The sequence below is a fragment of the Indicator indicator genome, chromosome 26, assembly GCF_027791375.1.
Source record: "Indicator indicator isolate 239-I01 chromosome 26, UM_Iind_1.1, whole genome shotgun sequence".
NCBI lineage: Eukaryota > Metazoa > Chordata > Aves > Piciformes > Indicatoridae > Indicator > Indicator indicator.
Genome location: NC_072035.1, coordinates 3,235,418 through 3,306,677, shown reverse-complemented (window position 1 = coordinate 3,306,677; position 71,260 = coordinate 3,235,418). Strand labels below are relative to the sequence as shown.

The 71,260-nt window shown below is 39.6% G+C and overlaps 4 protein-coding genes across 8 annotated transcripts in view; 1 reads left to right on the top strand and 3 right to left on the bottom strand.

The window, feature by feature from the left end:
• Positions 1-6,270, bottom strand: part of RANBP1 (RAN binding protein 1) — an 8,697-nt gene extending 2,427 nt beyond the window's left edge. For both annotated transcript variants that reach the window (XM_054392482.1, XM_054392483.1), the window contains exons 1-4: positions 6,253-6,270; positions 4,161-4,297; positions 2,259-2,416; positions 870-998 (exon numbers count right to left, since the gene is read on the bottom strand). In XM_054392482.1, coding sequence (XP_054248457.1) covers positions 870-998; positions 2,259-2,416; positions 4,161-4,297; positions 6,253-6,267 — 439 coding nt within the window. In that variant the 5' untranslated portion in view covers positions 6,268-6,270. The remainder of the gene's footprint in view (positions 1-869; positions 999-2,258; positions 2,417-4,160; positions 4,298-6,252) is intronic.
• Positions 6,271-6,975: 705 nt separating this feature from the next.
• TRMT2A (tRNA methyltransferase 2 homolog A) lies at positions 6,976-14,318 on the top strand. Its single transcript, XM_054392481.1, has 11 exons — positions 6,976-7,586; positions 8,352-8,460; positions 9,028-9,209; positions 10,069-10,183; positions 10,441-10,556; positions 11,169-11,280; positions 11,993-12,115; positions 12,693-12,768; positions 13,243-13,359; positions 13,569-13,665; positions 13,959-14,318. The coding sequence occupies exons 1-11, from the start codon at positions 6,976-6,978 to the stop codon at positions 14,245-14,247; spliced, it is 1,947 nt and encodes a 648-aa protein (XP_054248456.1). The 3' UTR covers positions 14,248-14,318.
• Positions 14,319-17,798: 3,480 nt separating this feature from the next.
• Positions 17,799-30,130, bottom strand: DGCR8 (DGCR8 microprocessor complex subunit). The gene is made up of 13 exons (XM_054392958.1): positions 29,408-30,130; positions 28,808-28,970; positions 27,274-27,416; positions 26,281-26,563; positions 25,021-25,218; positions 23,551-23,652; positions 22,876-22,974; positions 22,504-22,586; positions 21,320-21,420; positions 20,807-20,913; positions 20,469-20,596; positions 19,288-19,401; positions 17,799-18,950 (listed from the first exon to the last, which is right to left on the bottom strand). The coding sequence occupies exons 1-13, from the start codon at positions 30,128-30,130 to the stop codon at positions 18,867-18,869; spliced, it is 2,328 nt and encodes a 775-aa protein (XP_054248933.1). The 3' UTR covers positions 17,799-18,866.
• Positions 30,131-42,542: 12,412 nt separating this feature from the next.
• On the bottom strand, positions 42,543-64,787 carry TANGO2 (transport and golgi organization 2 homolog). 4 transcript variants are annotated; one of them, XM_054392653.1, is made up of 8 exons: positions 64,732-64,787; positions 59,417-59,505; positions 57,076-57,195; positions 55,963-56,077; positions 46,979-47,049; positions 44,628-44,781; positions 43,681-43,785; positions 42,543-42,761 (listed from the first exon to the last, which is right to left on the bottom strand). In XM_054392653.1, exons 1-8 carry the CDS (start codon positions 64,785-64,787, stop codon positions 42,641-42,643), a joined length of 831 nt encoding a protein of 276 aa, XP_054248628.1. In that variant the 3' UTR covers positions 42,543-42,640. The 4 variants fall into 4 exon arrangements, with proteins under 4 accessions (XP_054248628.1, XP_054248629.1, XP_054248631.1 ...); XM_054392654.1 differs by lacking the exon at positions 57,076-57,195; XM_054392656.1 differs by lacking the exons at positions 44,628-44,781; positions 46,979-47,049.
• Positions 64,788-71,260: the final 6,473 nt, after the last annotated feature.

The following is a 71,260-nucleotide window of genomic DNA, read 5'->3' as shown; positions in this document are numbered from 1 at the left end:
AATATTGGAGTCTTGAGAGGGAGGAAGCAAGCAAGATACACTAAGTTCTTCCCAGATGTAAACAAATCCATCTATTTTCAAAACACACAGCCACTTCACTAGCCATCAGGCACATAAGGAGAAAAGGCTAAACCACTAAAATTGCAGCAAAGAAATGGTGAAGTAGGAAATGCAACATTTTTCCTCTTTCACGTTGCTTCTTTTTTCAAAGGAAAACACTCCACTGATTTGATCTAGTCCTAAGGTCTTGGAAAAGCTACCCTGTCATTCAGCCCTACTAGCTGATCCATATGTAACTGCAGATCTGCTTCCTGTAGACACTTCAGGAAAATCCACCAAGTAGCCAGCTAGTTAGGTTTGACTAGTAGTTTTCATTGAGTGTTCCATTTAATCAAAATGAAGGCGGCACTATATACTTCACATGAAAAGAATAAATAAATATCAGCTGTACAGAAATCTCAGGTTAATATTTCCTTGTTCTTAATGCAAAAGCGTAATCTTAACTACAGCTGAGCACCTGAAATAAACCTAAGCAAGCTGCATATATTAGTCTCTACTCCATAGTGTTAATGCTTTTAATTTTATTCTAACTGGGATTATACTTGCATGAGATGGCTGAAGCTAAAAAAAAAAAAAATAGTGCCTAAGGCAGAAAGCTCTACAAATATTACTGGAGACCTAATTAGTACACTGTTTGTCAACACATACAGTTAAGTGATTAACTGACTTCTCTGAGAGCAGTAATTAGCTAACACCACCATGCAATAACACGCAGCATATCTACACAAGTGGTTTACAACAGTGTTTAGACAAGTAGCATAACATAGCATAGCACAGAATCAATGGAAGTTCAATGCCTGTCCACTCACTCTCTGCGTTTAAAAATCGGATTGCCAGAAGCTCAGCCTTGGGGCTTTCATCTGCAAAGTCAGCATGTGTGTTCCAGACCCATGCCCTGTCGCTCCCAGCAATAGGCTTCAGCTCCATTAAGGGTGTGACTGAAAAGAGAGCATTAAAAGATGTACACAGTACAGCAGTGAACATTTTACATCAGCCTCCCTAAATCTTACTGACAACTGACTGTAACAAAATAAATAAAATACATCCTTTGGCTGCCTGTGAGTCAACATAAATTCCATAAAGAAATCCATAATGAAAGCAGATTTTCCATGAAAAACAGTTGATAAACGCTAAGCATTTATCAATTCTGTTTTGTATGTGTGCAACATTAATTTTCCTAAACAAAAGGTTTGTTTTCACTGATAGGTGACTGCCCTGCTTTCATATTTGCCATTATACTCACTGAAGAGGAACACCTGTGTCCTCTGAAGTCTGACTCTCTGAAGACATCTACCCAAAGAAAACAGCAGTATTGCTTCTGACATTACATTTGTATTAAACTACCTCAAGCAAATTATTTCATGTTATCTAAATGGAGTTTAACTACAGAGAATACCATATACTTTTCACATAAACCTGCAAGTATTACCAAAGCATTGCCAGATTAGTCTACTTGTTTGTTATATTGACTTTCAAGTCTGTCTTGCCCTTTTATGTCTATTTTTTATTCAGAGGATCAAAGGAACAAACCTCTCCTGCTCCATCAGCTCTCAATACACATTCTTTTTGAATGAGTTGGCTAAATATACCATGTTCGTTTCAGTTTATTTCACAAGCAGAGAAAGGCAGCCACAGATTAGTTTAGGACCTCAGTATCAGCTTCTACCAACTCAAACGTTTAGTTCAAAGTGGTAAATAACATGACTGCTTGTCTCATTCTTTTATCAAAACAAGCTGGTATACATTCATTTCTTACCCTAACCAGTACTTTCTACACTATTAATCATTAAAAAAACCTACACCCACACTGGCAACAATCACATATCTGTGTATCCCAGGTAAATTTTAAAGTATGTTTAGAACATGATAAATTTTAAAGTGCATTTAAAACATTATCAGAGTCTGAAAAACAAAACCCAACCAAACAGCTTTTAGACTTGGCCTTGCAGGAAACAAACCCAACTGCAGCTTCTTTTCATTAATAAAAATACACACTTGATGCTTCTGATGCTTGCAGCCTTGTGTGCAGAGCAAGACACTACAACACTTACAGTCTAATCTAAATCTGCTGTCTCTTGAAAGACATATAGCAATTTTCTAGCTATCAGCAAAAAGCCACTGAGCTCAATCTACAGCATACAATTCCACAAGGTTGTTCCTCAAAACATAAATAAGAAGTACAGCAATGTGCGACATACTATAATGGTTTGCACAGATTTTTAAGGTTTTATCTCTCCTCATGAGGAGGCGAATTGTTCCCTTCTCCTTGTGTTTCAGAAGCTTCACATCACCAGTTCCTCGTTCTTTCCATTCTGGATGGTCATTCGCAGATGCAAATCGGAACAGCTTCGCTCGCCTTGAAGAGAGAATTGAAAGAGTTAGCCTACATGCAGAAACACTTATCAAAACACCACACTCAACAGCACAATACGGTTGTGTTGTAAAAAAGAACAAACACAATTCCTTCTGTAAGACTTCATGTTCTACTTCAGCATACAAATTCAGTAACTGATACACGTTCAGAATTAGTAACAAAATATTAGGAATTATCTAATAGCTGTACTAAAAATTCAGCAGGTTCTGGACACATCTTTAGGGGACAAACATACATGGTGTTGGCAACCTTTTAATGTAAAGTCACTAATTAACAGGGCTTGCTACAGGTAGAGTTCTTACATCTTATGAATGCAACCAACAATATTTGTTAATTCAAGAAATCAAACAGCTTGAGGCTAGACTCCTGTACAACTCCAAGCCCAATGTCTGATCAACTGTTAGAATGCCTCATCATCTACTCACTCATTTGCTTATACCTCCAAAACCCTAGTTGTTGCTGTTCTTAAATCAGGAATACAAGAAGCTTAGTGCTGCACTGCAGTGCAACATACCTGTTTCAGAACATCACTGTTTCATCTTCCAAGATGCCAGTGTGCCGAAAGAGAAACAGCAGTTTGGGACATTAGTCAAAGCTGACCCAAGAGACAGTCTGAGCTCTGCTAGCAACAAGTTTATGACACTGCTGTAGGAAAGGAAGCACCTACTCACGCTACAGACATGAAAATATACTTTTATAGAAAAGAGAAAGGATAGGGACTTGTAATAAGGCAGATCTTTCTACAGAAGATGACAGATGTTGGAGCAAGCCACCCTAACAGATGCTCTGATGCAGATGAATTTTTGTTCCAAAGCAAGTCCTTCATTCTAAGTTGGCATTCAGTAATCAATTCCCCTAAGCTCAGCTATCAGAACAACCAGCATTCAAAAAAAAAAAAAATTCCTTTCCTAGTTTACCACCCTGCAGACATAAAATGAACCTATAAAGAGCACTGGAACTTACCCTATTATTTCCCTCCTCATTTGTAAGTTAAAAAAAATAAAATGGTTCTTTCAATCTGATACTGCAGATTGCATGTGCAGAGGCCTAACAGTCAGAGATCTCACCATCACTTTTGCTTTTACCAGAATCTATACAACAACTCGAATCTCTCTTCCAGATGAGCAACTCCCTTCTGTGGTTAAGAAAAAGCAATACCTTTTACCTACTTAAAGCAAAATCATGATCAAATTCAGATAAATGATATGTCTTCAGCAAGCTATCCTGATTTGACAATAAGCCAAATCTAAAGATAAAACTAGATTTATGACAACAGAAAGGTATTGCTACAAACACCCCAATGCTGTACTGCATCTACTGCTTTTATTGTCTCAATATATCATTCATCACTCTTTAACAGCTGGAGATGCATGACAACAACACTGTGTAGATATCATTTTCTCCCCCAAGACACTTAATTTAGACTGTGATCGCACAATTGCAAACCTCTAATTACCAGCCAAGCTAATGTATTCTTTTAGACTGAAAAAACCCTACAGGCAGATCTGTAAAGCCAGCCCTCTTCTATTGTTCCAGACTTCAGTTTCTTGGGGCGTTATCATCACCCATCTCCCCACTCAGTCTCTGCCACTCCAGTAAATTGGTAACCAACTTAGATTACCACTTGTGTGATTCCGTGAATTTACCTAGCCTTTTATAAACACAAGATATAAACAAGATTAAGTCGAATAAACATTTTGATAATGTGCAGAAATATTCTACTTACATCTTGAAGAGTTCTTCCTCATCCTCTTCCAGAGTTTTTATTTCTTGCTCAGGAAGGGAAACTATGGGCTCAAATTGAGGATCATGGGTAGAATCATCTGCATTTTCAGTAGAAGTATCATGCTCTTCATGTGTTTCCTGGAGAGGAAAAAAACAAAACACAGATAAAGCATAAAACTTGCTATGTGCTTAAAATCTTAAGCACTCATATCTGTGTTTAAGACACTTAATACTATTGAACAGCTAGATTTCAGGAGCTGGAATACCCTGTAACAGGTAAAGAAAAATAAAGCCTATTGTTTTCAGTTGTAATGAAAGTCAATATACAGTTATACTCTCTCCCAAACAAAAGTGCTTTTGCAGTGCTACTTGTTTTAATGCTACCTCTCTTATTAATTGTGCAGAGGCTTGGCCTTCAAGCAAGACCTTTTGGTTGTGGGCAAGTAATTTCAACCACTATTTAGGAAAAATGTGTTTCATGCTACTAAAGTGCTACTGTTTCTTAGTGCCCAATGACCTATCAACAGGAAAAGAGAAAAAAACAACATACTAAAGCAACCAACTAACCCAGCATAGGGAAGCCATTACATCCAGAACTTCATTATTTTAGTGTTATGTATCAGAATCACTGACAACCAAACACAATTTTGAAGCACAGTTTCAACATTCATGAAATAACTTAAGTTTTTTTGGCTTTAAGTCTCATTTGGGAACTTCAGGTTACGGGCAAATGGTCAAAATACTACTTCGTCTTTATTTACTTGGGAATCTGTTGTAGAATTCATTAAGCTTAAGAACTGTTTTTAGTATGTGACTAGGGAGTAAACGATAAACATCTTTAGTACTTAATACATATGCACTGCTAAGAAGCATTTAGTAGAGGAGCCTAGAAGGAAGATTAATCTGCAAGTTTCATGAGGCCACAAACAGCTATATCAGGTTAAAGGAACCAAAAGAGAAAGGAAAATCAGTCTATACTTCAAAGACGCTTAAATTTTATATGCACTTTAGATATGAAAGAGTCACTCTTACACGGTCTATTTAGAATATCCTTTACAGAGCAGGTACACACCACACATGGCTAAAGCAACTGAAATAAAGCAGTTTATTTTTACTAAATCGTAGAAAAAAAGCGAGGGCAGGGAGGAGGACGAATTGTAAGAAATGTTGCAAAAAGACGCTAAACTATCATTATTTTTATCTTCCCAATGTTCCAGTATGCAAGAAAAAAACCCGAGAAAGATGTTAACACATCTGCTTTAAAAGAAGCAAGAAAAGAAACACTGGCCAAGCTTTTATACATTGTCTCCCCAAGTACCAGGTAGCACATCATCCGTCCTGAGGCTGACCGATTGATTACAGGCCGTGAGAAACGCACAATTCACAATACCCACAAGTGAAAGAAAATAGACCCCGTTATCATGTTAAGATCCCTCCCTGCCGCGATATAAAGCACGTGGGGCTACTCCTCTCGCCTGGCCGATGCACGAAGGGTTCGGTCAGACGGGCTGGGGGAGGGGCTGGGAGAGGAGGGAGGACAAGAAAGGAGGGAAACAGGGAGAGAGATCACTCAAAGGCAGCCGAGTCGCAGACGGAGCCGTGGTGCCTACGAGATGCTCCGACTTCCTCAGACTGGGGAAGGGCCGGCGCAGGCCGGGCGGAGCTCGCGCGGACCGCCTCGCCTCCCACGGTCGGCTCCAAGAGACAGGCCCCACGAGACACACGTGCCTGGGCCGCCTGGCGCGGCCCCGCATCCCCAGCCCCGCCGCACTAAGCCAGGCGGAGACAAGGCAGCGTTACCGTTCACTGCTTTCCGTGAAGGCCTCGAACCCGTCCTTCCCGACCCCAGGCCTTGCCTGACCTCAGGTCCGCAGCCCCGCCTAAGCCCCTCTGTTCCCATGGACCACCCCACGCCGCCCACCCCTGCAGGCCTTCAGGCCCTCTCTACCCCTGGCCGGGCCCCACCTGTTTCCGTTACTCTCCCGCTCTCACTGCCTTCTCCTTTTCCTCTCCCCTACCTCCCCCTCAGCAATAGGCCTTTCCGCCCCGGCAGCAGGCTGCCCGGCCCGCAGAAGCGCGCCCGCTGCCCTCACCTTGTTGTCCGCCATGGGGCCAGGCTCACTCCGCTCTGCTCGCCGTTGCCGCCTGTCCAACGAGCTTCCTGCCGCGCGCGCCTCCGCCCCTCCCGCCTTTACCTCATTCCCGCAGCCCGCGCCGCTGCCGCCGCAAGGCCCGATGGGAAACGCCCACTTTCCTTCACTCCGCGTTGCCGCCACGCTCCCGGCGTGCCACGGCGGGCGGAGATCCGGCAAGGGCCCGGCGCAGAGACAGTTCCCGCCAACCCCAGCCGTGCCGGCACGGGCCTGAGGCGCAGACACCCTTCTCTGGATCGCCCTGACCCTGACGAAGCTTCTTTATGTTGGTAGTGTTGTCCCGTCACTGAGGCGCTTCCCGTCAGCCCTCACGGCATGGCGGCAGCCACCCCGCATCCCGACCCAAGATGGCGCCCACGTGCGTAACGGAAAGAAGTAATATTTTAGTGGCTTTTATTATGTTTTTCTGAGACGCAGCAGAATCCGCACGAGAGAAGCGGTAGCAGTGAAGGGCGGAAATTAAGGGGGAAAAGCCAATAAACCACATCTCTCTCCGCACCGTGGCTCCTGCCGCGGCCTGGGGGTGACGGCACAGCCCCGCCCCCGGGAGCCCGGCAGGAGGAAGCGTCGGGCTGCGCGGAGCGCGCGTGGCGGGAGTTGAGCTGGTGGCCGGGCTGAGGGGATACTGGCGCCGGGCTGTGCGGCCGCGGGGCTGGCGGGAACATGGCGGAGGACGGTGATCGGTGCGAGCCCGGCCACGTCGTGCTTCCTGTGGCGGAGGCTAAAGATAAGGCTGAAGTGGAGAGCAAGGCCGATGGAGGTGGGGGTGACCCCGCGGAGAGCCCCGCAGCCTGCCCCGACGTGTACAGATACATTAAGGGAGACTTGTTTACCTCCGAGATATATAAAGTAGAAATACAAAATCTGCCGAAGTACATCGGATTTAATGATGTGAAAAAGTTCCTTGCCAAATACGGGCTTAGTCCTCACAAGATCAAACTTTTTGGGAAGCAGTCATTCGCATTTGTGACTTTTAAGAGTGAGGAGGAGAGGGACAAGGCCATGAAGGTTCTCCATGGGGTTTTGTGGAAGAGCCGGCACCTTAGCGTTAGGCTTGCCAAGCCGAAAGCTGACCCCATCGCAAAAAAAAGGAAGAAAGAAGAGGAGATGGAGCAGGGAGAGGTGAAGCGGCCGGCTCCTTCCGAAGCCAGGGAAGAGGAGCCTCTGAGCAAGCAAATAGCAGATGTGGTGACCCCGCTGTGGAACATGCCCTATGAAGAGCAGCTGGCCAAAAAGAAGCAGGAATGCGAACAAGTGCTGCAGAAGTTAACAAAGTAATTCCTGTTTGTAAAGCTACTGTAATGTTTACAAGACTTGACTTATTTTGGGATATAGCTAAGTTGTCCTCTCTAAAACGAACTAAGTTAGAGGTAGGTCAAAACCCGGATCCCCTGAGAAAGTAAATAAAAAATAATCTGTGATAATAAGACTTAAAAACTGCTCCAGCCGGAAAAAAAAAAAAACAAAAAAAAACCCAAACTTACTATTGCTGTTCTTGCATCAGCCTTGAAATACTGGTAAATGAAGAGGCAATGTTTTAAGGGCTGTTGTACCATAGACCTAAGAGGGAGGATGTTTGTGCCCTTAAAAAAAAAAAAAGATTGACACTGTCAAATGCTTAAAATAATCTGTAAAAATGGTAAATTACTATTAGGATTTTCTCTTTAAAAATCCCCTGCATTTTTTGTGCCTAGTCTTTATGGATGAAAGTACCAACCACTTCTGTCTCTTGCCCTGCTTGCTTACATAGATAAAATTGGCATTCTTTGCATGCAGGAGTTCATTGATAAATCTAGTACCTACCTTTATAACTATCTTTAACTCTTTTTTTTTTTTTTTTTTTTTTAATTATTCCCCCCCCCAGGTTACAATTCTTACAAAGTTGGGGGGTGGGAGGTTAAGCCTGTTAAAAATTGTTCTGGAAGAAATATACCTAATCTGATATTTTATGCCGTATGCAAAAACCCCAGTCCTGTGCGGCTGTTGACCTCACTTTTTATAAATGTGTACTTTACAATTTTCGTTTCTAATTTGGGCAGGGAAATAGGAAATAACAACCGAGCTTTATTGCCTTGGCTCTTCCTGCAGAAGCAGAAGTACAATAAATTGTGCTGCCCGGTAGAGGGAGTGAAAGCATCACCTCTGCAGGTAATGTCATTTTAGGTAAGGTATGGAATGGGGTTAATAAGCTTAAGGTTAAACTAATCATTTGGTCTTAAGAGACAGGGGACAAACTTCCGCTTGTAGTGAAGGAGACCTGTGATGTAAAGATTTCATCATATAACGAGTGTTGGAATTTAGACATTGGTGCTTTCTGTTTAAATACTGTGGAAATGCAGAAAGCAGAATATGAATTTTAGACATTGGTGCTTTTCATTTAAATATTGTGCAGAATAGTTACTGTTAACTGGATAGTCTAAAATTAAGATGAGATGCTGTCCCTGTAACATTAGGCCTAAGAACGAGGATGTTTGTGCCCTTGTGTTGTAGGCCAGTCCAAGCATTCTTCACCAGAGGCAATATATGGCTCTTTAAACAAGACTTACTACTATTTGTTCAGTATTGCTGCTAGTTCTCATGCATCAAAACCCATTAATATCTTCCCTATGAATTGTGTCCATTTGCAAATACATTTAACCAGATGAGAGCTGAGAAACTTGGCATGTTTAAAGAAATGCTCTGTAAATATTTTACATAACTTTCTTTTAAATCTAGACAGAATATCGCAACAAATGTGAGTTCTTGATTGGGATTGGTGTGAATCAAGAAGACAAAACTGTGGGTTGTCGTCTTGGCAAATACAAGGGTGGTACATGTGCTGTAGTGGAACCATTTCATACTATTCACATTCCTGCGACTGCCAAAAAAGTAGTCAAAGCTTTCCAAGACTACATAAGGTGAGCAGAAGTAAAATGAGTTATCTAAAAGTTTGATGTCTCTCTCAAAAATAGTGATAAAATTAAATATTCTGAAAAGCTTAGTGAGTTGGGGTTTTTTTGAGGTTTAAGACCTGAGCTATGCCAGTCTCAATTTTTAGCAGTTCCTTGATGTTTTCATCTTGTGCCTTCATCAGTATTTTCTTCTTGCTCAGCTGTTCTGAAGTGGAGGGACAGGTACTAGCTGAACACAGCCTTATTGTGAGCAATAAGATGTGTAATTATACAGTAAAAAGCCTCTGTTCTTTGAAAGCTTCTTCCACTAACTGAAAAGAAATACTTGGGAAAAGGTTTTTTAAAAGAGGAGTTGGAATAACAAAGTCAATTGCTCCTTTGGATGAAGAGAAGAGTCATCCTACAACAAAGAATAACCCCAAAGTTGTACATTTAAGCAACAGTATTTGTTATAAAAAGAAGTGCTTTCCTTAAAAGGAATTCACTCCTCAAAAATGGAAACTTAAGAAGAATCATAAAGATGGACAGTTTGAACTTGGAATGAAGTACAGCAGCTGACCAAGGCATTATAGAATGTGCCATTCTCAGTGTAACGAGAGGCTGCCTGAGTCCTATCTGTAATTTTGGATGGGTTAAAATGAGTAAAGGGACTGTGAGAGTTAAGGAGAGATTATTATCAGTCTCATTTTTTTCTTTTTTTTTAATTCAGATGTGGAAGTCGTTCTTGACAAATCAGTGTAGCCTCTGTGCTTAACATTTTTTAATCACTTTGCATGATGAGTTTATTTTCTTTTTCAATAAACTGGGGAATGTTAATGCAGAAAAATAGTTCTCTGTGAAGTAATTGAGCTTCTGAAAATTGCAGGTCAACTCCTTACTCGGTTTACAGCCCAGAAACCTATGAAGGTCACTGGAAACAGCTCACAGTCCGTACCAGCCGGAATGGTCACATCATGGCAATTGTTTACTTCAATCCTCAGGTATTGAAGTGGATATATAATGTGCAGCCCAGACACACAGCTTTAAAATCACTTAAATTTGGTTTTATCAATAGTGCATGCGAAAGAGAAATGGAATAATTATTTGGTAGCTTACCTGGCATTGCTACGCTTCTATTTAGACCAATCTGATACATAGAAATGAATGAGTAATAATATGCTTAGAGAAGGCTTACACCAAATCAAGTTTTTAAGTGACCAAGATGATTCTTCTCCCTTCTTTCAAATGAAACCTTTAGAAATTAAGTAAAGAAGAGCTAGCTGACCTGAAAATGTCACTGGCAAGATACTTCACAGAAGGGACGGGAAGGAGTAGTGGCGTTACTTCTCTGTACTTTGTGGAGGAAGGACAAAGGTGAGGGAGTTGACTTTGCTTTGGGGGATTTTGGCGCAACAGAACAGTAGCTAGCACTTCCACACCATTATTTTGCATATTTCATACAAGTAGCAGCAGTGTAACTAATTTGTTGAGCAGTTACTTACCTTTTCCACAAAAGACTCCTGAAATTTCCTCTTCTCCTGTAATGTTCACTGGCTGAAGGCTGGTTGAGTGTCAGTAGGTGAACCCACTGCTAGTTCCTGGCTGTGAAGCTGCACAAGTGTGCACTGCAGCAAATGGATATTTACTATCTACTATCAACAAGTAACTTCTGCCTCCTTTCTTCCTTATTTCATGTTCCTTTTTTTTTTTTTCCCCCCCAAACCTTCCCATGCTCTTCCACAGAGCACAAGGCTCACACTGTCTTTACCTAGAGGCAATGTAGGTCCTGCTGTTGACATCACTGGAACAACTGTACATCATAAGAAAATAGTCCTAAAAGGATATGAATAAATGTTGGCCCACTCTGAATTACTGCTTAGTATGGAGATTTTAAGATGACTATAGACAGCTCTGGTAAAAATTGTAACAAACACTTGTCTCTTGTTCTCTTCGTCTTGTTTTCCTGTGCCTTTTGCCCTGCCCCAGGAAATCTCCCAGTCTGGAGGACTTGCCTTTGGAGCACGTGGCTGGTGATAAGTACATATATGAAGAACTTCTTGGACTGAAATTTCGAATTTCTCCTCATGCATTTTTTCAAGTAAGGATGATAGGAAGTTGCTAATTTATCTGGACTTGCATTATTGCCCTTTAGATTGGGCTAATGCTGTGTGACAATATACTGTACACCTAGAGCTGTAATCTTCTGTATATTTGCTGTGATTACATACCTTTGAGTGTTGTGTTTGCCAGTGAATGAGTGTGAATTTGCTGAGCGCATGCTGAAGACAACTCTTTTTTTCTTTTTCTTAGTTGACTCTCATTTGCCTGCTGCTGAATGGCAGCCACTGCATATACAGAACATACAAGATGTAGTTCAGGAATCTTTGTAGTACTAATTTTTGTTTGCTTTTTCCAAAACTTATTTCTGCCCTTCCAACACTTCCAAGCCTCAACAGGTAGCTACTTATGTCATCAAAACAGAAAGTACTGGAGTAGGAAAGAAGTATATTACCACTTGGCATCCTAAATACATTGAAGCTAAATTGTATTTTCTATTATTTGCCATAGGTTATAGGCAATCATGTTGTCACTGGAACATAAATAACAAAAATACACTGCTCAGAGTGGAGCAAGACTTCATGGCAGCGTGATCTTGTAGCATGTGCCAGTCTAGGTCAGGTGTGTGTGATTTGAACTGAGGTGTGAAGCTCACTTAGAAACAAGAAAAAGGAAAGATACTGTCCTAAGACTCATTCAAACACCTTCACTGCTTATCAAGAAGCAGACCCATCTGAAATACAATTTCACAGGTGAACACACAAGCTGCAGAAGTTTTGTATACTGCCATTAGGAAGTGGGCGCAGCTGAGCCATGACAGCACTGTACTTGACATTTGCTGTGGTACAGGAACTATTGGGATTTCTTTGGCAAAGGTGAGTCATTTCTCTTCCAGAATATAAGCCACTTTTAACAGATGTAGCTCTTTAGTCATGTTTACAACAAAAGAGAGTACTTGGTGCACTTAAAGTGCAACACATATATTTAGTTAATTTCTAATTAAACTGTCTGCAACCAAGTGATTATGAAAGCTCATCCTTGTGTTGAGCAGCCCAAATTATTTTGAAATTCAGACAAAAAGGCAGTAATTCTGTAGGATAGCCAAAATTCACGACAATCTGTGAACTTAACTAGTTTGGTCTTTCTCAGATAGCTTTGGACATGAATGACCAATGTTTCTTACAGAATTTATAGAGTGGAGCTTACTAGAAATAGAAGTCTGGCTCATGACAGACTTCAGTTGTGCTGGTGTCTTTTAACATACAAGTTGGGATAAATCAGCCTTAAAAAATCCCTACTTATTTGTACAGGTCCCTTCTCAGCATTTATGCTGGCTGCAAGGCAGTAATTCTCTGACCAGGTAGTAGTCGACACTCATGTATAGGAAGGTGCTGATGATGTGAAGGGTGGTTGCATTTACATACTATAGGTCTTTCTCCCTTGATTCCATAGCAAGTAAAGAAAGTGATTGGAATTGAACTCTGCCAAGAAGCCGTGCAGGATGCCAAAGTGAACGCCCAGATTAATGGTTAGTTAAACTGAAATGCTAATACCAGTTGGTTAAGGAGCATGGTTTCTCTTTACCTTATCTAAGCAGCTTGGATTTACATGTTGTTGATAGTAATCTTGTTCATTTTAAACATTTAATCTCCTTTGAAAACAAACACCATGCTAGTTTGCGAGATCAGTTTTCATTTTGACTAACAGCTTGGGGGTTTTCCCTCCAAAAATAAAATATTCCAGTGTAAAAGTGAGGTGAAGCCACATTTAGTTGTTTTTTGTGGGGCTTTGCTTTCATCCAGAAAATGGAAGATGCTCAGGTTACTGTTGTTTAAATTCTCTGAAGTAGCAGAGACTGTGTAAATGACACTGATTTCAGGGTAGTCTATAACCGTTTGTAGTTTATAAGGCATCCAAACTTAATATCCAATTGGAGCTTACTGAAAGATGCTTTGACTTGGTAAAAATTTTACTCTGATAACATCTTTTCTTTTTCCTACAGAACTAGATAATATTGAATTTCACTGTGGGAAGGCTGAAGATATTGTTCCATCCCTAATTAACCTGTTAGCTCCTCAGAACCTGATTACTATTGTAGATCCACCTCGAGCAGGGCTGCGTAAGTTCACTTTCTAAGTCTCTTCTAATTGGTGTGTGGTGGTGAACTAAGGAAATGCCAATGGAGTGAATTAAACAGGAGGCTTCAGGTGCAGCTTCAACAGCTGGGTAGTGCAACAGGTTTTGTTCATGCTGGAGTATAACCTGGACTTCTTGTGCGAGTCTGTTGCCACAACCAGAACTGGTAAGGGCCTTGTTTTCATCATCTAGATTCCAGGGTAATTCTTGCCATTAGAAGAGCTGAACATCTGAAGAAGCTTATCTATGTATCCTGCAATCCCAGAGCTGCAATGAATAACTTTGTAGAGTGAGTATGTCTTTATGCATTAAGTTGACTTAGTGAATATGCTAAGAGGAGGATGTGCTCCTTGGGGAGGGGGACTGTCGCTGGATTTTTATTTGGAAGCGTGTTCATTGAGGCTTACCTCTCACCAGAAGTGGCTCATAGCTGCTGCACAGCAAGCATGGAAGTGCCCTAATAACAGAAGTATGTGGGGTGGTAAATAACTCTGGGAATGAAGCCCATCCTTAGAAGGGCAGCAGTTCTGAACAGAGCACTAGAACGTTAATGGCTCTTCTTGCCCTTTCTTTCCCATCAAGCCTTTGCCGGGCCCCTTCCAACAGGGTCAAAGGAGCTGCTTTCCGTCCTGTTAAAGCGATGGCTGTGGACCTCTTCCCTCAAACCAGGCACTGTGAGTTACTGATATTCTTTGAAAGGGTTGAGTATGTGAATGGAAGCGCTGCTGAAGCAACACCTGATGCTACTCAAGTTACAACAGCAGGAGATGACTCAGAGTGCCTGGATGGCACTGACCCATCTAACACTGATGTGAGCCAGGCAACTTCTATACCTGTAGATACTGTGGTTGAAGAGAGGGAATCAACCTAACTCCTGAGAGACGCTTTCCAGAAACCACTTTTGCTTGTTATCTCTGCTTCAGGAACATTATTTCTGTAACATCTGGGTAATAAATCTCCATACAACAGAGTAGTTGCAAGGCTTCCAGCTTCTTTCATCAGACCAGCATGAATTAATTTTCATTCTGTAGTATTAGGCCATATCCTGCTTTTCTCCTGCCTTTAGAGGAATATTCTGTTGAGTGAAGCACTATCTGGAGTGGTGTCACTCTTTAAACAGTGGAAAGAGCTTCAGCCAAAGTGTTCCACAACTATATTCATGCACAACTCTTTGACAGATAGGCTGTTTTTTAATGCAACACCATCCCTGCCAGTGTGATAAAAAACACCACACCTCAGAGAATGGCTGCCATTTTATCAAGAGCTAAGCCCTGTAACAACCTCTGCCACGAGGCAGGAGAGTTGTAGCTGTTGGAGACTCATTTCTACAGGGAACAGAAGGCCTAATATGCCAGGTGGACACTCAGCATAGGGAAGGCTGTAGTCTTCCTGGAGACTCAATCAAGGATATCATTAGGAAACCTCCCAACCTGGTGTGGTTATCAGACTATTTCTCACTGCTGATCTTCCAGAGAGATGAGGAGGAAGCTGCATCCCATACCTAATCTGAGGGGAGTAAAGAGAGACCTTTTTCTGAGGTCCCTTGGAACCCTTAACATTCCATGATTCAGTTTAAGGCCAAGTGCTGTCTAACCCTGTAAACATGTAATTCCTCCTCAAAGAAGTGGTAAAAGAAGTACTTCCTAACCCCTGAGCCTATACTGATTTAATTACCATTTAAAAATCCCTACCCCAATCCAGGAAGAAGAGCTCGTTTTCCTAAATGTGGTTAGGCTATCATAGTACTGATCACACTGGAGTATTTTATAATATCAAACTTTATTGCTCAAAACTAATTGTCTGAAAAATACACATGTAGTACTCAAAGACCAAACACATAGGATTATATGATTGTGCAGAAATAAAAAAGCAAGCAGAGGCTCAGTGAAAATGAGGCTTCATAGTTGTACCAATTGAGCACTGGCATCAAGCAACTGCACCTAGCACAACTCTAACAGCAACCACTGTTACCTACTTGGGCAATAAGAATGAATTTTGCCATGTTGTTTTTTTTCCTCCCACCTTCTCAGGTACACATCAGAATACTGCAGCTGATCATTTTATTTGGTTAACAAGAGCATGGCTTCCTGCACATCACATTTCTCCCCATGGAAGGGTAGGAGGCTATCACTTCCTGAATTTTACTCCAGAACCAAAGTAGAGTCTAGAGATAATAACGATGCTCGTAAATACTTGGATGTTACAAATATATTCGTATAAAGCCTAACAGCATCACAGGAAAGTGGAAGTTTACATATGACAGTTACATTTATGCATAATAGTCTTTCCAAACTTCTGAGTACCCAACTACTTCATGGGTTCTGTTGAATAAATAGGTAAGAAAAAGCCATCGGGCTGGTGTTTAAATAGGTAGCATCTGACTAGTTTATTGGAAGTCACAGTTAAGTTTTCCATCAGTACCATGAAGATTTGAATGCACACTAATGTAATCCTTAAAGTCAATATACCACACTTTTGTTGAGAAGCACATAATATGCAAAGCAAAAACTGCCTAATTCCCAAAGGATGGAACAGTTCTTAAAAATACACTCCATCCCTATAAAAATACCTATCCTCCTCTGGCTATAGAAGGGATAAATAACAAATACCAGTGACAAAAGCAGCAGCTGGTTTATGCATTCATACAATCAAGATCTAAACCTTTACAGCCGATTACCTAGAGAACACACAAGAGTTACAAGACAAGTTTAGGATACATCCTGAATCACACTGTTAAGTGTTCATGCAGAAGCTGAAGTTAATGCAATGAACTATCCTCTATCACAGCAGCTCGTGCTTATGTGCAAATGCAAGACTGTTACACTCCAAACAATAGTAAACATTAAAACACAAGAATACTTCACAATGACATAAACAGCAGTTAAGTTGTTTGTTCCAGCAGTTATTGCGCTATTTCCTGGACATCTCTCCAGTTAAAGGCTGCAGCAAGGTCTAATACCATCTTTTTTTTTTTTTTGTTTTTGTTTAGAATGCATAATTACGTTCTAGGCTTTGGTTCACAATGAAATCTCTGGATGTTTGAATTAAGGGCAATGGTCACCTTGTGATTCTGATCGTGGCAGACTGAGGTAATACAGCAATCCTCTCAAAAAGAAAGAAAAATAATTTGTAAGCGAGGCATCTATGGATCTTCTGCAGGTGACCTGCAAATGCATTGACATTCTGATTTCAGAAAAACAGAAAGATCTGCAAGGGTGATTTGTCTTTTACAGTGCCATCCAAGTACAGATTCTTCTGCTGAAAACACATAAGCTGAAGTAAAAACCTACCTAGGAGGGTAATACATTTAGGCATAGAAGAGATAAGCCCTGTCTTTATCAAAACAAAATAAAACTGAAGAAAAAAAAACAACAAAAAGAGAGACAAACAGTGATCACTGCTTGTCGCTACTGCACCAATGTTACATACCCTTCAAAAGGTGGAGATTTATTAAAGCTATACCAAAAAAAAGCAGAGGCAGTGTTTTTGTTTTCTTAGATAGGCCACTTCTTTAAGCAATAGTTTATGTCTACTCTTCCAACTACCCGTATCCTGGTATAGCAGAATTACAACTCAGGGAACTGAAAAGCTAAATAAAAGAATATTTTTAAAAATGGGTGAATTCCTACTTATGGAGACCTCTCAGCGTATCACTCAAACACAGAATCAAGTAAGACTCCTCCTGCTTCACCTCAGTTATTATATGTGTGGTAGGGAACATTAGTTTGAGATAAAGCTGAAATCTACCTATTTCCAAAGGAATGAGTGAGCTTAAAAAAGAGCTTTTGCAATACTGATACCAATATTGTTAAAATCCAGTAGGCACTAAATTCATTATACTGCAGCAATCTATATAGAACATCGTAAAAACAAAACAACCACCAAAACCCCAAACAAACCAAATACCCCTCAAAGCCCCAGATCACTATCTAGGTAAGTACCAGGAGCTGCAGCAATTACAAGAATTGGCTGTGTCAATGACAGCAGAACAATCCTGGGACAATCATCGAAGCCCTACCACCAAGCTTGGTGATCAGTCTCTTAACAGCAAAGCAAAGAACCCCCAAAATGGTTCTAAGTGAAGACTTACTGCAGTTGCCCAGCAAAGCACTCCATATGAGGAACAAAACCACAAAGCAGTACTTTTGCTACAGCCAAAAACTATTTCTTCTGTGCTTAACTTCATAAAGCCTCAATGGCTTAGTGAGTGCTGCCTGTTCGCTAGGATTGCATTTCAGAGTAGTTGCATATTTGTGATTTGTCAGTATAACCTGTTATGGTCTCACTCTACTCATTACTCTATGTCATAATATTCCAAATCTACATTCTAATTCTCACTGCAGAAGTTACACTTCATAAAAACCTAAAAATGTAGTTAAAAAAAAGTTAAAAAAGAAAAAAACAAACAAAAAACAGCTTCATTTAAAAAAACAACTAATTTGCTGCAGTTATTTCATGTTTCTTAGGGTTGTTGTGTTTAATTCTGTTCTTTTATGGAGCAAATTAAGACTTAACTGATCAAATCAGATGTATTCTGACTTCAAAAAAAGGAAGAAAATTGTTTTATTGCTGGGAAAAGGGAATGGAAGGTGTTTAAAAACACATCATTGGCAAAATATTTTCAGTCTGTCAACCATTATCAGCTGCATTTTGGCTCCAAGCTTTGAAAACAGCCTTTCAAATTTACTGTCATCGAATAAATAGGATCCTATTTTCCTCTTTCAACCCACCTGTAAAGTGACCTAGGCTCTTTTCAATTAAAATAAACACCAGTAATTTTTAGATATCCAGCTTGTTGCTCTTAACACTACCAGGTATACTTGTTCTTTTCAAGTAATAAAAAAAATCTGCATACTGTGATTTTGAGTAGCTAAGCCTGGCAGGAGACAAAAAACAAATAAATCAAAAAGAAACAGCATTACTGGCCTAATCCTATGACATTAAAAACAATTCTCATCACTTTCATGTGTTTGTCACCAAAGTGTCCTATCAGTGCATATTATTATGTGCTGAAATGCGACGAAACTGTTCACAAAAATAGTTGTAGGCATGTTCATACAAGAGAACGTCCATAGATTTCTTTGATATATACATATATATGAATGTGTGTATAGAGAGAATATCAACTTCAACCTGTACATAAATATTTTGAATTTCATCCTTGAAACACATCCATTTCAAACCAAAATGGATAGCTTTCCAGAAAAAAAAAAAGTGCTTGTTTGATTTTATCCTGTGTGAACATGCCTGTCCTCTGTGCATTTTGCCCAAGTAGAGATCTTTATGATCAATCCTTTAAACGTACGTATCTCAGAGGTATTAAAAAAAAAAAGTAATATTGCCCTGATGATGCAAAAAGAACAATGCATAAACTGAAGCAGCTTGGATTTGAAAAGTTATCTTGCATTCTGCAGCAAACAACGTTTTAAGTATTGTTGACGATCTAGTTACTCCATTTGTGTTATTGCTCCCCACTTGCAGACTTTCTGCTTACACATCAACAGTGCAGAGAGGCTCACTGCCAGGTTGAGCGGATTCCACTATTGTCATCTTGGGTTTCTTTCGTGTTTCCTCCTACAAGGGTAGGAAACAAACCACACAGTCATAAGAATATGGTAATAAAGCAGGGTTATTAAATTTTGAACTGTTTTAGCCAAACTTCTGCCAATCACTATGAAAGGCTCTTTTGTTCTAATGCTAAAAATAAATTCAATGAGGTAGGCAAAATGAAGTTATACAGCATTTGAAGGCAGAGAATGGAAATCCCTAAAAGTAGCCCCTCTCCCAAAATCAAGTTTTGAACAACTCTCCTTATGTGAGGCACCATATAAAACAGGCAAAAATTTGGATTATTTTAAGTGTGACCCATGGCCTTCTTCCCATTTGTAAACCCAAGAGAGCATCTACTCACTCTTTCTTGTGCCAGTTTCTTCATTTCCTCCTGTAACTTGTTGAGGATGTGCAGATTTGGCTTGTTCTTTTTGGCATACTGCTGAAGTTCTATCACACTTTTATCAGAGGTTTCCTATTCGACAGAGCAACGAACAACAACAGGTAAGATTGTGTGATGGAAACAATACATTAAGGTACACAGCTCAGAAGTTTAATCTGTGGTCGTTGTACTTCCTTAACTAGTAACACCTATTTCCATGAGTTAAGTATTAAATAGGTTACAGGATTTTGCCCTGGAAGGTGTAATATGAACGCAGTTATTGGAGTCAGTGGAAGCACTCATCTCATGTTCTGGCAACAGGGAGGTATGAGAATCAACTCGGAAGAGCTGACAACTGCTCAAACACACACAGCCTTTTCCATGATAGGGAGTACCACCACTATGCCAACTTGGACAGCAAGTTCTCCATGGAACAACAATGTGCTCTTGTGGCCAAGAGAGCCAATGGGATCCTGGGATGCATCAAAGAAAGATGTGTCCACCAGGTCTAGGGAAGTTCTTCTACCTCTCTACTCTGCCCTGATGAGACCACACCTGCAATACTGTGTCCAGTTTGGGTCTCCCCAGTTCAAGAGAGACAGAGACCTGCTGGAGAGAATCCAATGGAGAAACACGAGGATGCTTAGGGGACTTGAGCATCCCCCCTATGAAGAGAAACTGAGATCCCTGGGGCTATTTAGTCTGGAGAAGAGAAGACTGAGAGGGAATCTCATCAATGTGTATAAATATCTGAGGGGTGGGTGTCAAGTGGAGGGGGCCAGGCTCTTTTCAGTGGTTCATGGTGATAAGGAACAGTAGGTTCAAACTTGAACATAGAAGATTTCACCTCAACATGAGGAGAAACTTCTTTACAGTGAGGGTGACAGAGCACTGGAACAGGCTGCCCAGGGGGATTGTGGAGTCTCCTCTGGAGACTTTCCAAACCCACCTGGATGCATTCCTATGCGGACTCCCCTAAGTGATCCTTCCTGCTCTGGCAGGGAGGTTGGACCTGATAATCTCTTGAGGTCCCTTCCAACCTCTGATACACTGTGATACCATTAAAGCTTTGCTGGACTAAATTTAAAACCCCAGAAAAATCACAAAACCAAAAAATACAAATCACAAAATAGGTAATAACCAAACAAAATCATGTTCACCTGTTTAACCATCTTGCTACTCTCTCTACCATACATACGCAAAAGAGAGCCCCAGTTTTTCACATGTGGGTGCAGCAGCTGGAGGATTTTCTGAGAAGCTAATTGTTTCCCCACTCTTTTATTTTTGCCTGTAAAAATAATCACAAAAACATGTCAGTGCCGGCACACTGCATAATTCAGTGAACACCAAGATTTACTTCTGTTATGCAAGAGTGAGATACAGAGGAGCAGAGTAAGCAGGTTAACAAACTAGAGCTTAACAAGCATCAACAGAGTGGACAAAAAAAGGAGAAGAGGAAGAAGATACTACCAAAGGTCACACTTAGTAGTGTACTTACACCAGCCTTGCACCGTGTGCTTGCCACAAGTCATGACATACTCGCTCTTCTGATTTTTACCAGGAATAACTTCAAACTTTATGGATGTATCACCCATTCCATGGTTTCTTAAGCACAAACAAAATCAATATCATACACTAAGTAAGATTCCAAACAACTGAAGTGGTTGCAGCTATCTCCGACAGTAATTGCAATGGAATTAGACACAGCAATAATAGATTTGAGAGACAAATTAATACAAAGTTCTTTTTTAGATCAGCAACTTGAAAGGCAAGCCTGGGCAAACAAAACCAAGAAGGCAAGAAGCAGAAACAGCAAACATGAATTAAAGGAAGATACAGCATTAACCAGTCCAGTCCACACGTCTCTTACAGCAACAGTGACCTCAATAAGCTCAGCCAGCCCACAAACACCCAAGTAGCTGACAAACACCGAGGCTACCAGCAACCAAGCAAACATCCTGCTCTGAATATCTATGCCCAACAGAATTTGCTCCTTACTCTGCAGCCTTACCTTTTAAGGCACTCATGGAGAATTTGATAGGGAGACAAGAGTCCAGCTTTACTGGTGAGTTCATATACCCGTGAGTCCTCAATACTGATATGGTTAAAATACTACAAAGGAATTGAAAAGGGTTATTGTGGTTGGACCTTAACATTACCTGTAACCCTCATCTCTCCTCTGCAACCCTAAATAAATTGTCACCCTAAGTTTGATATTAAAAATAGTATTTTTAAATGGAGATATTTACTAACAACATAAAACCTGCCACATCACACCACAATTTAATTACTTTAACTCCAGTTTTACATTACACAAGTTAGACAAAAAAAAAGGGACAAAAAAAATCTTATATAGTCTTTATCATCCTCTCTCCCTGTGAACAAGGGAGTTGTGGTTTAATAGAAGAAAACACAAAATAAAAAACATTCCTTGCTGTTATTTTAAAACAATGGGGAAAAATTGTCTGCATTTTCTTAATGACCATTTCATTGGATGCAAGGGCACAGGATATGGTGTTAAAGTCAAGTACAAAGAACTCATTCTGTATGTTAGACTTTTTAAAATGAAAACTTTCCTTTCAGGCTTTTATCACTGCTTCCTGGTGGCCTGTTACGTGCTGAATTGAAAGTAAAACTGAAACAGCAGCCACCTAAACATTTTCCATGTCTGTAAATACAGCATTTGCTCTCCACTTAAAGAAACTTTTCCTTTGATATTCTCAAATTTCACTGTTTAAAGTCTGAAATTTGATCTGCCTGATTTGGCACTAAGTAGCTTTCATAACTAAGTAAAAAACATTTCAGAAGCCTGGGCACTTTTAGTTCTTAGTTGGATCAGAGAGTCAGTCAGCATCTAGCTCTGAGCTTCCCAAGGCATCAGGCCAGAGCACTCTGGAAGCCAGGACAGCACAGGCAGCCTAGTATCTTGGAATATTTCAGGTTTGCAGTAAGTGACCTGCTGTTTCAACAAGGGAATAGTTGTCTGCAGCATAGTAAGTTTTCTGACCAATTCCAATAGAAAGGAGGGGAAAAAAAAAAGGATCTAAAAAGATCTTGCTGTAAATGAAAAATTTCCCATTTCCATCTGACTGAGAAAAGAGCATTACAAAGTGTCATAAATATTTCTGACACTGAACATGTGAAGGTTTTAAAACAGACTCCAATAATGACAGCCAGATAGGAAGAGTTCAGTACCTCAAGTTCCTCACTGTCTTTGGGCTTTTCCTCAGAGGTTTGTTTAACAAAGTCAGGAATAAGGATTTCCAGTGTAGCTCGAGCTGCAGAAAAAAATTAAACATCTTGGTTACATTTAATTTAGAAAGCAGAATGATACACTCTTTAAGCAAGCATCAGTCTCACCTAGAAATATCCACTCATATTAGAAAACAGCCTCACAGATGCCAGTAAAGTTTTTCCAGCAGCATCATCATCAAAAAACATATGTACCTTCTCTGAATATTCACCAAACGATTCTTATTTACTACTACAAATATGTCATCTTCAGAGCAGAAATGAAAACAGATATACAATTCAGCAGTTAGTATTAAGAAAGAAAAAAAAAATTACCAGCTTTATTCTTGGCAAGCTTTTTGCTGCTGGCAGTTCCTGCCCCATAAGTTACTCCATCAATTATCACTGAGGCTCCAAAAGGTTCACTTGGGTTCTCTGGAAATGGAAGAGCAAGCTGTTAATGCAGCTTTAGAGAGGGTCCATGTGTGTCTGCAGAGAATTTCGGAATTCTTAACAGCTTCCTAATTAATGGCTTTCACATTTCTCTTCAGAAACTCTTTGGGTTAAATACTTAACTTTCTTTCTTGCTAGGATTCTGATCCTTCACTAAAACAATGTGTCCCTTACAATCAAGTTTTCTGGACATCAATGACAAGAAAATTAAGTAAATATTAATTGTGCTCAGCCAGCAAAGCTGTAATTGCCCACATTTCACCGAGACATACTTTTAGATGGAAGTTACTCAAATCCATTTTCATTTAGCCATAGTTTTCTAAGTAAACCCCCACCCTGTTAAACACAGATTTAAATACAAGACTGCTCTCCAGCCTCAAAAGCCGTTTTTATGATACAGAAGACACTTCCTAGCTAGAATTGGACTTGACTTCCAAGACATATCCTAGAAAAAAAAAAATCCATTGTTTGTGGGGGTTTTTGTGTTTTTAGATATCTAAGCATGAGATGAGTCCTTCAAAGCAGCACTGATGGATTAAAAAATCTTCATGGACTTACCACATTCAAAAAAATTGTAAACAGGGCGAACCTTTAGGACTCGTTGCATATATTCATGCAGTATGCAAACTTCAGATTTCCCATTGGGATTAATGACAAATTCTGCAAAAGAAGACATGAGGGAAGACAGCTAAGTAGTTCTGGTCTTTAAAAGGCAATTTGTACTAGAAATAAACATAAATAAATTACAAGCTCCACAGGGTAAGTGCCTGCTCAGATGACATGCAGTACTGTTGAATCAGATGTGTAATTAGGATCTCAATGTTCATTTTCTAGGGAAAAAGCTATTGAGGAGCAAATGTGAGAAATTTCTATCAACAACTGGAAGTACACCATTTGTGAGCTAAATCCAATATTCCATGTTCAATGTTTGCAGTTTCATGGCCTCTGCACCTCTTCACAGCATTTTTGGCAGCTAACATCCATTAGAAATCCTTTCATTTGCTTCCCTTTTAACAACAGGCATGTAGACGTGAAACACACAGACCAGATTCATTCGGGTTTTTTTCCCCTATGAAATCCTATTTAGCAAGCCCCACCCCACCCCAAATGTGCTCTTTATATCTGAAAGGTTCTTTTTTTTTTGCCCCTCCTGCAATAGTATTGTTAGTCAAAAGCACAAACCCTGCCTCAGGGAGCACTATGGGAAAAAAAAAGTTATAATTTAGATAAAGTGCAATGAAGCCCTTCATTTGGATAATTTCAGTGTGGCTCTAAACCTAGAGCTTAAGATGAAGTGTATTAACTAAAAATTCAACTGTACCTCCCTGTGACAGGGAATAGCCAATGCAACTTAAAAGCTTTAATTCTGCTTAAGAGAAAAAAATCCCAGAAAGAGGACAAAGTACAAAACATAACAAAAGCCATATCAAAGGTCTATGGACATTTCAAGTATCAGACTGCACATTACACATACTGTTATGGATACAGAGCCAACACAGATAAGAGCTAATCCCCCCCAGCTTTTCATCAGACGTGATAACTATTGAGGTCACCACAGCACACGCTGTTATTTCTTAACTGTATCCATCAAACTGCTTTAATCTGTATTTTTAATTGTAGGGTTTAGTCTGGATCATTCCTCGCATTTGTAAGCAGTCCCTAATTTGTGAGTAATTAGAACTGATACAGAACTGAGAAGGCAGCAGCATTGAGTGACTGGGGAGGAGGAGTTTCAGTGCAACCACAGTAACAAGTAGCTGAAGGTAGCAGCAACCAGTTACCACAACTGCAACCTTGAACAAAAATCCTTTCGTTTAGGAATTACCCTTTTTAACAGCAAGTGTATTTTGACAGTGTTTTTCCTTTGCTACATATTATGATGGATGCAAGAGGACAATTCCAGAAAAAGATGATGGGTTCAAGAGCAGGAATTCCAGAACACCAGGCCACTGGGCCTTTGTTTCAGTCAAGCTCAGGGCTGTAATCAGTCTTTGACAGAGTACTTGAACTACAGGTAGACAAACTAACCTTTCTTTGTAGGTGCATCCTGCACAGACAAGGTAATGAGTTTCTGGTTGGCAGGCAGGATGGGCCGCTCGGACTCTGCCTGCTTGCGCTTCATTTCACGGTTGAATTGCCGCCTCTCGGCCCAGGTGCGGAATTTCTTGACAGTAACTTGTTCAAAGTCAAAACGCTTCTCAAGATAGCGCCTAAAATCTTCCAGATCTAAGAAACACAAGCAAGTTATCTCTCCACCACTGAGCAAGCATTGACTTCATTTCCACTATTTTAAACATTTTTTGCTTCTACACCAGCAGCAGAACACTCAAAGATGTTATTTCATACTAACTGAGCTAAAGACAAGTTTGCCTTTTACTGGGTCAAATGTAAAACATTTGTGCAAAGTGGAAAACAAAACAAAAAAACAAAAAAGAGCATTTTACTCCATCACTTGAAGATTTTACTAAGCCCTAACCAGCTTTGGACAAGTTGCAAGAGTTGGAGCTGTTCAGCCTGGAGAAGAGAAGGCTCTAGGAGAACTAATAGCATCCTTCCAGTACCTGAAGGGGGTCTACAAGAAAGTTGGAAAAAGACATTTTACAAGGTCTTGTAGTGAAAGGGTGAGGAGCAATGGATTCAAGCTTGAGGAGGACAGACTTAGACTGAGTATTAGGAAGAAATTCTTTACAGTGAGGATAGTAAGATTCTAGAACAGGTTGCCCAGGGAGGCTGTAGATGCCTCCTCCCTGGAGGTGTTCAAGGCCAGGTTGGATGAGGCCTTGAGCAACCTGGTCTAGTGGGAGGTGTCCCTGCCCATAGCACGGAAGTTGGAACTGGATGATCTTTAAGGTCCCCTCTAACCTAACCCATTCTGTGCATCTACTAATCTGTGAAATTAGATGCTATTTGTGGATCCACGAGCAACCTGGTTTTAGTCTGCAGCATACGGAGGCTGCATAGAAAAGCCTGAAGAAGTCATGCAAATACTTGACAACAGAATTCATATGTACACACTGACTTCACTGATTCTTAAACTGAGATCAAGCCCACAGGTCAAACTTCAAGAATGTCTATGTTTTGTCTGAAACCTTTGCACAAGGACTGTTAAAATCAAAACTGATTTCTAATACGGGATCTGTTTCTCCTGAAAGACTGTGCAGAAAGCCAATGGAGCACTTGATTTCAGACAAGATACCATTCAGTTGCCCAGTCTGGAATAAAGCATATGTATCCCAAAAGCCACTACCCCAACTCCAGCCAAGACAAGACTCCATTTTCCATACGTACCTACAGATTCATCTTTACAGACTTCAACTTTGGCCTTAACTTGTCCTAAGGCTCCTTGTGCTGCATCTCCCCCTGATGGGTCTTTGTCATCTAAAGGCCCAGAATCAGCAGCAGTAGAATCTGGTTCTTCTGTCTGGCAGTCCAGTTCTGAAGATTTATCTAAGTGCTTTACAGGTGATACTTCCCCATTTGGGGTGATGTCATTATTTTGTTCCCTTTCATCATTTTCCTTCATTTTTTTGTAATGCAAGCAGGGAATGCTACTAAGGGGAGGATCATGTTTCTGCAAATATAAAAAAAATACAAAAGGTGTCAGTACCTCAAGGTGACCAAAAGCAAAGCACAAAAACAAATGCTGTAATCAAGATGGAAGTTCCTTTTACTCAGTCTAGGCTCAAGCTTCTATTAGGTCAAGGGCCAAGTACACCCACTCCTATGGTATCTTGGCACTGTGTAACACCAACACCAACCTTCAAAGTGTTTGCTGGTTTAGATCCAAACTATTTTGTGCTCAATTACATGTAAATCTTACATGCTGTCATAAAAATCCATTCAGCTCTCCTAGGGTTTAAGCACATCACATTAAGCCCAATTTCTGCAGATTCCTTGGGTTCCTGAACATCACATGCCTACTTCTGTAAATATGAAACATAAGCCACAGCTCAGGCTAAGTTTATAGCTACAAATAAACGATCAAAACATCCTTTCTGGTGGTACAAACCCAACAGTTTTTGGCCATATGCTAGAACAACAGAAACACCAAACAAGACCATCTCACTTACTTTTAGCTGCCCACAATCATTGCAAAAATGAGAAAACAAAACACTAAGAAAACTCCTATCATATTTTCAGAAACAGAAGCTTTTCTTTGTCAAGGATCTTAACTGTAACACTGGCAAGAAGCCTGCTAATGCAGAAAAACATTCAACTGTTTACAGAAATGTATCTGATTTTTAAATCTCAGTAAGTATTGAAGTAATTGACAGCTCTCACCCTTATGCTTCCTGTTCCCAAGAAATAAGGTCTAGACCAGGTAACAACTCTAGATTCTCTATGCAGATACACAGGAATGCCGGAGTTATGGAATGTCATGATCCATCCATCTGGCAAAGGTTCTGTAGGAGGGCGGCCACGACCTTTAAAGCAAAGAATGGCTTTAAACTTGGATCAACTGCTTAGCGTAGAAAAGGAATAAAGTTTTTATTGCTTTTTCTGTCTCAAAAGATAAAAACAACACTGAAATGAGACAAAAAAAGTTTTCCAGGAAGATTGTTTTGCTGTAATAAAAATATGTATGCTACTAATCCACAATAAATCCTGCTAAATTACAGATTCCATTACATTTTCAACTGAACAGTAGCACTAATTTTTATATAGACTGATTTGTTCACCAGCGAATTTTCTCCTTAGTCTTCTTTATGTATTGATATAATCACAAGCAACATTATATTTTATGGAAAAGTCATACTGGCTTTTGAATCAAATGAGTTTTCCATTAAAAATTTTTGCACCTGACACTGAGGGCCAAATTTACACTGAGACACCAGCAGATTCACAGACCCAAACAGCCAGCAATGAGTTAGGTTGCAAGCCAAAGTGTCGCTGTTATATTTTTCAGTGAAAGCACAATAAAACCCAGGATCAAGTCTACAAGGCTTTATATTTAAAATACCTTAGCCATCAAGAATACTATTCCTTCCAGAAAATAAGACCGAAATTAGAGTACAATAAACCAATACAAGGAATCACACAGCAAACGAAACAACATTGCAGTAAAATGCTTACACTCAACACTCAAGTTAATAATACATGGTCTTACTCCTTTCTATTCCAGAAATTATTCCAGAAATCAGAGAATGGTCTCACTCTTTCCTACAGAGGCCAGACTCAGGTAGGAGCTTCCTGACATTCCTGTTAGTGGAATATTTTCCAGAGAAAATTTTGCTTGGTTCCTTATTTCAGAATAAATTGAAAAATACTCCCCTAGAGTAGGTTCCAAATTTAATTCTAATTCAGACTGTTTCCAGTTAAGTTCTCCTGGATTGATTCATATTCTCAGCTCTTCTTTATTTGTAACATTTAGCCAATGAAGCTGCTACAAAGTCACTGATTTTCCTAATGATTATTTTTTAGCCTAGTACTACATGAATAAAGACTTCACACAGAGCAATTTCAAGACAGAAGCTGTAACTAAAGCAGGAAGAAGCCCACAATGACCACAGTCTTCAGCTCTTTCACAGTACTGGAGACAAAAAACCACATTCACCTCCTCACCACTGACGTAACATCATACAAATCCACACACTAAAATGCATTCCTGTGACACAGAAGAGGTGAAGATTAAAGCACTCCCAAAGATCAGCTTCACCGCTCAGGAACACAGAAATGTTCTCTCTTATAGCAGGAAGCCTTCACACAACTATTTCACAGGAATTGCTATCCTAAGCTCTGCTTGCTGATAGACTTTCATTCTACAGCCATAAGAACACACACACACATTTGAGATATTTAATGAACTTCAACTTACTTTTAAGTACAGTTTTAATTTTGGTCATCATTGGCTGCACACTTGTTTCTCCATCAGACTGGTGATCACTTTCACCAGCATATTTCTCATTTTCTATTCTCCTTGTTTTGGGTGCTCGAAGACCCTCTTCCAGCAGAGCATCCACATCATTATCAAAGTCATCCTGAAAGAAACTTTATGAGACACTATCCTCTTGGGCCTGCTAGCCTACCTTTCCCCTTGCAAAGAAAAAGTGTACAATCTTGCTATGTACTTCCATACAAACTAGAAATTTCCAATGATTGCAGTAAAAAAGACTGAAAAATAAGAAAATAAGTTTTTGTAAGTGAGAACTGGTATTTTTCACAATGAAATGAGTTACAACTGTGTAAGAAGCCATTTAAACTTTAGTTTTAGACAAGATTATGGAAGCTGCCACACAACTCATATTTGACCAAAACAACTGACAAATTTTCAGCCAAATTTCAGTCTCTGAAAAATTCTGCCTGACTCAAGTATTGCACATTTCTAGAAGAGACTGTTTCATTGCATATCTTTGAATGCTTTTTTTCTAGTCACTTGGAAGCCCCTCACCCACCAAAAACCTGTGGATTTACTTACCTCATATGAGTAATTCAAGGTTTCTTCATCCACTTTATCTCTTTGAACGATTGCTTTAGATGTGAACCCTCCTCCTTCTTCATCTATTTCCATCAAATTGTCGGTAAAATCTTCTAGCTCATCCAGAACTGCATATTCCACTCGCTTTTCCTGATCAATATCATTTTCATCATCCTTCTTGTCATCATTTTCACCCCCTATCCCTGCAGCTTTACCATTACTACCACCAAAAGGACAAACATGCAAATCCCCATTGACATTATTCATACCAAAATCTGTATCTGCCTTATAATCCTGCTCAACTCCAGTGTACAGAACTTTCCTATCTTTGCTTTTGCAGCTTTCTGTAAAGCTAACGCTAATCTTGACATCTTTAAGTAACTTAAGATCTGGGGTGAACTTTCGAACTGAAGGTGCATGACGAGCAGTTCTTGGGCTTTGGTCACTACCGTTAGGGTCTATTATAAGACGACTTTTGTAGCAGGCAGATCCCTTTGTGAGAAGCTGTGTTCTGCAGATACTGTGCGTGTCCCCAGCAGGGGTATCTGACTGTCCATCACCACCAGAGCCAACGTCCATTACCTCTGCGTCACTGGACGTTTGCAGGGGAGGTGGTGGAGGCTGTTCGTTAGGCGGCAGAGGTGGGGGACAAGTATGATTCTCCACATTCATTTCTCTTGCAGGTTCTTTAGGGAGGGGTGGTACATTTTCATAGCTCTCCATTTTTAAAACTACTGTTTTAAGAAAAACAATCTTTAATAAATGCTTATAGCTATATTCCTAACATGCATAAGTCCATCAAGATTGGTTTATCATGCTCTATTCAATATGCAACACTGATGATTCAGTTAAGCTGACTACATTGTTCTTTTCATTAATGTAGACAGCTTTCAGAATCACTGTCTCAATTATTGGAAATCACAATGCATTCAGCTTAAATAGCTGAAGACTAAGACTGCATCTTCACTGGACAAGCAGGTCTCCCTTTCTTCCTTCAACCTACAAGAAGAAAAAGAAAAGGAAAAACAGAAAAGATATTTGTCATAGAAAATAAATGGAAATAGTTTCCCAGGCAAAAAGAAAAAAGTGTCACTCCTTCCGGCATAAATGTCAAGTAGATGAGTGACATTTTTACAGTGAAAAATGATGGGTATCTTCCTATTGAATGAGGCCAACGTTTTTTTACTACTTGATCTGTACACCAGCACGAGAACTTGCTGTCACGTATTCACCTGTATAATTTGTTGACTATCTGGCATGTTGACTATATGGCATGTGCAGGAACCAGACTGAGAAATGTGCATTTTGGGGGGATTGTCCCATGATTTAAAATAACCTGGTGTTCAAGCCATACTTACCCACACAGCAGAAAGGACAATTATCTTACAGTTTAAGACAATCTGCAAAATCAGTAAGATTTCAACAACTATGGTCTTATGGGGGTTTATTTGTTTTCCACATTGTGGGCTCTATGGGCTCACCATAACTATGATGCCTTCTTCAATATTTTTTGTCATCTGTGGAAAACTGTAAGCGCTTAGAGAAAGAAAGCAGAATTTCTTACCTGCTGTTTTGGTTTCTCCAAGTCCCTCTATGTCATCCCAAACTGGGCTTAAATCTTCCTACCAGCTAAAAACAAAGCAGTGTAGCTCTGCCCAAGACAGCTGGCTGAATCTGCTCTGTTCAAAGCATTTCCGTGTAGTAGAAAGTATTCTAGGAAGACAAGCTTTGAGTCCTCAAGTGCTGCTGCATAAGATTTGAGGATAATAGAGCAGAAAGTCTGGGTTGTCATGAGGGACTTCAGAGAAGCCAAATATAATTTTCTAATGTATCTCTACGCCAGTCCAGACAGAAAAAACCAACAGCAATATCCAAACACCAACTGGGACAAGGCAGGAAGCTGGGAATGGGGAATTATAATGAGGTCAGTTAAAATTCAACAGCACACAGAAGTTACCTACCTGAAAGCTGGAAGAAAAGCAAAATATACAAACAACAGAGCAAACTCTAGTGATCTGGCAATAAAGTAAGTTTTGCTGAGGCACTAGTTCGTATTTTTGGTTGGCTTTTATTTTGTTTGGGTCTGTGTTTTGGCAATTTTTTTTGTTTGCTTGTTTTGAATATACTTAAAACTGCAACACATTAAATATGCTGAGCTTGTCATGCACTATAGAATTACTAAGGAAAAACACTCCATTTTGATAAAACCTCTAAAATAATCCCATCTTCTCCGAAACAAACACATGACTTTACAGGATGAAAACCATCTCACTGACCAGTAAGGCAAGCAGTCCTATACATTTCAATCTATACATCTACATTCAATTTTAAAGTGGTGACCAATTTCTTCTTCTTTCAAAAGGTTCTAAAACATCAAACATATTTCTACAAGTGTTCTGTATACATTTGTTCCTCATCTTCAGATTAAAAAAAAGGAAAAAGTGAATGACAAATTAAGTTCTCCACAATAAATTAGTGTTGTCATTGTTAATTCTGAACAAAAGAATCAAAAGTCACAGTACAAGTTCAGTAACTTCTGAAAACTAAATGCCTAAATCATCTAATTTTTCCACCTTAAAAATCTTTGGAATACTCTTTCAAAGACCAAAAAAGAAGTAATTTACACAGAAGTGAAACAGTGAAATTGATTGAATTCAAGAATACCAAGGAGCTACCTGGTCCAAATAGAAAGACTGACAAATTGTAAGATGTGATGGTGGATGCAGTTTCAACCCCTCCGACACACGTCCTGCTCCTACGCTAAGGAGCGTTTTAACACCACCGATGTCAAAACAATCCAGACCAAGAAGAGTTTAAACTAGCAATTGCACTCCCAGCCATAAACCTGCCACTTCCCTAGGGTAAGGTAAAGGCTGAGTCCCACTAAAGTTACACACTGGGCTACAATACCTTCCTATAAACTACAACAAGCCAGGGAGAAACTGAGTACCAAGGTCCAACTCCCAACTACTTTCTTGCCAACTGATGTTACAATGCGCCCTTTATATCAGAGGTTGGAAAAAAACCAACAAACCCACCACAAAACGAGGAAGGATTTTCACTTAGATACTAGATATTTGAAACCAAAGACAGAAGTGATGAAACCTATGAGGAAGAGTTAGATAAGCTTAGACCTTAGATCTAGGGCACTCAACCAACACATATAAAAAGCAGACTTTGCATAGTAGGTTATAAGAATACAACGTAGCCTGCTTATTGTCATCCTTATTTAATTTGCCCTGAAAGAATAAATTTTATTCTCCAAAGCTCTACCAAATTCCATCAACAGTTTTCAGAAGGACTCCTTAAAAAGACATGCAATCCCACCAACAGCTAGCACAAAACACTGCAGGAATTCCGGATGCACTGCAGAAAATAGGAATACACAGCTCAAGTTATGTCTTTTCAAGACCGGAAAAAAAAAAATCAGAATCTTAAATGTGTCATCTGAAAAAGCAAACTGCCCATCAGAACTAGTGATCTAAGTCCTCATCCAGGATTGGAAACAGGAACCCTTAAGTTAAAATCACCTAAACAAAAGGGAGAAAAAGATTTGAAAATCTAATTCTAACATCTTGTAACTCGCAACCAAAGGCAACAAAGAAATTGACCCGGCTCATGCAGAAAGCCCTCCATCCCAGTTCATGAGGCAGTGACGCCTGGATGTGAGGGGGCCCATCCTCTCAGTAGGTAAAGAGACTTTATGATAAACCTGAATCCTAAGAAAATTAGGTGCAAAAAGGAGAATTCAATTTTCTAGATTAAGAAAAAAAAAATCAAAATATGAAAAATGTTAGAGGAATAAACTTTGCAGTAAACTTAAAGAGACAATTTAAAGGAAGATATTATCGTAATTCATTATTAATAGAAGAAACAGATGAAGAATCCTGAGAGCTACGGCGTGACACACGGGCTTTATCTTACCGTCCCAACGTACCAGAACTTAAGAAAGTGAATGAAAGTCCGCACACACTTGGGGAATGGCTGCCTTCCCAGTTTCACACATTCTTCTCCCCTCTATAAATGGATGTGTCCAGCGGAAACCCTCCCTCTCGCCATCCCTTTCACCCTACACGCGTACTACGAAGCATGATGCTGTGTAGAAACTTAATACCAGAGTTGATAGTCTCCATCACCCCACTTACAGAGAGGTGTGGAGGACAGAAAGACATGGCGTTTCTTTGCCGTCTACTACCCTGAATACACGATAGGAGCGAGTAGGGTGGAGGCCGGGGGCGGGCAGGCAAGGAAAAAAAACAACCCTCTAAAACAATCCCTGAACCAAACCAAATAGCAGCTCCTAGGGAAGGCCGCTACAGACGGGGGCGGGGGGAAGAAGCGCCGCACGGCGACACCCGCCAAGGAAAGCAGCTGGAACGGCATTCGCCTCAGCCGCTCAGGGAAAGGCTTTTCACGGCTCCCTACTCGCGGCGCCAGCCCACAGACGGGAGGCCGCACCACAGAAGCGGCGAGAAGCGCGGCGGGCCCCGCGGCCTGTGGGGACGGAGGGGTTACTACCTGCGCCGCGGCGATTGGGCCGCGCAGAGCCCACTCGTGCACGCCCTGCCCGTCGCCCCATGGGGCCGACACCCACCTGAGCCATGCCCAGTGTCCTGCCGCTCCTCCGTGAGTGGAGGTCGAGGGGGAGGAGGGCAAGCTCGGCACCTTCACGAAAACCATCCCCCACTCCGCGCCGCTGCCGCCATCTTTAAACGCCTGCTCCGAGCCACTCCAGTCCCCGCAGGCAGGACTCCGCGCTCAGCAAGCCAATTGCCTTCCCAGCCTCCTCTGTCACAGATTTGAAATCTCGGTGGTCATTGGCGAACTCCCTGGCATGTTAACTTGCTCTGCCAATAGAGATGCGAAAGACATACACCCGCACCGCAGAAGGCCAATGAGAAGGCGACGAAGGCGGGCCCAAGATCCGGGCGGGTGCGGCCGGCCGTGACGGTCGGAGGGCAGGCTCCTTTGTGTGGCGTCCGGGAGAGCGGTCGCCGCGGGCGCTCAGCCTCAGGGCGGTCCCGAGCCGGTGTCAGCGCCGCTGCCATCGCGTCGTCTCCAGGGAGAATTCCTCAGCCGCTAGGAGCAGTGCTAAAGGAAGTTGCTGGAGGGAGACAGCAGCCCTGTGGCTGAGGGAGCGGCAACGCTGCTTCCCCGGCGCACAAGGGTCCAGGGGCTGCCGGGCCGCTGGGATACGGCATTTGGTTTCACCGCATCCAAAATAAAGCGACCGAAGCCCCTTAGCTAGCTGCGGTGGCCTGCGTGCGGTACAGCACGTACCGGTAAGGACTCCTTACCCCTACAGGGCAACGAAGACAATCGAGAGCAGGTTCTTGACTCAGCCATCCATTGTAACGGTGTGAGATTTGATAATCTGTGAGGGTGCCTGATTAGTAATTCTTTTTGTCCTTTCACTTCAGCTGCCGTTTAGATTAGAACAAGTGCATCAGCAGCAAGGGAGGTAGGAAGTTAATTGCCTTTTATCACAGCTGACAGGACTGCTCAAGGCTTCCCCTCTGCACCAGCTAGCTAGAAAGCAGACACCTTCAAAACCGGTTTACTTAAAAAGGATAAAGTAGGACCGTATGTAGTAAGCAGTTCTTAGATTACAGTGTTTAGACAATTCCTAAATAATTACAAAAACGTTTTACACAATTTATATGAGATCACTTCTAAAGGGTTAACAGCTGCTGTTCTAATTCTCTCTGATACTTTATAAATCTGCTTCTCCCCATGAAATAGAGAACTATAGTAGCTTTTATTGATACACTGTAAATACGGGGTTGCCTGTTCTCTCCTTCACTATCATATTGATCTGAAATCAGCATCAGACAAACCATTGTAGTAATACATTCTGGTTTACTCCCCATTGGTATAATAGCTTTTAACTCTGATAGATGATTGCTTCCATGTACAATTTCAAGACATGAGTGCAATATTGGAAAAAAACATTCTCAACTCTTTGATGTCCCCAAATACTGTTATGAAAGATACCAGTAGTGTGTGGATGGTATTTAAATATTTTGAAGAACCTCTCATCTTTGCATTTGTCTGACTGGACCAATATATCTAATGATAGGGTGATAATCTATATGGACAGAATGGTACATTATTCTATCAACAAATAATGACCAGGCTACTGAAATTTGGTTTAAATCTTTGCAAGCTGCCCTCGGAAACTAAAAGCAGTTCCTAATTTTTATTTCTGCATAACAGGCCACTGCCTGTTTCAAGTGGCTTTAAAACTACGACTGTTTTTATTAAACTACTTCAGATTGTGTATTTAATAAAAAACATGGTTTGTAAACCAGCCATTTACCCCACACATCGACCATCAGAGCTGAGTGGAAAATCTCCTAATTACAGGATTTGAGTTGATGTTGGCATTTGCTGTGAACTAGCTGTCTTGTCACCTCATAAACAGCTAACATTGTGACAGAAGATTGTCCCTTTCAAAGGGTACATGAAAATGTAAGTCTGGTGACCCATTTGCAGCCAGTATTGCACACTTTAGAAAATAGTTTTTGGTTGGTGTTTTTCTTTTTTTTTTTTCTGATTGTATATAAACAGCAACAATTCTTTTGGGGCCAGAAGAGACATAAACAGATTTTTGCCTAGAGTTGGAAGAATTAAAAAGCCTCCAGTGCTTTGAAAGTGAAAAAATAACCAGCATGTTCGTTTTTCCAGTGTACATCTGTTTTCAGAGAATCAGAATACTATGACTGAAAACAACAATGCAACAGCTGATTTTTTGAGATGCTGACACTACAATTCTAACATTTTAGAAATGGAAGAACAATCCTGCAGCAAAACATCAAAACAATGTTAAAATCATGGTTAAATTTTTAACCCAGAGAATTAAATCTGATCTGCTGTGTCTGACAAATTGCAAATTCAGATGAAAATTTTGATCACCTGGACTGGTTAAGCACGCACAAAAAATCTTAGTCATCCACCTAGACTTCAGAATTAGACCTGTGCAGCAGGTCTAATATAGGCTTGTGCAACAAGCCTATAAGGAAAAGAAACAACTGTGAGCTTCCTAATAAAGTTAACAGGCTGCATTCATCAGAATGAAGATTAGGTGGAGCCAGTGTCTTTTTCATAGTCTTACTTATGTCAGGAATTGCACACTGCACTGCTCCAACAGTGGAAGGTATTGAAAGACAGATTTTGCTCTGCCCACATTACTTTTATTTCAGTAAAATAAGTAGGTTTGCAACTTTTTTTTTTTTTTGGTACTGGTAAACTGGTATTTGCTTGCACTATACATGTGTCTTACTTCTGGCTGAAATCTGCTCTCCTCAACCTAACCTCTATCAGTCATAACCTGACAGCCAGGGAAGATGATGTCAAAAGGACCCCATAAGCAAGCTCAGATCAGTTCTCTAATGCCAAAAGAGGTATTTGATTGCTCTGGAAGATAATCAAAGTAGACACATCGTTTGGTTCACTGGTACCACAGAATTACTAATCTTGCTTTTGGTGTCCCTGCAAATTTAAGAAAGACTCAACTCTGTGGCCTACAGAAGCAAATTAACTTCCAGTTTTTCTGTTGGAAAAAAACTCAGCCAGTTGGTTCCATCTCTGAAGTTTCAGATTGCTGTTAGCATTTGTCCAATAAAGCAGGTATTTTTCTGAGGACACTGTTGAGGTGGGATTTGATGACTAAGAGGTCATATAAAGTAATTTAAAAAAGAGAATCCACATTTGTATTAAAGAAAAGATGCCAATTTCTAAGTAACTAGGTGACCTTCACATTAGAAGCTGGACTGCACAAGTCACTCATCAGTAACATTTGCTGCAGCTTCCTATTGGATCTGGGTTGGTGCTACTGCACAGTCACTGAGGCTGCTGTTACTTTTTCTTGATACACAGAACAAACTTATTCCTAGGGCTGAAAATCCTGCATTCTTAAATACACTCAACATATCCATGAAAATGTTAGAGAAAAAAAAATCATGTTTATGTGGTACAGAATAGAGACCTTCATATTTTGCTTTTTATAAGACCTTTCATCAAAATAGTTCAGAGCATTTTTCTAGAATGGATAATATTTATCTGCTGTTTATAAAGATAGACTTAAACACAAAAGAAACCCAACTTCTCTGACCCAGCCTTGTGGCTGCTTTTACCTCACACATATATGCTACTGCTCAGCTGTTAAACTAACCCTGCAAAGTCAACCGTAGTGATTTCTCAAGAGCTACAGTAGTACACCATTGAAAACTACTCCTTCAGACATTCTGGCTTCTCCCAAACTTCTGCACTTGGTGACTTCTGTTGAGTAGCAGTTCTTCTTGTGAGTAAAACTCACATCATGATGCTTTCAGGTCAAACCTGTGATAGCAAAGTGCGCTTTGTTGTTCTACAGGACTGCTCTAAGCTACAGCTGAAAAACCCTTGTTGCTCCAATTCCTTAGCTTGGTCTGCTATATATACTGCTGGTGGCATGCAGACATGAATCAGGAGCATAATCTTTGGCTGCCAAAAATCCAGGTGTAATTGCACTTGTATGAGCAAACCCATAAATGTCAGTACCTTTGTTTTCCCCAACAGAGACAAAATAAGTTATGCTTCTGAAAGCACAATTGTGCTGGTATGGCTGGTTTTTATGTAACTGCCGTTCAGGGATTGCTTTGCCAGTCTAAACACACACACATTCTACCCAGAGAGTACTCAGACTTGACTGGCACAATATATTGCTGAATAGAAAAGTTTGCAACTGCCACATTGCAAGGATACGGATACAAACTCCCATGTAACACTAGCTGCATCTGTAAGTAAAGCAGACCAACAAAAGGAGATTTATAAAGCAAAATAATTGATACCAGGTAATTAATCTTCATGCTCTATGCATTTCAGGCAGTTTTGCTTCAGGCTAAACCTATTACCTATTGGAGTACTCTTGGTGCATTCCTGAAGCATATCTACCAGTTCCATTCCATCTGAAAACACCCTAATTCCTGTGATCTGAGGTTGCCCTGAAATGGGCATAGTGAACAGGGACTATCAGAAAAATCCTCTAAGAGTACTGCTGATCACACTGAGGTACAGTTAATTCCTTTCTAAATGCCATTCATTCAAGTAAGATATGACAAACATGAGAGGGATGAAAGCACTTTACTAAGACCTTGGCTCTATGGTTACTTCCAGTAGCTACTGACAGCAGAGCTAGTACAGGGAAAGAAAGCCCCCAGCTTCCTCATTCACCTTTTTAAGAGAGCACATTCTTTTCAAAAAGAGGCAAAAGCCTCAGCTATTGAATACTAATTATAATGCTGTGCCACAAGAAGAAAAGCTACTGGCTCCACATATTGTCCAGTTTATTATTTTATCTATCTTAATTAATGTTTGAAAAGTGATGTGGTTTCCTCCACTGAACAGAAGCAATCAATGTGTTTACCCAATCTGGTAAGTTACTGACCAAGGCTGGCTCTGTGCCTGCAAGGGCTGGCATGTCAGGGGAGATATCCACTGACAACACTACCCTGTCACCACAGGCAAAGCTTGTAAAGCACCTTACTGCATTAGTAGACACTTGTTCTGAGGCTACAAAAAGAACAAGCTCATAAAATGAAGTTTCATAAAACCAGCTTAGTTCCACAAAAATTTACTGCAAATATTTTAAGTAAAAGGATTATGAGGAATGTGCTGAAGATTCTTTAATTCAGAGGAAGATAAATGAGGACTGAACATGCTTCTAAGTGCTCACATAAAGAGCATCATATACAGTTGTTTAAGCTTTCAGTTATTATCACACAATCATAACTGCAGAGACCAACCATGCAGCAGCATAACTGCATTTCATATTAATTTTCTTAGATAATAATGTATTCTGCACAAATTATTTTCATAACAATAATTTCTATGCCATTCAAAGTAACTTAAAGGAGTTTAAATCTCATACCGATGTAACAAACATAGCTTCAGTGAAAGCTTTATAGTCTGCACAGGGTTCTTCTGCATTGGGTTTTGGTGATTGTTTGTTTGGTTTGGTTTTGAGTTGTGTGTTTGGTTTTGTTTGGTCGTTTTTTGTGTGTGTGTGGTTTTTTGTTTGTTGTGGAGTTAGTTTTGTTTGGGGTTTTTGTTTGTTTGTAGAATCTGATCAGGGCCAGTAACAGGAAGACATTTTCTTCTGGGAGGGAAGATGGTGGGCACTTACTGGTCACTGAAAGTTGGAGAGTATGTCAGAGAATTGATTATTGTGACACTTGGTCTGTAAATATTCCAGTCTATATATCCTGTTTACTGACCTGAAAAACAAAGCAAAATGTCCCAAACCTGGATTACTAGCTTTAGAGAAATATTTTCCAATTTCTTACCTTCAAAGCACAAGTGTAGCTATGCAACAGCACAGAATTAAGAAAAGAAAACAAACAACAACAAAACCCAAAACTCCCAGAAAAATACAGCACTCCTCAAAAGGAATAAGCTACCAGAAACGAGCTTAATTCATTCTATTAGCAATTCTTTCATTGCTAATACTTCATGAAAGACTTTATTTTATCTTATCACACAGGCAAATTGGCATAAAATGGGCAAAAATGCACAACCTATTAATGTTGACAGAGTGGTCACCAGATAAGACTTTATTCTGAGATTCTAGTTTTGAACAAATACGTAAAGAAACAATTTTAAGCAAAAAAATATAACTGAGTTTTTACAGATATTTAAAAAATTTCTTCCACTACACCATTTTGATAGAAAAAAAGGACAGGAAATAAAAATCTCTTGCAAATGTATGACTTAGAGAAGATCTTACATATAAGCAAATTTATTAAAATGCCATGCAATGGTTTTCTGTATACACTTTTTGTTTCCTTTATATCCCTTAAAATTGCTATTTTAAATCCCTTTCAATTCTTAAAAATGCTTTTATAAAAATAAAAGACTTTCTTTAACTACAGTTTACTTTTCCTGCTTGATTCTTTGCACCTATAATTTGCACATGGTAAATGATGCACTTCCTGGATACCTGATAATTTCTAAGAACAAGCACCATTTGCTGCTATTTGCACTGCAGTCCTGATCCTTTTCCCACTGAAGCCAATGACAAAACTCACAAGCTTCAAAAGAAGTTTAAAAAGGTCACTTTGTTAACTATTCTGACATAACATAAAAATAAAAAGCATCTGAGGGTTTGTTCATTACTGTTTAATCATCAGAAAAAGCAAATCCCAGCTTTAGAATTTTGGTTCAAGCAAAGCAAAATACATTCCCAGTCATCTGCTTTCACATCTAAGCTCTGACTTGTCTTTCTCTTTCCTGTATGTAAAAAACAAGTTCATTATTACAGGACTACTATGAAAATGAAGGTTTATAAATGGTTTTAGCATGAAATGGCATGCATGCATTTAGGCAATGTCTTTAAAGAGAACACCTTCTTCTTAAGATACAAGTCTGCTATGCAAACTCTCTGTAAAAGCAAGCCATGGGAGTGGAGTTTTGGTTTTAAATATACATTTGTCAAATCCAAATTTAAGACAGATATGGCTATTTCTTTGCATCTAAAAACAAGAGTAACATTTTTACATACAAATATATGGTCTAAACAGTGATCAAAAAAAAAAAAAAACCAGAATAGGACTAACTATTTCCTACAGCTCAGAAAGACAGCCTGGAAAGCTCCAGGTTTGAAATCATGTACAGCCCAACAAGACTGTATTGATCCCCTTGCATTCAAGGTGGTCAAAAAGTAATTTATATAGAATTAAATTAACCTGTGACTAGTCATGCAAGCAGTCCTGGTCTCTAGAACCTATTTAAATAAGCAAATACAAAAGGAATAATTGAATAAATGCTACTTTAGCATTTCCTGGCAACTAGAAATCTGGGAATGGCCTTTCGCAGCACTTCACCTCAAAAGCAAGTCTAATTTACTGCTGCCTCTATTACAGACAGACAGACACATGTGAGAATTCTTGAACACACAAGCTTGAGTACAGAAGAATAATTGCTCATCTTGTGAAAAGTATCAGAAATCTTGCTCCTTTGTATGACCACAGGCTTGTAAAAAACACATTCAACGTATGTAGAGAAAAAAATAGCAGTGATCCATTACTAACTTCATATTCAACAAAATAAGTCAAAACAGAACACCAATAAAAGCAAAATAACTTTGGGGTTTGAAATACCTTGGCATTAGCTAGAATCTTCTATCACCTACACTAGCACTGAATAATTGTAAAAAGCATGCATTTAAATAGCTTTTTAAATTCACAGGTGTTAGAACATACAAAGTGCATCTTAATACCCAACATTTTCAGCAATATAAGACTGCAATAATGTCACCTTACTATAAATAGCTATTTTTACTAAAAAGCTATGAGCAGTCACTCCAGGCTTTAACAACTGCACAGGAATAAACCAACTGATTTGTATGAACTTCATATTCAGCCTCTACTGGCAAACCAATACCTATTCTTTACCTGTCTGCTGGAGAAGAAAAGAAAACGAACACTGCTAATTAGATGATGAGGAAACAAGATGTCACAATACAAACGTTTTTATTCCAGTCAAAGATAAGCAAGTCTGCTCCCATGAACGGAGACTGAACTAAATTTCCTCTATACTCTCAAATCAGGTTTTAGACATAAGATATATTGCTATTTCTAGGAAACCAAAGATTAAGAATCCCTGTGTTCTGCCCTCCCGAGGCAGAATGTTGTACCACAGCAATGCTGAAGAGTTTAAATGTTGACTAAATCACTTCATGCTTCCAAGATCATCTACATTCTTTTAATGCACATTGGCATCAGCTACACAATCTTAAAAGCATATGTCGAAGGGAAAGCAAAGTTTTGTAAAACTTTCTGATAGAACAACAAAAGTTTCCCTGAACTGAAAATATGTTGAATAGTTTACTCAGAACATCTTTAAATATAGAGCCAAAAAACCCACACTCACAAAAAAAAAAAAACCAAAAAACCAACAAAACACCACAACACAAAACAGAGCAATGACTTTGTCCTGGGCAAAGATGGCTCTGTTCTGAGGGCAGGGTGTTATTAAAAACTTTATTTCTGACTGTTACTTGATGTAAACCCAGGGGCTTTTCTTTTTGCTTTTATCCCCAGGATCTGTGAGCCTGACAGAATATGCTACCAGTTTATTTAAACTTTTGTTTTCCTTGCTATTTTTAGCTGGTGGAGGCTAGCATGAAACATTTACTAGATCACGATGGCTTGTTGTGTCATTGCTACTATTACAAACCATTCAGGTGGAAAGTTGTTAAGTGTGCAGTTTGAATTCATAGGTGCTTGTTTTCCACTGGTTGACATCTTCATTGATCATGCTGCGCTCTGTGAAAGTAACTTGGCCTTCTGAATCTATGAGAACCACCGTGTTAGTCCTGAGACAACAGAAGGGTAGAAGGTTAAGCCCGTGTCCATTATATACATTTGCAGGGTCCCATATCTCATTCCCAAAGGTGTTAGCTCTTTTTTCCCCCCCCTTTTTTTTCCCTTGACCACATCATCACCACACTAACAGGACAGAAATCATCCTGGCAGTTTCAAATGGGCATTTTCAGTCCCTTCTTCATTGCTCCACTGCTCTGATTCCCTGTTGTACTTGCAGCAGCTTAGACACAGAGCTGCTCATCTCCAGAGAGTATAATAAAAGGTTAAAGTTTTTTTAGTGCCAAGTGTTTAATTCAGAAGGTGCATAAACCCAAGCGTTTTTTCCACATCCTATACATATCCTGATGCCATCAGGATTCATATCAGTAGTACTCTTTCAATTCAATTATCCGTTAATCATTATCATAGGATGCTGATACATGATCACAGAATAAAACCCTCCTTTCTCTAGGAACCCCCCAAAGAGAAAATCTGTTTTCGTGAAAAGCAGATTCCACTCATGCATCTATGTCACTCTGTCATGTGTAAGCTATCATCTCTCTATGGACACTGCAGTACCCCCCCAGAGAGCAATGACTGACAGAAGTAGGAGTTTTTAATTTTTAAGTTGTTCACTCATATAAAAATGTGGTTTATTTCCTCAGAAGAATATCATGAGGCCTCCTTAACAATCTCTATTCACTAAGCCATGTTGCTAAGGTAGATATAACTGTGAGCATACAATTATAGGAGAAGTGTTGTCAAAAGAAAAGGATTAAGTCATGAAAACTCCAGGTTTTGCAACTAGGCAGTTGATGGCGAGGGAGGGACAGTACATTGGACCACAAACAAATGACTTACAGCAGCACAATTTTGATTTGAGATATGCCTTGGTCCAGCATACATCTATTTTTGACTGTTTTTTTTTACCTTGTTCCATAACCTGGGCAGCGAACACACACAGCTGCATACTGGTTCAATATAGGACGTATATATTCCTTCCCTTGGTCTTCAATTGCAGGGTCTGGTAACTGACTGAAAAAAAGTAGCAAAGCAATAAAAAAAAATAAATTAATTCTACAGTGGTCACATCATCCCTCTTGAATCAAGCTGTGCTGGTATCAAGAGTGGTTTATAAATAACAATCACTTTTCAAAAGGTACAAAAGTGTGAACTGTGTTCAAACCTAAAGCATGAGGAAAACCAAAGATAAAGCACTCATCAGCTCTTTCCCAAAGAGATTTAAGATCTTCAACTTTTGTGTTACTTCAAGAAATATTTTTCATATCTTGAGAAGTTTTACACTTTCCTTGTTATTGTTTGTCTCTCTGTATTTTAGTTTCAACTACCACACTAATCACAGAATGCTAGGGGTTGGAAGTAATGATCAAGAAACCTGAGGCACACCACATAAACCATCATTTTTCCATGTAGAGTCCAGAAGCTCTTTTTATGTCAACACAGAGTAGCAACATGGAATAGCCAGCAGCTACTGACACAACTCATATAAAAAAAGTGCTTACCCTGTGTGCAGTAGCAAACTGAACCTTACCCTTACAGTGAGCCTTCACAAAACTCACAGCAAGCAACTTACACATCCCTTGTCCTACACTTATTTCCCTTACTAAGAGAAGTGCAATCTTTAAAAGGAAAGGGCACAGAGAAATCAGTGTACAGTCTAAGAGCACTGATTGCAGTAATAATGCTTACTGTGCTGCTTAAAAATCAATATTGTTGAAGAACACTACTTTTGCCCTTCATTACCCAGCTTTAGTCAGTTAACTAAAGGCTCCAGTTTCTTTTAGTGTCACAACAGTTTCTATATGCCATTTCTGAACTGGCCATGTCACATTTTGAGTAAGCTCTGGCTATCTTACGGCTCTTGATTATTCATCACTGTAAGAAGCTCCTGCACCAAGTCTTCTTTTGTAAGGTCTTGGCTTCTCTCGACCACTTCTGTGAAAAGCTGCTTTCCATACTGAAGTTTCTTCCACGGGGTATCCAACAAAGAATTACTCAATCCATATATTCCTACGCACACAAAAACAAACAAACCATTTATTAAGGTCTGGAATGAAGAAAGATTAACTTATGTACTATGCAAAAAATAACTTCTAGTTTATCTTTTCCTACAGAGTCTGAGGGACAAAACCGAATGCTATCATTAATTCCTTATGATTTGCATATTCAGCCTATTGCCAGCTTTCATTTTGCTTCAAAAATAAGTGAGAGGTCATTGAACTATGTATCAAAAATGTAATCATGTTATCACATGATATACAACACCACTTCAGATAGTAAGAGTTCCCTAGGTGTGGAACTCAACTACCAAACTATGTCTCAACCACTCTTCTGGACCACTACTTCTGCTTTATTAGGGGAGAAAAACCCCACCCACCTCAGAGCATAATTCCTGTAAGTGTACTAAAAGCTTAAAATCAGCTCATTTTCAACACTCTCATTAAGACAATGTACATTGTGGTACGAAATCAGGTAAAACAGCAAACTTCTCTTTCACCTTCAGAACACAACAAAGACAAACATTAGAGTGTTTTCTAACCCAAGCACAAAAGAACTCAGAATCAGAATGTTCAGTGTATTTCTGCAAAGCAACTTTAACCCTTCAAGCTTTACATGTCAGGAAGTCTGTACTAAGGAAAGAAAATGCTCACAATGAGAACTAGCAGCTACTGGAGGAATCTCCCCAGGGAAGTGCTGGAGTCCCTGACATTGGACACTTGGGATTCAGCTAGACAGCGTGCTGGTCCATCTTGTCTAGATTATGCATTTGCCAAGAAAGGTTGGACTAGATGATCCTTGAGCTCCCTCCAACCTGGAATTCTATCAACAATCATCTATTTAGAGACCAATTTCATTTGGACCTCTAAATATCATTCAGCAAGAATTCTGTTTTCACTCTTGGAAAACAGTGCAAAGCAACACTTGATGACAAGGAGATTTTTCTTTAAGAGGTACCCTGCATTTCTCACCACATTCCAAACAAACACAAAGATTACCAAAACTCATCTCTCCCTAAAGGAGCCACCTACACAGAAAAGTCATTTGTTGTTGAATCAAAGAGACAAGGAGCTACCTTTGCTACAGTACAGATACCTGAAATTTATGATTCAGTTTCTCATTACAGCAAGCTGCAAGATTGTTTTTGTTTTTTTTAATATTTGTATTAAAACCTGTTTTTTGGCTTGTAGCTGTACAAAAAATCTAACAGCTATTTCCAAGAATCGATGCTGTAATTGCTACAGTAACTATTTGCCTACTGGCAGCAACATTTTGCCTGTTAGTCTAAACAGGCAAAATAAGCCACTGCCATTAACTGCTATCAACCAACTGCACTGCTCAGAGCCTTCTACATGTCCATTTAAATCGGCCTTTTGGTGATGAATTCTGGAGTATTGTTCTATTGGCTAGCAAATGATTATAGATTTTGAATATTTTAAATCAATTTACCTGTAAGATAGATTTTCTTACTATTTAGTTTGGTTTTGTTTTCATAGCAAATTCTGTCCCTAGGGGAACACAGTTACATTTTGCCCTTAACACTGCTGGGTAAAGGGAGTTAGGGTCAAGTCTACAAACCTCTGAAAATTCCATTCCTGAAGACAGATTTCTGCCCTTCTGTCATAGCTACCTAAGGAACATCCCCCTAATTGCAGTGCAGGTGGGTACACTGAGATAGATAGAAGCTTTTAATAAACTATTGATTCTTTACCAAAATTAGTAACTACTTAAATGAATATACTTTCCCCACTTTTTTTAAAGAATGCAAAGGAAAAAAGATGAAGACAATGTTTAAATAGCTAAATGACTAGAGCAATAAAGCTTCATTCTGTCCAATACTTGAAGAGAGTCTACAAGAAAGCTGCAGAGGGACTGTTTTGAAAGGCTTGTAGTGATGGGATGAGGGGCAATGGTTTGAAATTACAGAAGAGCAGATTTAGACTGGATGTTAGGAATAAATTCTTGAGGGTGGTGGAACACTGGAACAGGTTGCCCAGGGCAGTAGTTGAGGCCTCATGCCTCGAGGTATTCAAGGTCAGGCTGGACAAGGCTCTGAGCAACCTGGCCTAGCGGACGATGTCCCTGCTGACTGCAGGAGGGTTGAACTAGATGACCTTTGGAGGTTCTTTCCTACCCAAACCATTCCATGATTCTAGGATTCTCTAAAACAACAAAAAGTAACATTCAGAGCTTACTGATGAAAGCCTACCAGGACTGAGGAAAACAGGATCTGGTTCTCCTTTGTTTCCATAGTAGCAAATTACATCTCCTTCGGTGGTGCTGAAAAATATAAATAAGAATTTCTCCTTGAAAACCCATCAGCTTCTATATTTGATTATGCTTTAATTTCATGCAGTCTTCAAACACAGCAAGATGGTTCTCCCACTGTTATTTCTATGCTATCACTGCCCAGAGATTAATTGCTGAGTTACATTAATCTCCTCCTGTCAAAATACCATATTAGCTGTACCACTGTCAAATAGTATCATTACAATTTATAAACATAACTGCAATAAAATTCAATAAAACTCCAGAATTGCTGCATAGAAAGTAGCCAGGCTTAACAAAAAAAATTCTGTATGGTTTTGAGTAACTGGAGATTTAGTTACTTGGGGGAAGCAGGCACATTAAAACAAAGGAAATTTTTAGGACCACTTATAGCAATGTTGCAGGGCACATTTGGGACCTTTAAGTGACAGACAGACATTTTCAGGCTGATTTCAGGTAATTCTAGTTACTGCTTGTAAGCTTTCTCTCTCTCTCTCTCTCTCTCTCATTTTAGGTAATGGCTTCAGCACTCCCTCCCTCTTGTGCAGAGATAGCAAGGAGGATCCCACATGTTCAAAGACAGCTGCAAAGAACTCTTGCTTGGCAGAGATGATACCAGCATACCCAAATAATGCAGATTAAGTAGTTGTACTGATATTGACAATACAAATACCAAATCAACTGATCTGGAAGAAAGAACAAACATTCAAAATAAAATCAAGAGAGTCATCAATAAGCGTTGTGGGGAAACTGAATGGATTGCCATTAGATGGCTCACTCTCAACATCCTTCAAACCCATCAGCTGACATGAGCAAGAGATTCCTACCAGTTTGCTATTGGTTGCTGGGGGATTTTTTATTGTTTGGTTTGTTTTTAATTTGCCAGGCCACAGCCATGAGAACATCTAATTCTGTATCCCACTCTAGTGATCTGCTTGCTCACTGTGGAAAAGGGTATTATTTCAGTTCTACAAATACATTCTGACTGCAGTTCAGCTTTCCATTTGTCCCTCAAGCTCTAGCTCCTTAGACAGCAGATGTACTTCTTGCATAAAAAACAAACACAAAACTTGTAGATAAACTGAATTTTGACTGAGTAGCATAAAACATAATACAGTAGAGAAGTAATTTCTAGCTCCCCATTGTTTCCTAAGGTAAAAAGACATAGCTGTGCCTTGATGCAAATAAGAGTATATAGAACTCAATCTCATTAATGATGTACTGGAAGTTCAATTGCTCTGCATAACATCCGCTACTCAAACCTTAATAACAAGCAAAACAGTCTTGATTTAGCTGCTTAAATTCTTGTAAAGACATTCTGAAAGACATTCTACAGCATCCTTTGCAAGACAGCCAAATGAAGAGGGAAACATTAACTTATCAATTGTACAAGTCAGAAAAGGCAAGAGGAGGAATAAAAAAAAAAAGAGACCACACAAAGCAAAAATAAAACTGCCTTTTCTTCTCCTCTTCTGCCCAAATCCATGGGACCCTTCTGGTGCCTTACACAAAGATGTCCAAGTTTTTTGGCATAGTTAGAAGACAGTAGTTACAGCAGGTGGTACTTGTGTCTTGTGGCTTTTATTGTTAAATCTCACATAAGAAGCTCTCAGTTCTTCAATTTAGAATTTACCTACTATTTAAAGAAATGTGCCATTTTCTGAACTCTTTTCTAGTGGCTTCAAAGACATTTATTTTCCTGAGACTAGTTTATAGTCATACCATACACAATGAGAAGAATTTGACCCTTTTTCCTTTTATTAGCTCTTTTGGTTAAAGGACCAAGATATTTTGCTTTTAAGCTAGAAGGACACTTAAAATTTTTCTAATATTTCAAGTATCAGCCTCCCATACTTTTGTCCCTGGATTCTGCCAGGTTCTCAAGGAAATAGGCAAAACTCTAGATAATCAGAGCAGTTGAATCGTATAGTATTTGGCTGCAGATATTAAGCTACACATCTGTGATGCCTGAGACCTTATAGGAGTAAAACTGAATGGAGTTCAAAGGATCAACATTAGAAGTACGAGGAGATCTGGGTGTATCAGTTTAGTTATTCTAAAACTGAAACCTCTGGAAAGAGGTCAGTGTTAATCATCTTGCTCAAGCATGTTATTGCCTTTGAGGAGCTTTACATAAACAAAGGCTAGACCCTTAGACATAAACAAAGACTCAGACAAAGGCTGAGAACTGAATGTTCCTTATACTTCACCTTCTCAAGGCTTTGTTTCTGAGTGTTTGGTTAGGATCAGCTGGCCATTTTAGCAACATCAGGTCTTTCCCCTCCTCAGCACTCTCTATATTATCTTCATGGCTAGTTACTGGCCAGCATAAAGTGAAGTTAAGGTCTATGATGCATGGGCTTAGACACCTTCCTACAAGCTTAGTTATGCTGGGTACATTTACTAATACTAGAAAGAATCCCCCAGCAACCAAAAGAGGAGAGCACTGAGCTGAGCTGTCATTAACAGACCAATTTACTCCTCGGTCCCAGCCACATACTAGGATACAAGTTACATACTCTTCAGAGCACACTGGCATATTACACATGAACAGGGGCACAGAAAAAGCAATGTCAGGAAGGGGTTTTTGGTCATCTGAAGTTGCTGAATTAGTGCATTTCATGGAGCCAACCATCTATATTGTGATTCTTTTCCTTTACTCTGCTCTTGTGAGACCCCACCTTGAATACTACATCCAGTTCTGGTGACCCTGTCATAAGAGGGACATAGAACTGTTGGAGTGAGTCCAGAGGAGGGCTGGTAATACATTTAAGCAGATACAGCAAAATCAGTAAGGCCATGACATGTTTTTTATTTTTAGTTAGGGCACTACCAGCTACACAAACTATTTTACTGCTGCTTATGTACTCTTCTCAAATTGTTGAACTTCCATCTGCTGTAGAAGGGCTATGAACAGATCCGAGCAGTTGTTATCACCTGAGGTCTCAAAAGAGAGATTTTGGATGGAAAGGTAGACAAATGGGCTGAGCAAGCCCTTGAACATAGCTGTAAGACAAGTCTTGTCATAAATGAGACCACATGCTGAATAAGTAGGCACTACTGACTTCCTTTAGCAGTGGCTTTTTATGTGAAAGAATATTATCATCTAGCATCTGTTCTGGGATTCTTGTGACTAACAAATTCCGTAACATGTTCCCCTGGAGTTTAACAAAAAGAAGGGGAAATTGGTACAAACTGCAGGATCACTAATTCAGGACATCTGTATCGTATTGTTTCGACACTCCACATTCCCCCAGGTGTGTGTTTTCTACTACACTCACCTCCACTGCAGCACTGCTGCTGTCTTCTGTCAAAGGAAGACTGAAGCCTTCCAAGAGACTTCTGAGATGAGGATACTTCCAAAATTTAGATCACTGGGCCAGTCAGCTACTCTTTCTTTTATCATTTGGCTGTACTTTCCCTACTGTTTAGAGACACTCCATGCTGCATGTTGAGGCAGAAGCCAAGACAAAAAAAGAATAATTACCAAAACCAAAACAAAAATCACTCTAAGCTTGATCATAGCAATAGCCTCAAAATCTTGGCCTGGACTTAGATTCTCTTCCCTCCCAGCTTTGCAGGTATAGATACCAACTTCACTGGAGACGTAATAAAGGCATAATTAAAGTGATGACAATAGGACCCAGCAGATAGATTAATTTATTTTTCAAATCCCAGGTATAGCTGATAGGTGAAAGAGAAGAAACTTAAAACCACATGAAGAAATCGTGGTCTTAGATACATCACCCTGTCAAAAAAACTGTAAGCAATAATAAGTGTTATAGGACATACTCTAGACAGCACAAATCTAAGTAGTAATAGATCATAGAATGTCTTAGGTAGAAAAAGACCTTAGAGATTATCTACTCCAACCTCCAACCTTGGGCAGAAATGCCTTTCAACTAAACCCATCCAACCTGGTATCCACAACTTCCCTGAGTAACCTATTCCAGAGTCTCACCACCCTCATACTGAAGAACTTCTTCCCAAGATCCAGTCTAACCCTACTCTCCCTCAGCTTCAAACCATTCCCCCATCTGCTACTGCAAGACACGCTTGCCAGAAGTCCCTCTCCAGCTTTCCTGTAGGATCCCTTCATGTATTGGGAGGCAGCTCTAAGGTCCCCCCCACTCTTGTCTAGACTGAACAACCTCAGCTCCCTCAGCCTACTCTCATAGCAGAGGTGTTCCAGCCCTTGGATCATCTTTGTGATGCTTCACAGCAACATGAAAGCCAAGCAGAGTTCGCCACAATTACTTCTTAGTTCTGATGAAATAAGCAATGTCCTTCTGCAACCCTGACCTGCTTCAATTTCAAGGTGGCTCCAAGTCATGTTCAACAAAAGCACTTACAGAAAGGAAAAGAAAAAAAGTAATGAGGCAGTAAAGCTCCACAGGGTGTGGTTATCACCAAGCTATCACTCCCCTGGGCCCTGAGCTCTAATCTTCTAACAGGGTGGATATTTTTCAAACAAGGACATGGGATTGTTTTATGAATAATGTGTGCATGTATTTTTTGTGCAAGGAGAAATGAAACTGACAGCCTGAAATGCTGAGCAGCAGTTTCAACTGAGTAATATGTTTCACAGATTAATCTTCTTTTCTTCAGTGTTCATGAGCTCATCAGAAAATTTTTTGCTCTGAAGCTAAAAACAAACAAGCAAACACCAAACCACCCACTCATTTGTGTACATATACAACCTACCATCAAATAAAATGGTGAAAAGAATACTGCTGGATATCACAGCATACAGAGCCTGCTTTGAAGCACCACTCTGATTTTGTGGGTGATGCCTAAACCTTTCTTTGGTGTTGTCCTCATTTTTTTAACCAGGCAAAAAATGACACCAGAGGTAAGAAACTAAATAAAAACGTTTCACAAGCTTCTTTTGACATTGGACCGTCCATCTCATTAGACCTGCAAATGACTGAAGATCTATGCAGAAATATTTCAAAGGTGATAGTACAGAAGATGCTAAGAGAAGTATCTGGACATTTCATTTTGGTGAGGAAGTTACAAGGAGCAGGACAAATGTGCTCTGCAAAAGGTGGTATTAGGACAGATGATGCATGAGAAGAAATGTGAGCTAACAGAGCAATCATGATGATTTGCCCATCTACATTCTTTCCACACCCTAAGTTTGACCCTATCTCACTTTTCCCTGGAAAGGCTCCTAAATGTAATCTCTGGAAAGCAATCAAATCCCTCCCACGTAGCCTTGTCTTTTTAACCATACTGAGCAAGACAGACATACTGAACAAGACAGCCCATGTTTCTAAAACCTGGTCACACCATTCAGCTGCTTTCATCTCAAGAGGCCCTGCACTATCAACAGTTAACTCTTCTCCCAGACACCTTCTCTTTGGTATGCTTTTTTTTACCTCATCAATCATGTTACTACAAAACTAACCAGATGCAGATTTCCATATTAAAAAATACATACAGTCTCACTGTTTTTAAAATAGAATTTATATAAACACTTTTAAACACATATTTTATTACTGTATATCTATTCCCCTTCTCCACACACTTTCCAATCCCACTGTTTTGGGAGCCTGCAGTTTCAACTGGAACTCAGTCCTATCCATCATGACGTCAAGAATCTCTACTCTCCTGATCAGAACATGAAGAATTCTAGCACACAATCTCTATTTTCAATGCATTACCAAATTAGTCAATAGAGGTGATGGCACAATTCACTACATTTACCCTGAAAACTGCCTGTCATGAGGGAAAGCAGAAAAGCTTACATGAAAGGCCTTTTCCTGCAGCATCCTCCAGCTTGTTTTGTATGGGACAGTTCATCTATTCCTTAGGGAAAAAGTGATTCATTCCTACCACACAGGGATCTTATTGCACATAAACAATGTGGACTCTAACTGATAACCTGTCAGAGATTCTACACTTTGTGGGAAACTGACAAAAAAGCTGCCACTTCAGGCTGTCCTTCAGGGCAGTCTGTATTACACACTTGTCAGCATGGAACACAAATAAGATGCTGCCACAACAGCCCTAACATAAATTTGAGATACCTAGGAAAGTCTGAGCAACTGTTGCAACTAGATTTGTTGGGCAAACACAGTTTTCCCCAAGACAGCAATGCTGTCTCGATCATCAATAAAAGCAGCTCACTATTACTTCACGTATGACAAAGGGAGACAGAACAAAAACTGCTCTGTACCTTCAGCAAACATTTTCTTAGAGATCCGTCCAGCCTTGCTCCTCTCTTATCAGACCAACTGCTAGTTAAAATTGGAGGAGTAGCAATAGTGCTTTCTTAGAAGCTAGCTTTGCAGCCACCCAAGACACCAAACACTGTTTGCCATATGCCATACATTCAACGTTAAAGTACATTTAGCATGTGATAGGTATTCATGACTCTCACACTCAGCAGCCACAGCAAGATTACTGAAGAGATTAGAAAGCTGACAGCACTAAGTATTTTTTTCCAATACATTATTCTTTTTAATAAGAGAAATGAATAGCATTTAAAGTGACATCATGAGATGCCACAGAGCAAATGGATTACACTTAAAGCATCAAATCCCATCCCTGTTTCCAGAGTCACACAAAGCTGGGGCAATAAACAAGCAGGCTTTACAACCCCTATGGTTGTTTCCAGCTCTCCCTTCCTCACACCACTGCACCAGTATCATCTAGCATATTGTCAGCATTATAATAGAGGAGATAAAAATGTCTTTTCCTGAAATGTGTACCTGAAACCTCAAACACTGTAAATCTCTCTTTAAACTGAGCAGCACCACGTGCTCAGATATACCCTTCCCAACAGTGCTTCATTTACACTTTCAGTTTGAGTTTCCTCTCCATTTCACACCACTCTAATGGAGCCAACAGAACCCCTGTAGCAAACAGGGGTTTGTTACACAACAGAACATGCTAAGAACAGTCTTCAATCTTTACTTTGAACAGTAACATGGCCCAACAAAACAGCATCAACTACAATAATATTTTCTATTTACACAGAAAAGCAGTTTCCATTTGTACACCACATTTCTCTCTAGAGTACTTCTCATTTCCTAAAATGACAAGTTTACATATCCTAACAGAAATTGCTCTGCATCATTAGCTTGCCAAGAATTTAATTTCAACAGAGTATCCAAGGCTAAGGATATATCAAAATGGAGAAGTTAATCAACACATACAGCTTTTACAGTGATACTCAAGAAAGAATTATGACTGCATCACCACAGAAAGACTGTTCAGTTGAGCATACAATTCCCTGTCAGCCTAGCATGGAGGAATAAACAAACAAAACTGACACATGAAAGATTGCCTTTACAAATAAATCTACTTCAATATCATTATACTAATAGCCACTATGACTATTCAACTTAACTAAATTAGAACAAACTTTCTGCTTGCTAGGTGACACCCTGAATATCATGTTTGCTTGGAAACACAGTAAGACTATTCCTTCTGTTATCTTTTCAGTTACTGAGAGTCTTCCAAATTATGAAAGCCAGCCAGGCAGCCACATGCAACGAGAGAAGACAGAAAATCAAATCCTCTGACCTTGGTAAAAATTGATGTAAGCAACAGGAAAAAAAAAGGGAAGTGTCTGGTGGGATAATGAACTTTGTAAAGATCAAAAATAATAGAAAAGCAGCAAAGCCTGTAATCACCTAACCTGCTTTTGGGTAAAACTTCCAGAAACATAACTTAAATGCTTCTAACCAGGCACACAAAGCAGAAATAGAGTCCTGGTATCTTCACAGGTGCTGCAAGTCTGCCTATCTGCAGTCACCCTTTTAGACTTCAATCATCTATATGAGTTTCATGTCAGTTTCCCATCATATCATAGCAAGTTAAAAAATGAAAACTAATAACCTGGTAGAATAGGAAACAAAACCCCAAAACACCCATACAAGCAAACAAACCAACCCCCCAAACCTGAGAAAACACTTGCAGGGAAGTGGGAGAGCAGAGTAGGCAAGAAATGACTGATAAGCCTGAATGACCAGCTTAATGTGGTCTAATACAAAAAGTGAATAATGTAAACCCAAGGCCATTTACTGTAGGGTGCTAGATTTTATTTTCACTGAAAGCAGCAAACGTTCTGACCTCCTGCTTTAGGTGTATTTGGCTCCTCAGAAGCAAGCTGAAAGGCTGAGTGGGAGAAGGCCCTGCACCATCCATCTGTGTAATAAGATTAATGCTTCTGCAGAAAGTGTGCCAAAGCAGCAGTGTGCTCCTGGCATTTTATACCTCCCTATGGTCAGGAAGTACGCACCTGAGAACTGATACACAGCCTGGAGATGACTTAGCCCTGGATTTCCATCCTCCTGAATCAGGCATAATGCAAATTAAAATCAGCATATATACCTGTGGATGGACACATGCACATGCAGTGGAAAGGGCTGTGCCAACCACATGGACTATAATCCAGTATCCAAAGTTGTTTCTTCAGCTACAGAAACCTGAAGAAGTTAATGTTTTGTTATGTACTAATTTTTTTTTTCATGTTTCAGCAGATTAGTGATACAGCCACTCTGACAGGAACAATAGCTTGAAAGCTTTCAGCTGTTATAATCCTACCTCTCAGGACAAAAAAAGAAAAAAGAAATTATGGAGCCAAGGTTTAGTTTTCTCCAAAACACAAGCCACAGACTTCAGAGTAAACACTGACTACAGCCCATCAGGGAAAGAGTCACAGGAAGTTTTGTGGGGTGCAATGATTAGAATACAAGATAGCCCTCCAGTGTTTGAAAGATGACAAAATAACAAAAGAAAATGATGGGTAGAGAAACATTAGGATCTTGCCTGCCAATTAGCAAAAAACAATCTCTAGCTTCAGTTTCTGAGAGCCTTCTGTATTGTCACACTTCTGTGGTAAGAAGTAAACCTCTGTCACTGCTATTAGCTTTCTCCCTTTGACATTTGAACTGGGATGTTTTGTAGACTTACTTGAAGTCAGCTGCTAATAAATTAAATCCATTGTAAAGATGTCCTTCTGCTGCAACTTTCTTCAAGTAAGAGTAGCTGTCCAGATCTGAAGTCAAGAAGTTTGTTACAAGAGCACCTAAGAGAAGTACACAGAGCAACTTGTGTGTGTGAACTCACTGTTCTGACAGGTTCCATAAAACAAACAGCAAGATACAAGATTCCTGTCACCAACAGGATATAGCAGTGAAAAAAACAACACAACCACAAAACCAACCAGCCAGCCAGCCAGCCAGCCTTTAGAAGCCCTACTGCACTGTGCCCCGTTCACATTAAGAGCTCGACTTCTACACTGAAGAACTCAGTCAAAAGCTCTTGCTCAGATTTTCTACAGAATGCATAGAATCATAGAAGTGTTGGGGTTGGAAGGGACCTGAAGGATCACCTAGTTCCAACCCACTTGCCATGGGCAGGGACACTTCGTACTAGATCAGGTTGTTCAGAGCCCCTGGCCTTAAAAACCTCTAGGGATGGGGATTCGAGAGGAGAAGGTTAAGAGGGGATCTTATCAATATCTGTAAGTATCTGAGGAGTGGGTGTCAGTATGAAGGTGACAGTCTCTGGTGGTACCCAGTGACAGGACAAGGAACAGTGGGTACAATCTGAAACAGAGGAGGTTCCACCTCAACATGAGGAGACACTTTATGGTGAGGGTGAAAGAGCCCTGCAACAGGCTGCCCAGAGAGGTTGTGGAGTCTCCTTCTCCAGAGATTGTCAAAACCCATCTGGATGTGCTCCTGTGTGGCCTGCCCTGGGTGATCCTGCTTTGGCAGAGGGGTTGGACTTGATCTCTGGAGGTCCCTTCCAACTCTTAATCTTCTGTTAACATTTCCTGTCTGAATGTAACTTCAGGCTCCAGACACTGTATCTTGTTTTACCTTTGCCTGCTTGATTAGGAGAGTATTATTTAAGTTCCACCCACAGGTACTCAAACTCAGCAGTGCACAAATTCCATTTTCAGCACATAACCATTTCATCTGTCCTTAGCGGTGTTAAAAATAACAATACTGTAATCATCACTATTCTACTGGGACAACAGAGCTTGTTTGTCCCTTCTGTATTTCTACTCCCTCATACCTCTTCCTTTTGCATTTTTATCAGTCTTTGGCTGCATATAGTTTGTCAGTGCTGCCATCTTGCCTTTCTTACTGATTCCCAGCCATGTTCCACCTTCTTTTCCTTCCTCCATATCCAGACCTAATGGAAAAAGTAAGAGTTAGGCTATTGCAGTCACTTAAAAAACTTCTCAAGTTCAAATCAGAATTTCTTAATGTAAATCCTGAGTCTTGATCAGGCTGCATAAAATGCAGTAGGTACAAGACTACCTTTCTGGACAAGTGAGGTAAATCCACTTAAATTACCTGCTCTCCAATCCTGCACTATCAAATATTTTCTAGGCTACTGTGATAATAGATGAGAGAGAATGGGGAAAAAAATAAATGCAAAAGTAAAATTATAAGCTTCGCCTATATGCTAAAATACATATAAAACTTCAAGTAGGCTCAGAATGCTCAAAAGCAAATCTCAGAAGATTGTTATTTTCAAGTTTAAATATAATCAGTAACTAAGAAAATTTAGAGTAAGATAGGTAACTGATAAAAAACATTAGACCCTGGTATTACACAGAATCACAGAATTGTCAGGGTTGGAAGGGACCTCAAAGTTCCAGCTCCCCTGCCATGGGCAGGGACATCTCATGCTAGACCAGGCTGCTGAGAGCCCCATCCAACCAGGCCTTAAAAACTTCCAGGGATGGGGCTTTCCACCACCTCCCTGAGCAACTTGTTCTAGTGTCTCATCACCCTCATAGTGAAAAATTTTTCCTAACTTCCAGTCTGAATCTACCCATTTCTAGTTTTGCTCCATTCCCCCTAGTCCTATCACTACCCAACATCCTAAAATGGCAATTTACATTGAGAAGGGAGACTAACAAGTGAAGCCCACATCCAAACCTTTAAAAGGCAGTGCAAGTAGAAAAAAAAAATCATCCAAACTACCACCTATTTGTAATGAGCTCATGTTAACCAACAAGCATTTAATGGAAAAGCAAGAACCAGTTCAATGCACCATGCATACTGTTAGAAATCTTTCCACTCTGGATCATCAGGTCACAAGATAACTCTCATTAGAAGATCAAAACAACGGGTTTGGGATCCTTAATTCAAAACCTCCTTTCTCTCTTCAGTACCCAAAACTTCAGTCTCAAGTTTAGCCACACTGTATCTTGACAGTACTTTTGCTGCTCTTCCTTAACTGGAAGGCACACAAAAGAAAAACACAGCTTTGCTGAACAATGCCCAGTGATTACCACACAGCACTTCCTGTTCTCCAAAACTGCTCTAAATGCAAACTATTTTGTCATTTTTAAGTCACACACAGAATGAAGTTGGTTTATTTAGGTTCAACTTGTTGCTTTTTTTTGAAATAACATTATTAACTTGAAGGCATGTGTTCATGGGATCTCCACAGATACAGCATCCAAATGGAGAATAAACCACTTTCTTATGCCAAATATGGACCAAGCTGACGAGGGTATACAAGACAAAAATTCAGGGCTCTTCAGTTTTTAGGATAGCTTTTTGTTTGCTTGCTTTAAACTGCCACATAGCTGTGGATGTAGCATCCAGAATGTCTGGCACTTAACAGAAATGTCAGCCAGAACTTCAGAAGCAATGGAACTGTAGCCCAGCAGGAGTAATTTATCCTCACAGGGCTCCTTGCCAATGACAATAACACACAGCATCAACAAAGAGTATTTTCAAAGTCAAAATCTCGCATGTAAACAATGGTTTGTCTTCCAGAGCATCATTTCTGCTTCTGAGAAAAGGCAGAAGTATTGATTATGCTTAAAAATGGCTACAGCTGAATTCCCTTAGAAGAAGCAGACAGATGAATGACTTTACTATCAGTTTAGTAAAAGGTAGACACAAAATCTAATAAATTGAGGGATCAGTAACTTGAATTATTCTGCAGCCTATAAATTATTAACCAATAACAAATTACATTTTTTTTCCTTTCTTGAGACTTGGTTTAATGATTTCAAATCACTATTACAGACAATGAGTCTGTGGAATAATTCCACCTATTTTAAGAGGTATTTCAGTGTATCTTGACAATGCTAAAGTAATAATTTCTGATGGACAAATTAATCTGGTCTCTTTCCACTGCACTGCTCAGAGTGGAACCAGTTGAAGAACATTAGACTGCAAAAACTCCATAAGGCATTAAAACACAAATAAGATAGTAATAGTACAACTCATCTTTCAACCTGCTGACATGTTTTCCTCAGAAGTATATGGAAGAAGCATATTTCCTAATAGAAATGCAACACCACCACCACAATAATAAAAACTCCAGGCCATAATTCCCTTATAAATTGCATGCAAACCACTGGAAACAACAAGACATATATACATACCACTAAGGATCTCATTGCTGCTGTCCCAAAAATCGGCCGATTTGGATGGTCTGTGGTAAAATTCATCTCTATTAGCTGCTAGAATAAGCCTGGAGAAGAAAAGAAGAAAAAGATACCATTACTCATAAATTGGAACTTCACAGTACAGGCAGGAACAGAATCCAATTCTTGCTGCAGCATTAGCTCATTTTAAGTATGAAACCATCCTTTATCCTCCCATCTCACCTTTATCACTCAAAGTTCAAATGCATCTGACAGCAGCCTGCTCTCTCCTTGTCTTGAGACATTCAGTAAGTCTGTCTTGTGGCCACGGGGCAGCTACTATTTTTTTAAGAATAATACTTATAACGCAAGAGATTGAACTAAGCAGTCTTAAGATTCCTCCTCATGTGAAGTTAAAGCATAAAGAAAATTTAAAGCTAACCCACACATTTATAGGTTACATCAACAAAAAAAAAATTCAAAAGCATGAGAGAAGGTTTTTTGCTGGATCATGACTTAGGATCATGTGCTCAATGTATTTTTTAATCTAACTTTGACACCTAAAGCTCTGTTTATATGGTTCAAAGATACAAGACAGATGCTTTTGTCTGCAAGTACTCAGAACAGGGTAGATTTGTGATAGTCTCAAAAGTCCAGCCCCACTGAAATTAATCTGAAGAAACCACAGCACGCTCAGGAAGGCAGAGAAGTAAAGGGGAAAGGAATGGGGTTCTGCAACAGTCAAGAAGTATTTTAGTGGGGCTTTTTCTATTTTTTTTTATTTGTTTGTTTTTATTATTGGTTTAGGGTTGTTTTCTTTGCATGTGTAGTTGGTCTGCATAATCTGAGTCTTACCAGAACAGTAAGACGAAGTAGTTGAATTGTTAATTAGAGTCAGCCCTTGCAGCAGAGAAACTACAAGCAGCCCTGGAGGCTACACATTCAGGAGGCAGGGAGAAGTTATGAAAAGTAATATGCAATTGAAAAATGCTGCTGGATGGAGTCCATTATTTATATTTGGAAATAAACACATTCTCCAAGACCAAGTGCTGTCCCGATAAAAAGCATGCTGTAACTCTTCACAAGCCATGTAAATTTTGATAAGTTTAGAAAATTTGTACTTCAATAATTATCTCTGTATTTCAGTTATGATCATAAATGGCACCTGCAGATGCAAAAAAACCCAAATTCAGCATGATATTGAATATACAAGAGTCTCCGTTCTTGGCCTTTGAAAAATCAAAAAGCATTTCTCTGTCCATTGCATCCAGCAGAAGCTAAGACAAAGTAATCTGTTTGGTGTTATTAAGACAAAGTAATCTGGTGTTATTAAGACAAAGTAATTTGTTTAGTGTACTCCCCTAGAGATCATACAAATACCTCAACTGAATGGATGTTACTGTCGCTGCAGTAGCAGTCAGTGCTACTACACTAAAGTCCAGGCTACATTGACTGTGCAGATCTTTCATCTTTTCAAAGTGAGAATGTCAACATTTTCTGTTCTTCAGAAGCAGTGGAAGACAGTTATCAGAAACTAAATTTAATGGCTCACTGCAGCATCAAATAAATACACAGTATCTATAAATAAACAATTTTAGTGTGTTTCTATGCTGAGAATCAGCATTCAGACACTCCATTTTCAAACCTGTTATTTTGGAATTTACTTTCTCAAGTGTTTTTCAGCAGTAAAACATTCCCCCCATGAAGAGCAGATAATGGATTTGGCTGATCCAAGTAAAGGACAAACGACACCTGTAACCCTAGGCATATGCTGGAGACTCAAAGCCACAGGTGACTGCAGATACACTTGTGCACTCCACCACACCATCCCATGATCCAGCAGCTAGAGCTTCCAAAGTCCTGCTCATTATTACCCAGAACCTGACTTGCCTTCAATTGCAAGACTGTGAGCATTACCCATGCTCTCCAGCTATGTTGCTTAATATTTAATTTTAATGAAATGCCATCTTTCAGAAACCTGCAGATTTTAACTTGTTTCCTATAACCTCAGTATCTTCTTGTCAGTTCTTCTCACTAGCTGCAGGTGAATTAAATTTACACAGCAGAAGCCAAGTTTGCTGCTGTAAACTGAAGTCACACATTTTTCATTCTCATTTTTAAGCCATAGCATGAGAATCAATTCCAACAGAATTTAATTACTTAACTCAGTATTCAAATGTACTGACATTTTGTGCAGGTTTCTGGACTTACCTGCAAATTCATCTCTTCAAGAATAGTGTTTTTAAACATGATCATGAGGTGCTCAATTGCACATTAGAAATACTATAGATAAGGAATTATAACCAGCTATAAAGAAAGTAAAGAAGGCAAACACTTCATGACATCCTTTCTGTAAGGAAGAGGCTTAGAATTTTGCCCAGAGATAACATCTATTAGAAAGCACAGCATATGTACATTTTAATCTTTCCAATGCCTTTCAGACTTGCATTATTTCTGCTTTTCTAGTCTTTGATCTGGCTTTCAGCTGGTTTACCCAATTTCTGTCATCTTGCTTAAATATCCTCCTGCTACAGATTTTTATTTAAACAGACATCTCTACTGTTAAAAAATAGTTTGGCAGAAGTGCGTTTCTCATTTCCTGAAGCCCCAATTATATTTTGCCTTCAATAACTCTTGACATGAAACCATGGTTTGTATATAGTATCTAAAGACCAAAAATGAGCAAAGTCTTTCTGGTACAATTAAATGTTCCCCATCTCAAGTTTAAAACACAGCATTCAAATTTAGCACAAGGCTAGTATATAGGATTGCTGTAATCAAAACATCTTCATTTTGTCTTTTATGAAACATAATCATACTGAAAAGGAGCAGCATTAAGCGACCCTCATCTTCTAATAAACTGCAAAAAGCCTATTCAGCTGTTTTTATAGCTGAAATAATTCAGCTGTATTAGGATCAGAGTATTAAGATTTATTTTAATGTTGAGGCAGAGGGATGAAAACAGGAGAAATCATTCCATTAAAGCAATTTCCTACAATGTAATTCAGTTCCATGAAAAAAGATTGTGTCATTATAGCTCTGAAGCTTGAAACGTATTTATTTGTAAGATGCACACAGTAGAGTTCAGAAAGATATAAAGGCACTGCGTTACCTTTGACAGTAAAAATGGACTACAGTAAAGTAGTTTGTTACACCACACTAAACTTTACTACAAACAGGCCTGGAGAAAGAACACAGAGGAAAAAGGGTACAGGAAGGTAGATTCATTAGTGTATCAGAAAGGTGAACTGTAAGCTTTTTGTTTAATTAGGTGCTCAGGAACACTGGCCAACGTACTGCTCTAGGAACCAAAGTCTAGCTGGATGGAAAAATATCCTAAGTGTTACGGAAAACATAAGTTTGAGAAAATTTATTGGCTACAAGACAGAGACTGGCTGTAGTACTGTTCAGAGAATTAGGAGGGCTGGGTACCATTCCCAACTGATACTGAAGACATACATCCTTCAGAAAGCTGAGGCAAAGGTGAAAAATCCTTCTAAACAATTTAAGAAAGAACTTCAACGTTCTTAAAAGAGAGGAAAAAAAGATATTGTGTGTCAAGGGAAAAAAAGGAGACTAAAGCCATGTATCTGATGTCACCCTTTTCGGAAGCAGCACGGCTAAGGGCGGTGTGCTAGATCAAAACTAGACCGAGATGCTCAGGAGACTTTTCTGGCAAGGGGCAGGCAGGGTTTGAGCGACAGCCCCGGACAGGGAACCGTCAGCAAAGCGCTTGCAGAGCCGAGGCGGCAGCGAGGGGGCGCTGCTCTCACCCAGCGCGGGCCATTGAAACGGCCCCGGGGAGCGCCGGGACGGGGAGCGCCGGGACGGGGAGCGCCGGGACGGGGAGCGCCGGGACGGGGAGCGCCGGGACGGGGAGCGCCGGGACGGGGAGCGCCGGGACCGGGGCGGGCAAACGGGGCGTGGCGCGGCGGGAAGAACCTGGCGCTCCTGACCTAGGGCGGGATGTGCCTGCTCACTGCAGCGGGGCTGGACTACGTGATGCTAACCCAAACCATTCCACGATTCTGTGAAGATCTGCCACCAAGAACACTATGGCCTGGCACTTAGCACTGAAACAGATGGCTCAGATACATTTATCTAAGTGGCATAAAAAAAAAAAAAAAAGCATTTAACAAAAGGTACTGAGAAAGTTAAATACAATTAAATATTCCTGAATTAGGGCCAAAACATCTCAACAATGTTTCCCTACTTTAACACTGAAAGCAACTTGCTTTCTGCTATAAATCAATAATTTCAATCTTGATGCAATTTTTTTATAGCAAGTGAGCTACTGTAGGCTTTACTTTTAAATATCGATTGTGGCAGAAAGTTCTCTTGCCAAGCAACTACAGTGTACATCCAAAAGATTTTCCCAAGAGGCATCAAATTGATGAATCTGTCTTTTGTTAACAGGTAACAAAGAAAGTCAGACCAAATAAATGGATATATTAATTCAGCACCAGCCACATCACAAACAACCCCCCCTTTAAGGCAGATTCCAGATGCAGAAAGGAATGCACTCTGTGGACAATTGAAGTTTTGGGTTTCGTTTCCTTTCTTTCTATAGAATGGCATCTGCTACTCAATACAAAAGGGCAGAAAAACAAGACAGTGAAAGGCATGGTGATTTACTGAGCATCCTGACTCTGTTTCTAGATGAATACAAATACCTGTACCCCACAAAGTAATACGGAACCCATACACTATGTATAAATAGAGAGGACAATAGAATCCTACAGCTTTCTCACTGGCATGAAGTGCTATGTATTACATACTCAAGGTACTCAAAGATACTAATGCTCAATACGAACTTTTAGAATAAAAGGCTATAATGAGAGAGAAAATTATTGCCCTGGGCTGCATCAAAAGCAGGGTGACCAGCAGATTGAGAGAGGTATTCTGCCACTCTGCTCTGATGAGACCTCGCCTGGAGTACTGCATCAATGTACTTACCCTACTGCAAGAAGGGTAACAGCTATAGCTTGGTTTAAATGATAAAGTAGAAGGCAGCACTTTCAGACTCTGGATACCAGAATTTAAAAGATTTGCTGTACACCATATGGCAGACCACCAGCGAAAGATCCATGATTACAAAGCCCAAGTCTTCTGATATAGTCTGAAAACTAAGGGTTCTAAAAGGTTAAGTCTTCCAGTGGAGAAAGTCAGGAAGCTAAACATTACGAAAACATAACTGAACACATAATAGAGACTTAAGTTTATAATTCAAACATTGGCTACAACAAGAACTTATATATATATAGATACAAAATTAAAAATTTAAACAAATGTTTTGGCTCCTTTTTTTTTTTTTAAATTAGAACCATCTTTACCTGTATGCATTTTTTGAAACTGGTCGGGGGTCAAATTTGAATAGAAGGATGCACATTGAAGAATTGATGTTTAAATCTTGCTTCTTCCACAAAGGCTCAGTGCAAGGTCATTCTGTAATAGCCTAGAAAGTAAATGAAGATTATCTGTTATGCTGCAAATAAAAAGAAAACCTTGCTTCTAAACTGCTGCTTAAAGATTCAAATGTTCTCACTAACAGCTCACACTAAAAACAATAAAACAGGACTTGCAAAATATATCAAAATATATTTTTTTTTTCCAATGAATGATTTACTACCAAAATTCTTATGGCTCTTATTAGCTTGGCTAATTCAGCTTTCTAGGAATAAAACAAGCATCAAGAAAATATTGACAAAGTGCTAGCAATACATGAAGGAAAGATTATTATCTAATTTTCTGTTAATCATCAATAAAGTACTGTTACTCTCCCCCATTTTAAGTAAGGAAACATGCTTCTGTTTGAATAAAGAAGAAAATAATACTCAAGCTGATGTAGAAGAAAATAAATCCTGATCTAAGACACTTCCAAGCCTATAAATAAAGTATACTTATTAGTACAGTCCAGGACAAAGTATTATTGTTTACCATCAGGAAAAACATCAGCTACCAACAAAAACCATACTGGACCATAGTGTACATTTTGATGACTAGTTTCCAGCACTTCTGGTATGTTTAAAATTGTTATGCTCAGATGGCATAACATATGTGCTTTGTATTTCAAAACCACATTAACAGCTTTCAAACACTTTGCATTGCACCAATGGAAAGTTTTCTGGTAATAAAACTGCAAATCAATTCTAACTTTTTGTTGCTGCTAAAATAATTATCAGAACGCTACAACCACACATAACCAAGTTTTACTGCTACTGAGAGCTTTTCCCATGCAAGAGTTTTCAAGGTAGGTGGAGAGGGGAGTGGGACAGGCAGAGTTCAATGCCACAAGGCTATCTGAGCAATCTAGTGACTGAAGCAACATCTGTACAAAAAGTAGGATTTTTGATGATACTTCCAGATATGTAGAAAGCGTCTCTCTTGCACTAAAATTTCCACATCATTTACCTTAAGAGATATCCAGAAGTTTATGATCTTGACTACATTTCATATTACCAGAAGCAGAGCTACAAGAGCAGCATTTATGCAGATTTTTTTAATTAACGACTTGCCAGTAGATGCTGGCTCCTGTTAAGTTACAGTTCAGCACTACAACTAGCCTGCTGTTGCTGTCATGGCACAAGTTCAATCTTGCAATCTAATATTCTGCAGAGCCTCTTCTGTTGTAGGAAATGAAATAACTTAAAAAGAGGTGCAACACTTCTGACACACTTGCCAAGGCACAAGAAGATTCGTCAAGGGAGAGTGTGTGTATATCACTCCAATTCACAAAGTATTTTAAGCTCTGTGACAAAAAGAATGTCCCTCCCAAGGTGACTTCATAGTCTACCAGCTAAGAGCACCAACAGCCAATCTATCCCAACTATTTTCTGTTTAACAAGTTACACAAAAAGGCATTAGAGAAAATAGAAGTAAATCACACCATAAGATTTCTTCACCCCTAGGAAGTCAATCCCCAAAGAACTGGGTTAGAAATTAATCTTTGGGTAACTGATTTACTAGCCACAGTTTTAAAAAGACTCATAGCCAGTTTCATTTAGCAAATCCAATCAGTTTTGAGAAGGTGTTATCACCATTCTGAGTTTTTGATAGGCTGCAATCATACTGGACTTGCACAACTGAACTACCAGTTCAGAAAGACTTGGATCTTCTGCACAGAGATCTTGTTAGTTCTTCACAACATTCAGGATCTTGCACCCCAGCTGCTTGATATCACTAAGTGTAAACAACACTGACCTGTTCACACCTTCCACTCCAACTCTTGAGAAGAAACTGAAGCTAAAACAAAATTATAGTCACAGTTCAGATCACAGAGCATGAATTTCCTAGAGCAACAAACAGCTTATGAACAAGAGCACAGTGCCATTTCCTGATAATATAATTAAAACATAACACACCTCTAAGGTATTTCTGAAACCTTTTATACCTCCTTTTTTTACTTTACATTTCTGATGCTGTTCAGATATCCAGGCAGTATCTGTATGCCATACCTTACCTCAGTTTCTTTATTCAGGATATAATTTATTCTAGAAGAAGGGATTTAAATTACAGATCTTCCCTTTAATTCCTCCTCTGGAACATTACATTGTTCTTTATTCTGCACCAGCTACCTTTCTTTCAACCTTGTCTTGTCTCTGACCAGAACCGTTTTGGTTTATGTCCTTCTCTCACCTCCAAACCTACTCTGCCTTTAAATATTTGCTTTGTCATTGGACTTTTTTTTTTTTTCCCCTGTTTGGTAATTTTTCTGTCCCCAGAGAAGATGGAAGATGGGTTTCTTCATGGCTCAGGTTCTTCAGCATGCTTACTGTGCAGCCAAAACATAGTCAAAAAGACTTATTTCTATTCATTCTCCAGCATCTTCCAAAGAGGTCCCTACCATACACTTGTCAGTCCAATTAGCCTAGTGGATGAACTAAACATTGGCTAACTGTAGGAACCCAGAATACCATCAAGTCTGTCAGGTTCTTTTCCCCATTAGAAGACTGGGCTCCTAAAGAATCTTCCCAGGGATGCACAATCCTGTGTCACACAATCCTCTAGTGAAGTTGGGGCAAGTAACAGTCCCTACTCATTCCCTAAGGATGCAAATCTCTGTGATTAATGTTCATATAACAGAACACAGGCTACACAGAAATAAAACAGCAGATTTTATTTTTCCCTACCTAAAAAGAATCTTTTTGCTGAAGTCATTCTTGAGGAGAGGCTCAAATTAGGACTGATGAGACCTTTCAACCCCCACCCCCAATTTTACAAGCAGAACAGTGCAATAAATGTCAAACTAAGAAGAGAGGTTTATTTTAGCTGACTGATTGCTACTGTTCTGTTCCTCAAGCAATCTTCTCACAGACAGCTCCATGAGTAAATGGAAGTGGCACTCCATCATTAGCAACAACTTGACTCAACAAATAACTGGGAGCAGAAGGAATGTCAATGAACAACTGTGCTGCACTTGGCTCAAGGCTGGGCAAGACATCCTCCTTCCTACTGTAAGTGCTGTAGATGGCAGGTTCCCCCATCTCCCCAGGCCCCAGTATCTCAACAAGAGTTGCAGGCTATATTTCTACGATATACTGTAAGTTACTGCACCAAAGCAAAAGCACCTCTACCAAAAAAATGCTGGAGAGATCAGTTATGCAAATTTCTGTTTTACAGTTCAAATCCTAGGTTTATCATTTCCTTTCCTCCCCAGTCTGCATCCTACAAGGGATGTACACTTTTTGTCTATGAACCACAAAGCCACCAGAGCCAGGCATTAGCCAGTGACTCACATGACACATTGATGATGCCAAAAGGATCGGAATTAATACTGGAAAAATATTTGCAAAAGATGCAGCAGCACAAGACTGACCCTAACCATGGCTCTGAGAATTCATGCTGCAAAAATCTTCCTTGGAAGCCCACCAAAAAATGGACAGATTATCTACCTTTTATTTTAGCAAGCATAATCTCAAAGAGGTTTAGTTTGTTTTTAAGTCACGTGCCAACAAGCACGAAAATAATCTGAGTGATTTCTTGCCTGTTTGTTAAGCAGCTTGTTATAAAAATAAGTTAGTGACTTACAATTCAGTTGAATAAGCAGTTCCATTATAATTACAACTTTGCATGTCCTTGGGAAGGTAAAGGGCTACAGCTTCTATGATCAAGGCTGTATTACTGTCTGCCTATCAGAAATAAACTTCTGTCCATAAACCACATTGAATAAAATGCATTAAGAGTGGTCATGAAGCAAGCAATACACTAGAATAACACTGTACACTACTGGTCATAGCTCCCTACTTTGCAAAGTGTGATAGCTTTGTTCTTTTCACCTTTTCCTCAGTGTGAGCATCAAGATTGACATTTGTGTATACTGAGCCATGCCAGGCTATTTCAGAAACAACACTCATGGAAGAGATCCCTTTCAGCTCCCCAGCTGAGAGGTACCCATTTGCAGCATCAACGTGAATATGGCAGGTAATCCTTAAAACTTTTCTTTTTTCTTGATGAAGTGCAAAGAAGCCCAGTTGGTGAAAGCAGGGATAATAAAGTACAATTTTAATGGGCAGCTTTCCCTGAGTACTCTTGCTGACTATGGAGGTATGGCTCCCAGTATTCATTATGTGTCCTGCCAGATAATTAAATTGATTACTAAAAAACCAAAACAAGAACACCCCCAAAAAACTATAACAAACCACAACCAAACAAACCTGTTGACAATTTATCACTTATAGGACTACTATTTTAATAAACAGGTTTCAGGCTCCATTAGCTGATTTATTGAGTTCCCTTCAAATAACCAATTCAGTCCAGCTGCTAGTGCAAAGTTACTGAGCAACAGAGCTTACACAAAAACTGCCAGTCAGAAAAAAGCAGCAGAATAAGTTTGTAAACACTCACCACAACCATCTAGAGGGACAAATATTTTCAACACTTTGATGCCTTTCTACAATCCACATTTATTATTATTGGGTAGCACTGCTTTGACAGAAGTATCTTTATGTTACCCCATCAACCCTGTGTGATGTTTTTACAGTTCTTTAAGTGGTATTTCTGCTTTTAGTGACTCTGAATATCAAAGCAGGATTACTTCTCTTTGGCTCCACCTGCCTGCCTTGAAACAACCATAAATGTTTAGGTCCTACATAAACAGTTTGACCTTGTATTTATTTATTTCCTTTCTTTTCATTTTCAGACAGAAGTGTTTTAAGCCAGGTAAAATAGTGCTACCCTTTAAAACAGCAGCAATACTTAATTAGCAAAGAAGGCCACCAATGTATTGTGGTACCTTCTTCAATCAAAGATGACACTGCATCTCCAACACCTGTGGGGTTTTCATACCCAGGGCTGGATGTGAGCCTTAAAATTCTTAAATAAAAGCATTTTGTAAGCCTGACTCAAATTTGGATATTCTAAAATTTAAACCTATTAATAAACATTAAAGGAAATAGGTTTATGTCATAAAGTATATGTATAATATATCTATAATGTGCTTATGTCATAGACATAAGTGCATAATATTGCATTAAAAAAGTCTTTATATAAGTGTCATTTTTTAAAGTTCATATTCACATAAAAGAGGCTGCTGCAACTATAAGGATGAGACAAACACATTGTGCAGAGCTGCCATTACAAAGCAGACATGCTCAGCTCAGTCTTCTCATCATTCACCTGTAGTTTGTCCCAGATCAAGGAGAAAGATGAAAAAGATAAGGTCAGCACTGGTGTCCCCATCTGCAACTTGATCCTACAGCAAGTCCAAAGCTTGATCAAAAGCTGACTCTCTAGCTCCATTTCCATAGAAAATGTGTCTTCAGAATATCCTCAGAAATGCAAGAAGCAGCTTGGTTAAATACAAAAGGAGAAGTGGTGGCATAACACATGCCTTGTGGTTTTCTTTTGTGAAGACAATAAAAGCCAGAGCATGCATACTGTGCAACAAACAAGGCCCACAGAATGAGGGGAAAAAACATTCTAAGGTGGAGATAGTGAAGACTTGATGCTTTCTAGATAATGAGCTTTTACAAAATCCAGTTTGATTATTCCTAGTCAGTAAGACAACAGCTATCAAGGATGATATAATAGCAACAATCTCCTCTTTCTGTGTTTGTAGTTTGCTAACTTATGCCTAATACACACAAAGCAGCTTGACAAAAATTACAAACATCCTGTAATTAAGCATTCTGCTTCAGCTGGCACTACTGATTTGGAAATGCCATTCAAGTAGCTAACATTCTTATTGTGTGCTACTGTACTCTGGCAGACAGTACAGTGTGTTGTTTTGCTCGTTTTAACGATCTGTTAAAAGCCTGAGTGGATACATGCCAGCACAAGGTAGCTTAGAGGGACTATCAAGAGACCAAACCATGATAGATGGTGTATGTTCTTTTCATAGGGTTCTACCATCATTTGGTTGATTAGAAGCAATCAGTTCACAATTTGGCATAAACCCATTTTACCCTTAAGAATTCCCAGTAGCAGCCTCTGAAAAATGAAGCCATTTATTATGTATTTTGTTTTTGCAAATGAAGCATCATAAATAACATCTGTCAGCTACCACAGTGATCTCAATTGCTTCTCGACTGATTCAAAACTGTTGTTCAGGTGCAGTCTAAGAGACAGCTAAAGATCATAACTCACTGGATTCTGGTAGTTAATGTACCACAACAATACCTTGTGGTCAGCAGAGTCTAAAACTATTTTACTACTTCTGATTTTGTCCAAAGGAAACCAAGCACTACACTCTTCAAACGCCTATGAGTAAAATTGGATGCATTTTCTTTCAGTAGTGGAATCAGATTATTTTTTAATACCAAATTTTAAAATCATAGAAAACAAGAGATGCTTGATCAGTTTTGAAAAGTAATCTACCACCCCCCCTTGAGAAGCATCTCACAATTGCCTTCTTTAAAGCATTTT

What these genes read in the sequence shown, in the direction of transcription:
- DGCR8 (XM_054392958.1), bottom strand. Translation starts at nt 30,130, where the DNA reads ATGGAGAGCTATGAAAATGTACCACCCCTCCCTAAAGAACCTGCAAGA. An exon ending in GGATGCACCTACAAAGAAAG is followed by an intron (nt 23,653 to 25,020) that starts GTTAGTTTGTCT and finishes CTTCTTTTGCAG; the next exon opens with AATTTGTCATTAATCCCAAT. An exon ending in AAGACAGTGAGGAACTTGAG is followed by an intron (nt 21,421 to 22,503) that starts GTACTGAACTCT and finishes ATTCCTTTGTAG; the next exon opens with TATTTTAACCATATCAGTAT.
- TANGO2 (XM_054392653.1), bottom strand. Translation starts at nt 64,787, where the DNA reads ATGTGCATCCTTCTATTCAAATTTGACCCCCGACCAGTTTCAAAAAAT. An exon ending in TTATTAGCAGCTGACTTCAA is followed by an intron (nt 47,050 to 55,962) that starts GTAAGTCTACAA and finishes TATATTTTTCAG; the next exon opens with CACCACCGAAGGAGATGTAA. An exon ending in TGCCCAGGTTATGGAACAAG is followed by an intron (nt 42,762 to 43,680) that starts GTAAAAAAAAAC and finishes CTGTTGTCTCAG; the next exon opens with GACTAACACGGTGGTTCTCA.
- TRMT2A (XM_054392481.1), top strand. Translation starts at nt 6,976, where the DNA reads ATGGCGGAGGACGGTGATCGGTGCGAGCCCGGCCACGTCGTGCTTCCT. An exon ending in TTTGTGGAGGAAGGACAAAG is followed by an intron (nt 10,557 to 11,168) that starts GTGAGGGAGTTG and finishes GCCCTGCCCCAG; the next exon opens with GAAATCTCCCAGTCTGGAGG. An exon ending in GCAATGAATAACTTTGTAGA is followed by an intron (nt 13,666 to 13,958) that starts GTGAGTATGTCT and finishes TTTCCCATCAAG; the next exon opens with CCTTTGCCGGGCCCCTTCCA.